At 39.2% G+C, this 72,089-nt stretch overlaps 3 protein-coding genes across 3 annotated transcripts; all 3 read left to right on the top strand.

Moving 5' to 3' along the window:
- Positions 1–26,697: 26,697 nt before the first annotated feature.
- Positions 26,698–31,510, top strand: LOC143730765 (uncharacterized). Its single transcript, XM_077221350.1, has 5 exons — positions 26,698–27,263; positions 27,933–28,088; positions 29,733–29,944; positions 30,177–30,490; positions 30,602–31,510. Exons 1-5 carry the CDS (start codon positions 27,082–27,084, stop codon positions 30,821–30,823), a joined length of 1,086 nt encoding a protein of 361 aa, XP_077077465.1. The 5' UTR covers positions 26,698–27,081; the 3' UTR covers positions 30,824–31,510.
- An 8,848-nt stretch (positions 31,511–40,358) lies between these two features.
- LOC143730819 (uncharacterized) lies at positions 40,359–47,047 on the top strand. Its single transcript, XM_077221369.1, has 12 exons — positions 40,359–40,596; positions 40,801–40,889; positions 42,568–42,594; positions 42,741–42,820; positions 43,688–43,902; positions 43,993–44,031; positions 44,126–44,161; positions 44,303–44,380; positions 44,558–44,626; positions 46,508–46,573; positions 46,655–46,711; positions 46,958–47,047. Exons 1-12 carry the CDS (start codon positions 40,429–40,431, stop codon positions 47,045–47,047), a joined length of 1,014 nt encoding a protein of 337 aa, XP_077077484.1. The 5' UTR covers positions 40,359–40,428.
- Positions 47,048–47,567: 520 nt separating this feature from the next.
- Positions 47,568–56,051, top strand: LOC143730827 (G2/M phase-specific E3 ubiquitin-protein ligase-like). Its single transcript, XM_077221375.1, has 8 exons — positions 47,568–47,817; positions 47,903–48,064; positions 50,983–51,338; positions 51,819–52,132; positions 53,681–53,859; positions 54,375–54,547; positions 54,742–54,956; positions 55,687–56,051. Exons 3-8 carry the CDS (start codon positions 51,247–51,249, stop codon positions 55,968–55,970), a joined length of 1,257 nt encoding a protein of 418 aa, XP_077077490.1. The 5' UTR covers positions 47,568–47,817; positions 47,903–48,064; positions 50,983–51,246; the 3' UTR covers positions 55,971–56,051.
- The last annotated feature ends 16,038 nt before the right edge of the window (positions 56,052–72,089 follow it).

Here is a 72,089-nt window from a genome sequence, read left to right as displayed (position 1 = left end):
CACACACTCTTCCTCCTCCTACACACACTCTTCCTCCTCTAACACACACTCTTCCTCCTCTTACACACACTCTTCCTCCTCTTGCATACACTCTTCCTCCTCTAACACACACTCTTCCTCCTCTTACACACACTCTTCCTCCTCTAACACACACTCTTCCTCCTCTTACACACACTCTTCCTCCTCTAACACACACTCTTCCTCCTCCTACACACACTCTTCCTCCTCTTACACACACTCTTCCTCCTCTTACACACACTCTTCCTCCTCTTACACACACTCTTCCTCCTCTTACACACACTCTTCCTCCTCTAACACACACTCTTCCACCTCTTACACACACTCTTACTCCTCTTACACACACTCTTCCTCCCCTTACACACACTCTTCCTCCTCTTACACACACTCTTCCACCTCTTACACACACACTCTTCATCCTCTTACACACACTCTTCCTCCTCTTACACACACTCTTCCTCCTCTAGCACACACTCTTCCTCCTCTAACACACTCTTCCTCTTCTTACACACACTCTTCCTCCTCTAACACACACTCTTCCTCCTCTAACACACACTCTTCCTCCTCTAACACACACTCTTCCTCGTCTTACACACACTCTCCCTCCTCTTACACACACTCTTCCTCCTCTTACACACACTCTTCCTCCTCTTACACACACTCTTCCTCCTCTTACACACACTCTCCCTCCTCTTACACACACTCTTCCTCCTCTAACACACACTCTTCCTCCTCTAACACACACTCTTCCTCCTCTTACACACACTCTTCCTCCTCTTACACACACACTTCCTCTTACACACACTCTTCCTCCACTTACACACACTCTTCCTCCTCTAACAAACACTCTTCCTCCTCTTACACACACTCTTCCTCCTCTAACACACACTCTTCCTCCTCTAACACACACTCTTCCTCACACTCTTCCTCCTCTAACACACACTCTTCCTCCTCTAACACACACTCTTCCTCCTCTTACACACACTATTACTCCTCTTCCTCTCAGATAGTTGGTATCATCATTCAGTGCTTCTGTGAACTCTTCTGAACTCGCTCATATTTTGTACAGTTGGTTTGATCACATCATTAGAAACAATTGTGAATAATTTTGAGACGTTGCGTGTAAATGATGACAGTTAGTTGTGTTTAACTCTAGTTGTGTTGTAATTGTGTTTAACTCTAGTTGTGTTGTAGTTGTGTTTAGTGTTTTGCAGCACCGGAGCATCACAGTGTTACTTGTGTTTTAGTGAGTGAGAATGTGTGTAGAGTTTTGCAAAAAGATTGCATGAGATTGTGTGTATACACAGAAACCACACAGGAAGTTCTGTAAGGAAGTGTGTCTGTGTGTTTTCATCTCTTGTTGTCGAGTGGAGGTCTTGTGCAGGTTTAGGGTTATTCGGTGCTGTTGAAAGGCTGTTGTTGCTCAGCCATGCTTTGGCAGCCATTATTGATTTAGTCTTAGTCTTCATCTTCAGACGAAAATGCTTATTGGTCTTAGTCACATTTTAGTCATTTTGTCTTTCATAGTTTTAGTCTAGTTTTAGTTGATGAAAAGTCATTGCATTTTTTGTCAACCTTTAGTCAAACTGCAGTTACCGACATTAATTTTGGTAGCTATTTATATGTAGCCTAGTCTTTAGACAAATAAATTCATAATCATTTTTCTCTCTAGGCCAATTCAATTAAGCTTATGAGAAATTTTAATTATGGTAACAGTCTGTATTGGCATTGCACTCTTTAGCAGTAGCACTTGTGCAATTCTATATCCCTTTTCCTTAGTTCAGTGGTTGTTCAGTGGACAATATTTGCCATCTTAAATCCAGTTCAATTTTTACCTTTATACCTTTATAAAATAAATAATGCTTTAAATAAAACAATGTTCAATAAATATGCAATGATGGTAAAAACGAAGTGATACTTTTAATATTAAATTAAAGTCGCCAGTAGGTGGCGGTAAGTCACTGTCTTTAGTGAGTCATCGAGTGTGCTGCAGTTCTGCTATGGATTTCTTAGCAAAATAGAGCAATAAGCCTACTGACAATACTATTTTAAATGTAGTAGGCTACATCACTTAATGTTACCCTTTTGTTTGTTGAATTGTTGTATAAAATCGATGTCACATTTGAAATCGGATATTCAGGAAACATTGCAGTCTTGCTCGTATAATATGATCAACATTAAAAACACTGCTGGATATCAGCCTGCATTTTAATCGCAGATTTAGTAGCACAAACTGCGCAAGCGGCTCGTGACAGAACACAGACCGACTGAATGACACTTTAATTTAAGTAGAACATCTCAAATGAAGACGCTGAACTCCAGCTTACTTCCCAGCAAGCAATTATGCGTCTAATAGACGTCTAATAGCCGTCAAAACACAGCCCAGACGTCTAGGCTAAAACAAGGCTAATTTTGGGCTGTCAGTGAAAATCTAATAGACATCTATCCATAGCCCAAGAATAGACTATTCATTAATTAGACGGCTATTGAACGACTACATGTATACGTCTAATAGACAGTGAATATGGGTCTAGGCTAAAACAAGGCTGAATTTGGGCTGTCAGTGAAAATCTAATAGACGTCTAACCAGAGCCCAAAAAATAGACTAGTCATCAATAACATAGCTATTGAAGAACCACATCTAATAGACAACAAAATTATGGCTAAAAGATTAAAATAATTTCACTCAAATATAACAGGTTCTCATAAATGACAATCCATCCAAACAAATTAAATATAAAAGTTTTATTTAGAAAAAGTACATAAACAACTTAGATAACTTACAAAAAGATCAAAACATAAAAATGACCAAATAAAATATGGAACATCAACAACTTAAGATAATAAAATATTAAGAATGACAAAATAAAAAGTAAAATACAAAACCTTTTTTTTTTAAACAACGACAAGAAAAGCATTATTGACATCATAATTTTTAACTTTAATTACAGTAATTGTGACTTTTGCTTGGATGCACACAGAGCTGGCCAATACAGAGTTTTTAAGATGTATGTATATATTTTCCAAAGCAATAAAGATTGAGATTTGAGACTATATAATTTATATCAATATAGCCTGATGTCACATTAAAATAAATTCTTCAACCAGTTCTAATATATATATTTTTTATTCAGCCTAAAACAGAGATAAGCTCTCTGGTCAATGTTTGCAGTTTGTATCCACCATATATCTGGAACCAACTCCAAGAAAACTTTTTTTTTAAGTTAAGGCTAAATACTTTTAGTTTTGTTTGCCACCTTTCATTAACTGGACAAATTATTATTATTTTAAAGTGTTTAATTGTTTTCTTATATTGTATTTTTATATTGCCTTGCTGTTGAAATGTGCTTTACAAATAAACTTGCCAAGTTAAAAAGTCCTATTTTCATATCATAATGATAGAAGAGAGTAAAATATATTTGTGGCTTTCACATTATAATAGGTTGCACATGGACACATGGGGTTACAATACACGTGCATGTACCATGTTAACATGCACAGGCTTACTCTAGTCTACACTGTTACCCGCTAAAATGTCACGATTCCAACAACACATGATACAAATAATTTAGTTACAAAATGAGCATATCAAAACGAAAACACAGATACTCACAAGACAAAAGTAGGACTTTATTTTACCTCTTCTCTTCGACCGACAGGTAAGTGAATGCAATGCTCTGTCTCATTTAAAATGTTTAAAAATGGTGGAAGTGTTTATGGAGCGATCGCGAGAACAGTGATCTCTACTAACGATCAAGTCTCGCGGTGCCAGTAGTTATGTCTCAGTGGGGCTGTTGCCATCTAGCGGTTGAGAAATGTAATTGCATTTTTATTTCATTTAAAATTAAATACAGTCAAATAATATCGTAGATTGTGTATAAATGTAATGTGTGACAGCAAACATGAAGCTGCGTGTGCGAAACACAATTGTAAGACTATTTTTGGCTATACTAATCGCTGGTCTAAATCAGGGCTATAGCCAAGCCGTTGAGCGTAGACACTGATCGCCTCAATTTCGCCGGTGGGCTAAAAGCAGACGCACATAGCCCGTCCAATTCAGAGCTAAATCGTCAATTCATTCGACCATTTAATGAAATAACCCTTGCACCTTGTAGATATTATTACCAATGCAAACATGGTGGGATATCAACCATCTCATGCGCTGCCTGGACACAAAACTACAATTAATCAGTTTTGACTATATTTGGGCTACAATAGCCGGTCTGACTACGAGCTAATAGTGGCTATGCACAGCATACACATAAGAACATGTCAAAGACATGAAACCTTGTAATCACAGGATATTTTGGAAAAAATGACATGTAACCAGATGTTATTTTGGCTAGAAGTGGGTTACACATAGCCGGACTATATCGGGTCTATAGTTAACCGAGACGGTGAAATGACGGCTATTGCTTGCTGGGTTTTATGTAATATTTTAATTTTGCACATACATTTAATTCACAACTTTGGATGGAAACACAGTAATGTTGTGAACAATGGCAAATAACAATTTGTTATTTCTAACTATTATGCTAATGGATTAAACACTGGATGAGATCAGTGAATCAAGCGCGAGAGAACGCTATCATCTTTTCCCCTTCACTATCATTTACAGAATAAACATGAATGAACATGTTGAAAGATTTAGAACAACTTACTGAAAAGTATCTGGTGAATCGCTCAATCAGTGTTTTAACCGTGGAAATAAAACAGCTTGTAAACAATGTCACGTAGCATTACATACACTTTATTAGAGCCGTGTGGATTACTTTTATGATGGATGTGCTTTTCTGGGCCTCAAAATCTAATGTACCATTCACTCCGATTATAAAGCTTGGAAGAGCAGGATCTTTTTTTAATATAACTCTGATTGTGTTTGGCTGTTGTAATCGTTTTAATTTTTGGGTAAACTAAGATGTGTTTTACTTTAACATTTAATGGTTATATTCTAATCTGTAGACTTTTTACATCTTATACATAGTATTTAAAATAATATTTCCATTTTGCACAAAGGCAAAACAATTATCAACAAATAATTTGGTATATGGTGCTATACTTGTTACAGAACTTACAATTTATTATAAATTCAATAAAAAATCATCATACATCAAATGTATTAAAATTAAATTACTTCTTCATATAAGGTTCATAAACATAAGTTTTAACTCACAGTTTTAACTTCCTCCATGTTTCCAGCTCACAGAAGACCTTCACAACTCTTCAGTTATCTGCAAAAACACAAAATAATTCATTACAAATAAACACTCATTACTCAGAATGTATTTTCTTCAATATTTGTATTTAAGCAATATAATATAATTGTTTGTTTGTGTGTGTGTGTGTGTGTGTGCATACACTGTAAAAAGAGATGTGTTATATAACAACACAGAGTGCGTTGATGGTATTTTGACACATGTTGTGTAGATTTTTAAAAGGTTGTTTTCTTTTGCGCTGATGCTTACCACCTGGCTTGGCAGCGCCTGGAGCAGGCTGGGCGCCCCGTCCGCGGCCGGCTCCACGCCGGAACCTGGGTGAAGGCTGCTGCGGTGGTCCGGCGGGAGCTGAGGCGGCTGCGGGCGGACGCCCTCGGCGACGAACAGGCGGAGGATCTGACCTCGGTGGGCGGGTTGAAGGCAGCAGCTTCCCTCCGAGGCAGGATGTGCCGGATGGCCTCCGTCTGTTTCTGGGCTGTAGAGAACTGTTGGGCAAAGTTCTCCACAGCGTCGCCGAATAACCCAACCTGGGAAATGGGAGAGTCCAGGAACCGAACCTTGTCGGCTTCTCTCATGTCAGCCAGGTTGAGCCAGAGATGGCGCTCCTGGACCACAAGTGTGGACATCGCCGAACCGACCGCGCGAGCTGCAACCTTCGTCGCCCGGAGGGCGAGGTCAGTTGCAGTGCGGAGCTCACCCATGAGCTTACGGTCCGGACTACCCTCGTGCATGTTCATGAGTGCCTGGGCCTGGTGGACCTGGAGCAACGCCATGGCATGCAGAGAGGAAGCGGCTTGCCCACAAGCTTTGTAAGCCTTGCCCGTAAGAGCGGACGAGAACTTACAGGCTTTAGAGGGGTGACGAGGATCACCTCTCCAGGAAGCGGCGGCTGCTGGGCATAACTGCATCGCAACAGCCCGCTCCACTGGAGGGATAGCCTCGTAACCCTTCACCGCTCCCCCATCAAGGGTAGTGAGGGGGGAGGAGCTACTCAGGCGGTTTCTGGCAGAGAAAGGTGCCATCCATGCCCTCGTAAGCTCCTCATGCACTTCAGGAAAGAAAGGAACCGGGGCGGCGGACTGAGAACCAGTACGGCCCGCCCCGATATACCAATCATCCAACCGAGACGGATCGGGACACGGTGGAGGGTTCCACACGAGCCCTACCGCCTCGGCGGCCTTTTTCAGCATAGCTGACATTTCTGGATCTGGCTCGGGCAACACTGGTCTCCCAGAGGGAGGCAGTGCAGCCGAGTCGTCATCTCCAGAGTTCAGCTCCCCCTCCGATGCTGCGATTGACATAGTATCCCCTGGAGGGGCCCCAAATGACACGGCTGGCCTGTCCATTACAGAGGAACCAGCGGGATCAATGGGGAGCTCCACCGGTTGCGGTGCGAAAGAGGAGTGAGGGATCCACGGGGCCTGGCCGGGCGGATTACCCCTCACTGTGATCCTCAGATCACCCAGGTTGGACGGCACCCCAGTCTTTCTCTGGGAAGGTAACCCAGAGGAAGAACAAGGGCGGGGCCCAGAGGTGGGGACTACACCAACGCTTTTGACGAAGGCGAGTCTAGATCTCAACACCGAGATGGCCATGTTCCCGCAGTGAGAACATGACTCATCCACGAAAGCTGCATGCTGTAAGCCCAAACACGCGACACAGCTTTCGTGACCGTCAGAGGGGGATAGCGCCAGACCGCACCCAGAAACGCACGGATGGAATGGCATCTTGAAAAAGACGCACTCACACCCGTGTTGCTCTTTTAGGAAATGGGACCGTCACCAGTGCCGGAGCACACAGGGAATGACCGCGGCAAACACTGAATAGTCTTTCAACTAACAGTGAAGCACTCACTTCTCGCCCTCTAACCAACCGTCAACACACAAACAAACAATAGAAATTTGATGCTGTTAAAACAGCAGTTGAGAGCTGAGAAGCTCGCGATCACCGCTGCACCACGCTGTAGAACACCAACACTGGAGAGGTCTTCCCGCAAGAACACCGACACACTCGCTGAAAACAACAGCACTCTTCAGAGACATCAAAGACGAACGGCTCCGAAGCGAAAGGCAACTAGTGCGTGCATCCACTTCCGTATTTATACCCGCGCCGCGGGGGCGGAGTGTGTGATGCAAATCACGCACGCCAAATTCCATTGGCTCGTTCAATAGTAATCGAAGATGACAGGCTCTCTAGCGCGATCCCCATTCAGTCGACCGTCGACTACGTCTGACGTTATCGACTGAAAGGGAACGTCCTGGTTGCGTATGCAACCCACAGTTCCCTGAAGGAGGGAACGGAGGACGTAGTCCCCATTCAGTCGACCGTCGACTACGTCTGACGTTATCGACTGAAAGGGAACTAGGTTGAGTATTTAAAAGGTTATGGTTAACATGGTTTAACGTCGATGTAATATATTGTTTTAGCGTACCTTTCGCCTAAACGAGGAGCTAGGGGACTCAAGAAAAAGAGACGTTTTAGTCATTACTTCATTAAAAACGTGACATTTAGACGTTTTTTCGGCGTGGATCAAGGCAAATGAATATTTTTCACCTTGAAAATAATAAATGTTTTTTTTTTACATTTTAAATAATTAAATAATAGAAAATTGCTCAGTGATCGTCAATACAACAAAATTCAATTTTTCGGGTTGCATACCGGGTTGCAACCACAAGCTAAATAGTGGCTACGCACAGCATACACATAAGAACATGTCAAAGACATGAAACCAAACATCTTGTAATCACAGTTGACTTTACTTATGATGGAATATCATACATCTCGCAAGTTATTTTGGAAAAAATGACATGTATCCAAATTCAAGGTTATTTTGGCTCGTGGGTTACGGACTATATCGGGTAAAACCGAGACGGTGAAATGACGGCTATTGCTTGCGGGGAAATAGCCCGTTTTACTACGAGCTAAATCGTGGCTACGCACAGCCTACACATAGAACATGGCAAATAAATGAAGCCAAACACTTTGTAATTACAGTTGACTTTGTTAACATGATGGAATATCTTACATCTCGCAAGTTATTTTGGAAAAAATGACATGTAACCAGATTCAAGGTTGTTTAGGCTAGAAGTGGGTTACACATAGCCGGACTATATCGGGTCTATATTTAACAGCATTTGAAAAAGACAAGAGGCATGAAGTGATTGGCTGCCATAAAATACGCTTTAATCGTTAATGTTTTAAAAATTCATATTTTATTTATTTGTTTGAATTTATTGTATTATTTATTTTAGAGCTTTTATGGGATACCTGGACGGGCTCCCAGGGATGGACGAGTTGCTCGTGGAGTGGTCACCGATCCACTCCCTCTGGCTGGTAGGAGGGCCGGCTAGAGTTTTTTGTTATGTGTGTGTTTGTTCCGCCGCTGGCCCCTATAAAAACGGGGTCAGCGGTACCCACATATTCAGAAAAAGAGCAAGTTTTCTATTCCTGGGTCCCAAGTGGACCAGTCTGGCGGGTGTGACCCTGTAATAGCCTTACATCCCCCAGCTTCCCTTGGTCGCCAGCAGGCAGCTTGGGGCGTTCGAGGACCCGATCATCCGCCTTCTCACATCCCCCTGCCGCTAGTGGAGACAGGTAAGTGTTGCACTGCACACTAACACCACTATCTCTACTTTGCTGCCCCACCTCAGGCTCGGCTACCCTGCTCAAGTCAGTGATAATCATCACATTAGGTGTTGAGCAGACGTGCTCCTGAAAATTCAGTGATATTCATCACACCGAGTGTTGAGCAGTGCTCCTGACTTGTGCGTGCTTATCTTATCCTGCTGGCGAAGGATTTGATATAGCCGCTCCTCCAGCTGGTACGAAGGCCAGTTGTAAACTCGTTCTTCGTGCTACTAGGTGGTGGGTCGTGACCATCTTGGCCCAAGATTGGTCTGCAGCTTTGACCTGAAAGACATGTGCTTCAGATCTCTACCTTCCGCACCGCAGGCCATCCTGTGTGTTGCGTGTAAGGATGGAGTATCAGTACAGTGTCCTTCCCCTCGAGTGCTCCAGAGCCCGTTGGGTCTTCAGGTCAACTGGAAGAGAGTCGCCCACGGACTGAGTATCTCTTTTTCAGTTTTGGAGATGGACTCGGTCTAACACGTCTCTCCAATGAGAATGTGTTCAGCTGGTGTTGAAGTGAGAAAGGGTCCCACTGAAAGAACGTTCAGAGGCTCCTGGGGTATATGGTAGTTGCAGCCTTTGGCTTCCTCCATATGTGACCGCTTCAGCGCTAGCTTCATGATCGAGTCCCGAGGTGACCGTGGCAGAGCAGCTCACCCTGTGTGACTATAGTTCATCCCGGTCTGCTGCCAAACCCTCTTCAGCAGAGGGGCCATGTACAAGGGGCGTGTTTTAACGGGGGCCTGGGCGACCCTCGACTACACGGGCATTCGTGCCTCGAATTGTTGGACATTTCGACCGTTGCGAAACAAGCTTCCCTTGCATGTCACAACTCACCCGTCACCTCCTCCTGGGAGTCAGAAGCTTCTGAGGACGCTTTGTTCCACTCTTTCCGCTCTACTCAATCGTGCCGCCATCGAGCCTCACGACAGTTATAGCCAGGGCAAGTGGAGACTCCATCCCCTGGGTCCAGCTGGGTCATGACCATTCCGGGGCCACTCAGTTGCCCCTCCGGTTTCGTCTTCCTGCCAGTGTTTGTATAAACCGAGCGGACTACCCTTGGACAAACACTGGCTCTCAGCTTCCCCAGGGGTCCGCAGAAATGCGTTTAACCCCAGTGAGCCTTCTAAAAGCGATTGCGACTCGTGGTCGCCTGGCGCCTGCTCAAGTCAGTGAGTTCATCACACTTCCTGTTGAGCAGAAGTGCTCCTGAAACTCAGTGAAGTTCGTCGCACTCAGATGTTGAGCAGCAATGCTCCTGTAGCTCAGTGAGTTCGTCACACTCAGGTGTTGAGCAGAAATGCTCCTGTAGCCCAGTGAATTCACCACACGCAGTGCTGAGCAGAAATGCTCCTGTTGCTCAGTGAAGCTCTTCGCACTCAAGTGTTGAGCAGAAATTCTCCTGAAGCTCAGTGAGTTTATCACACTCAGGTGTTGAGCAGGAATGCTCCTGAAGCTCAGTGAGTTTATCACACTCAGGTGTTGAGCAGGAATGCTCCTGAAGCTCAGTGAGTTTATCACACTCAGGTGTTGAGCAGGAATGCTCCTGAAGCTCAGTGAAATTATCACACTCAAGTGCTGAGCAGAAAATGCTCCTAAAGCCCAGTGACCTTCACATGTTGTGTTGAGCAATGCTCCTGTCTTTCTGCGCCCGTCGCTTGCAACTATGTGCCAGGTCAGGAGAGGAACAGGTCTTCATAGTTGCCCCTTATTGGCCCAACTAGACCGGGTTCCCATCGACAGCCTTCCTGACTTCCCCTGAAAACTCTTTCAGGGACGGGGCACGATGGCACCCGTGTTCTTCCCCCGGAGATTCCGGGCGGTCTAATACATTTGAACGCGGAGGTTCGGGTGGCTATCACACGGAACATGTGATAGTTACCATCACTTCTGCGAGCACCCCCTAGAAATGGGTAGCGTGCTTACGCCTTTTGAAGTGGAACCTAGTCGTTGAGTGCGTCTTCTCTCCAGAGGAGATCCTGAAAGCTTTCGATCACTCCAGTGCTCTCTTTCCTGCAAAATGGGTTGAGTAGGCTGTTTTCCTTCACCCTCAGGATGATGTTGCCTCGGTGTTTAAACAACGCTCATCATGTTGCAGAAGTGTGCAGAAGCACGTTCTGATCGTCAGGTTCCTGAGGAGCAAGGTTTTGTAAATCCTTGCGTCCCTCTTTATCCTCTTGGGCCTTGTCCCTGGTGCGACTGCACTGCAGAGACCGCCCCTGAGCCACTGCAGGCAGAGAGTTAAAAATACTGTTATATCAGTTCTCCTGCTCGCGTGGTCTCTACTAGAGGGTAGGGACTTGCTCGCTTTCGGTCAACGTATTGTGCCTGGAGTCTGGGCCGGCTAACTCTCACGAGCTGAGACCCTGGCTCGGATTGTGCCCAAGGTTCCTACCTCTCCCGTAATAGGAGCAGGTGGTGAGCCTGCAAGCGCTGCCCTGGAGGAGGCAGATCCAGCCCTGGCTTCTCTGTCCGTTCGCTTGGACGTGTACAGAACGCAAGCCATAGACCTCAGACCAGCTCTACAAATATCTGTTGGAATTCAGCAGAGAGGGAAGACTGTTTCCATGCAAAGTTGCACTTAGTGCTTGCCTTCATTTCGGTAAAATCCGAGATGCAACATGTCCACTTAGGTGTTGAGCTCCTCTATGATGAGTCTAAAGTGCTCCGCCTGGGAGTTGACGATATGCTTTGCTAAACCGATTCTAGAGTTGGGGGCTGGACGACACCTAGTTGAACCGCTGCTTCCCGTGGGCTCCCTTCTCATGAAGCCAGTTTCACCGTGAGCCCGGTTCAAGTGTCGGCTTGCTGCGCCATTCCCCTCCTATGGACTGGATACGTGCGCCTTTCTACTCCAGTTGAGTTCCCTTAAAATTGAACCCTGTTGAGTTCCTCCACACCCCTCCGACGTCGAACGTCTGGTGTTAGGCCTACCACTCGTAAGCAGTGTGGAACCTGTGTTAGGCTGGGTCCATATGTTGCGGTCCCTACGGCGACCCCATATCTGTATTCTTCCACGATACGGCTCCCTGCGGTGAGCCCGTGTCTTCCCTCGGCAGAGTCTCTCTGCCGTCACTGTCCGGGGTGTCTCCCTCCGTCTTAGGCTGGGGCCACCCCAGTGACATTCCATATGTTAGACTGCCCGGTTTCCGCCCAGTTCATATGTGTATTCTCCACGTTACCTCCCTCTGGGTTGGATGTGGCTTCCGCAGCGTCCCTTCCTTCCAATGTACGGGGAACGCTTTCCCAGTGGTCCTGTAGGAACAGCAGTGACTTCCCTGGCCTAAGCCCTGTCCTTCCCCGCCTTAGATTTGCAGGGGCATCAGGAGGCTTTGGTTTAGGCACTGGAAGGTGGCAGCGTTAGTGGCGTTTTCAATGGTTATCCCCATTCAGTCGACCGTCGACTACGTCTGACGTTATCGACTGAAAGGGAACGTCCTGGTTGCGTATGCAACCCACCGTTCCCTGAAGGAGGGAACGGAGGACGTAGTCCCCTTGCCACTACCGCTGGACCACCGCTGACCCCGGGTTACTCTCGGCTCCTCAGCGAAAAAGGCAACTAGTGCGTGCATCCACTTCCGTATTTATACCCGCGCTGAAAGAGGGAACGGAGGACGTAGTCCCCATTCAGTCGACCATCGACTACGTCCTCCGTTCCCTCCTTCAGGGAACGGTGGGTTGCATACGCAACCAGGACGTTCCGTTGCTTAGTAACTAACTACCCGAATGTAAGACGTCACGTGACGTCGCCGTAATTTGCTAAAGTTTAATTTAAATTTTAAAGAACAAAAAAAAACAATGAATAATTACTTCACAGGATTAATACCCTCAAATGTGAAACTTGCATATTTTTCCAGCTGTGGAAATTCTGGGAAAATACCCGTTAATGTAAATGCCCGTTAATTATGATGACGTTAAAAACTCCCGCTTGCAACCACGACTTCCTCCTCTTCGGACTTCATCAAGCAGGTAAGACACTTTGACAACAATATGTACAACAATGTAAATATATAAGAGCTATTACCATTTGCCTTATTTTATATTTTTGTGGTGTTCTTTGGTCACTCAGTCAATGTCTTATTTTGCCAATAAGAAGCCGGTTAGACACGTTGAGTCATCAGTATATTGGAAAGCTATAAACTTTCTATGTTGACCTTACTGCATATCAGTAACCTTAGGTATTTAGGTTATTAAGGATTTACCAAGAATAAATGGCCTATTCAATGAGAATATGGAAATTGGTGAATACAGGCCTAATAAATGAATAATGATGATGCTTAATGATTTAATGCAGGCCTTATTAGGCTCTAATACAGACACATTAGTTATTTGTTAATTGCTAACATTTATTCCCTAAACTAAAGTGTTACCTTCATTTCATCAATCGGTTCAACTTAAACATTTTATCAGTTAATCATTTTAAACATTTCAATTGATTTGATCAGAGCTCTTGTTTAAAATGGATAAATTGGGCGCATCAAATACAGTTTTATGATTGGCTATGTATAGTTTCATTCTTTGGCGCATGTCTGTTGTATTGCTAATTAGGCTAACTTTAACTGTCCCTTCTAACCAGCTAAATGGTAGGCCCTGACCATAAATATAAGTATAAAGTAGGCTATAAACTCATCATCAATTAGGATAGTTATAGGCTATTAATTTTAACCACCCCACCCCCCAAAAAACTGCCCGAGACACCGTGCCCTGATGTTAGTGATTAACCAGCCAAAGATCAGAAAAATTAGGCAACTTTTATATCATTTCATTGTATTATTATTGTGAAACCCATTTTTTTTATGTCTCTTTCCAAACAGATATGCCAGGACCTGGTTCAACTACAAAGAAATGTGCGTCTTGTTCTATGCCACTCAATGTGGCTTGCAAGACGTGCAAGTACTGCAAAGCAGCGCAGCCCCACAAGTTGCGTTTGAAAAAGAAATTAGAAAGATTTGATTTGAAATCAGAGACATGGTCCCAGGCCCAGAAAAAGAATAACACTTCATCCCACCTGAGGGATGACGCTTCTTTGTTGGTATGTTACAGACTATTATTTTATTTTTTTGGCTTGCATGCATATTAAACGCCTGTATTTTTTAGTTTTAGGTTTACACTTATTGACCGTAGCTCATCATAATTAAAGGTATAGTTCACCCAAAAATAAAAAATCTGTCAGTATTTTCTCTCCTTCATGTTGTTCAACCCCGTAAGACCTTCGTTCATCTTCGGAACACGAATTAAGATATTTTTGATGAAATCTGAGAGCTGGATCACTCCTCCAAAGGCTTCTAAGGGATTGAAACTTGCAGGCCCCGAAAAGTTATTAAAGACATCGTTAAAATATAACGATTAATATATAATTTCAGTTATCAGAAATTTTCTCATTTATCTCATGATTTCATAAGAAGCTTTTAGTTGAGCTCACTGGTATGATCTACTTTATTGTTAGGGAATTGAATAAAAAAATAAAAAAAAATAAAAACTAGAATACAAATGGACTACTTAATTTAGTTAGTATACCATGATTGACAACATGTGCTTTGATACCTTGCAGCAGCCATTTTGTAAAATGAATTTTTCATGAAAATTGTCACTGGTGTTATAAGAAAAGTGACTCCCATTTATAGATACACTTTTCTCAAAGCTATTAATTTAGAGTCTATGCCAAATGTAACAAGTTAGTCTCATCTACTTAGTTGAAGAATGATGATCTTTGGTCGTATGTATGTGAATCATTGGTGATTCATTGTGTCTTTTTTTTTCTGTCACATTAAATAAAATGTGGCATGATAATAATTTTACATCCATTTAATTCTGCTACACTGAAAAGTTAAGATTTAAAGGATTGCATCATTCCTTGATTTTAACTGTTTTTCAAATAGTTTCATTGTTCTAGCAAATACATGGTTGCGCAAATGAACTAACATCATTCAAGCACACTTATAACAATCCTGATTAAAATAAAGCATAATCTCCTTATTTGTTGCATTATTATTATTTTTCTGTAACTCTGAATGCATGTGCTGAAAATAAGAGAAATAATATTTTTAAAAAAAAACTTTCATATTGCCAAAGTAGTAAGGTAACACCAGTGACAAAAAAACGGTACATGCAGTCTTTAAATAAATGTACAAAAAAATATAAAAAATCATTAAGCTGCCATTTATGTGTATTCATAAAGTCAAAGGGTAATTTAATAATGTGGTCTAAGTTTAAATGTTAGAAAAAGAAATAAATTTCAAGACATCTTGCCAGACCAAAAGTGGACCCATCTTCTGTTATAAAGATGAAGATTGACATTGTTAATAAAAAAAATTAAAAATGCACATAATGCTGTAAAAAATAAACAACTTAGATTCTGTTAGATGTGTTTTGACTACTTTTTGTATGTTGTATCATTATATCTCTATAGGTATTGTTACGATTCTTCTCAAAGATCGCAACAAAGATCGCAAACGCCACACAATCGCTGCATAAACCATAAGATTTATTTACATAAAGTAATTAACATGTGGTGTCAAAGGATCAGTATAAATGTTAGTTAGTGTGTCAGCATGTATTTGTACGTGGCAAGCTCAAGTGATGTCAGTTCAACCAAACATAACCAAAACATAATCAAAAAGTCCAAATCAGAAGATCGTCATCAGGGGAAGTACATCACATCAGCTCTCCGAAGCGATTGTGCTCTCCCGTGACCCATATGTCCTGTGAGCTCTGTGGAAGTTCCCAGAGCTGCAACAACACCCGCGAGCCCTCGAACTCCCGTCTCTGTTTGACCCAGTGTCTTTTAAAACACCATAATCTGGTTCAGGTGTAAAGCCACGCCCCCCAGCAATCAGCCTATAACTCAGGGACAAAACACACGAGCACTCACTGCACAAACACTCATTGAACCGTCACACACCCCCCCTTTAAAAGATCCGATATCTTATGAGGATCCTCAGAACTTCTCAAAAAAATCTGAAAAATAAAATAAACAAATCATACTTTCCTTTCAAAACATTCTTTATGAAGTCCGATTCCCGTGTTACCAGTGTTTTCCCACAGTCACCTCTAATCTCCTAGATTACTCAATTTATTTCCCGCAATCTGGATCCTGAAAGCATATTAAGGCAACAAACAGAGCGCACAGAAAAATAGTAACAACTGTTAAAACACCTACAGTACACCATTCAATCTACTCAGGAACACGAGATAACGCATCTGCCACTACGTTATCAGTTCCCTTGATGTGTTTTACAGTTAAACTGTAAGGCTGCAAAAAGAGAATCCAGCGCATTAACCGCTGACTCGGAGACTGTAAAGAGTGTAAAAACGTTAAAGGGTTATGATCAGAATAAACCTCCACAGGTAATCCGCCCCCCACGTACACATCAAAATGCTGAAGAGCCCAAATTAAGGATAATGCTTCCTTCTCTATTACAGAATAGTTCCTTTGGTAAGTATTAAACTTACGAGAAAAAAAACTTACAGGATGGTCAAGTCCACTCTCACCAGTCTGTAATAGGACGGCTCCAGCACCAATCTGGCTTGCATCTACTTGTATCTTAAATGGCTTATCCAGCCTAGGGGCAGCTAAAACAGGAGCAACAGTTAATAACATTTTAACATGTTCAAACGCCTTCTGACAATTTGTACTCCAAACAAAATTGACAGCACCCTTAAGGAGATCAGTTAACGGAGAAACAACAGTTGAAAAATTTTGGCAAAAACCCCGGTAATACCCAACCATCCCTAAAAAACGCATTAACTCCTTCTTTGTTGATGGAGGAGGAAATTGTTGAATAGCCGCCACTTTAGCTTGAACAGGACGCACCTCACCCTGTCCAACTTCTTTTCCCAAATATCTGACAGTACCCTTGGCAAACTCGCATTTTGCCAAGTTAACTGTCAGACATGACTCAGCTAAACGCAGCAGAAGCGCACGGAGATGTACCAAATGTTGTTCCCATGTATCACTGAACACAATAACATCATCCAAATATATAACCCTCCAGGCCGAATACCACTTTATTCATCAATCTCTGGAAGGTTGCGGGTGCATTTCTCAAACCGAAACTCATAACAGAGTAAGAATATAACCCTGATGGTGTAATGAATGAAGTTATCTCTTGAGCTCTGGGAGTTAAAGGCACCTGCCAATATCCCTTTAGAAGGTCTAATTTGCTTACGAACTTCGCAGACCCCACCTGATCCACACAATCCTCCATTCGAGGAAGTGGAAAAGCGTCAGGTTTAGTAATAGCGTTTAATTTGCGGTAATCAGTGCAAAATCTATAAGTAGAATCTGGTTTTTTTACCAACAAGCATGGTGAAGCCCAACTGGAGCATGAAGGAACAGCAATCTCATTCTCAAGCATATACTGAACCTCTGACTCCAACACATTCCGCTTGTTGATAGGAACCCTATAAAAACGCTGACGGATAGGTCTCGCCTCTCCCACATCCACATCATGCTGGATCAAATGCGTACGGGTGGGCACATCTGCAAACAAACTAGGAAAATCAAACAACAACTCTATCAATTCTGACTTTTTTAACTCTGACAAATGTGCCAACAATGCATCTAGACTCTGAAGGGTCTCTGAATTCTTTAACCTTGGAAGCTAAACACAGTCTCCAGGTACAATCACATCGTCCCCTCCCTCTACAGAAAAAGGTTGAAAAGTATCCAGAGGGACAGCAGCAACAGTAACAGCTGGCTTAACCAGTTGAGTGTCAGATTTACGAGAATGATAAGGCTTAAGTAAATTTACGTGAAAACACTGTTTAGCCTTACGCCGATTTGGAGTTGCAATTTGATAATTTTGGTCAGTCATTTTTTTAAGAACAGTATACGGACCAGTAAATCGTGCGCAAAACGGAGATCCAGATTAAGGTAACAAAACCAACACCTGATCACCCGGCATAAAAACACGGCATTCGATATGTTTGTCAAAGTGTTTCTTCATCTTATCTTGTGCTCCGACAAGATTTTTCTGAGCACTCATACCAGCTAAAAATAAGCGTCTACGGAAACCATCTACATATTCCAACAAATTCTGAGGAGGATCCTTTTCAACCAATCCTTCCCTCCAAACAGAAAGAGGACCCCGTACACTGTGACCAAATACAAGATCATTCGGGCTAAAACCCAAACTCTCCTGTTGTACCTCTCTAGCTGCAAGTAATAACCAGGGTAAACCCTCCTCCCAGTCACGATTCAACTCCACACAGTAAGCACGTAGTAACGCTTTCAATGTTTGGTGAAACCATTCAAGCGCACCTTGACTTTGGGCGTGATATGGGCTTGATTGATTGTGCTTGACCTTAATCACTCTCAAAATCTCAGCAAACATACGTGAAGTAAAATTAGACCCTTTATCGCTCTGAATAATCTTCGGTATCCCAAAAATAGAGATGCATTGGGTTAACGCTTTCACAACTGCTTTAGTTGTAATTCTTCTAATCGGATACGCTGCCGGGTATCGATTTGTTTGGCACATTACAGTCAGCAAATATACATTACCTGATTTAGATTTAGGTAATGGACCCACGCAGTCAATTATTAGGTGCTCAAAGGGTTTACTTGTGACCACAATAGGACACAAAGGCACTGGTCTCAAAGATTGATTCGGTTTCCCTGTTAACTGACAGGTATGACATGTTTTAATAAAGGACGAAATATCTTTTTTCAGACCCGGCCAATAAAACTGTCTCAAAACTCTGTTGTACGTTTTATTTACTCCGAAATGACCAGCAACTTCACCATGTGAAACTCGCATTACCACCTCTCGAAATTGCTTTGGCACCACTACTTGAATTACAGATTCCTCAATCAAACCCTTCGCACAGGGAATAAATTTCCTCAAGAGTAGCTCATCTTGGATAAAATATCCACTGGCAGCACTTCTTACCTCCTGCGATGGAATAACATTCTCAAACAGTTGTTGTAACCCAGGATCGTTCTGTTGTGCAGTCATCAGCTCCCTATGAGTAATAGGAAAAAGAGTAGACAAACCCGGCACAACACAATTAAACAATTCTTTCTCTTCACAAGATTCCTCACGACTCCTCGAACGAGTTACTGCACACGTTACAAATACCTCAGGGAATTCTTGCTTTAGCACATCAGACTTTTCCATCAACGGAGTGGGCACTACCACAGGTGGTGGAATTACCTCTCGCCATACCCTATCTCCAGCTAAATTATTCCCCAATATTACCATGACACCATCCACTGGCAAGGATGGACGGACTCCCAAGGTTACTTCTCCACAGACCAACTCTGAAGTCAAGTTCATCCTGTGCAAAGGGACAGAAAGAGTCTGTAATCCAATTCCCCTGATTAAAACGTTCCTCCCTTCACTAGATACATCAGAAAAAGGCAGGACCGATTCAAGAATAAAGGATTCTGAAGCTCCGGTATCTCTCAAAATTTTAACTGGAACTTTTTTATCTGAATTAATCAAAGAAACAAACCCCTCCGTGATGAATGGTGCAAACTGTTTTGTACCATCACTCTTTGACTCAGACACTGCGTTCCCTACTTCCATAGAAGCACCACTCGCAAAATCATTAATTCCTGTAGTCTCCGTCAGCAATACAGGACTAACATTTGCATTCGTCTTACTCTTTGGACTAAATTTCAACTTTGAGGCCAAAATAGGACACTTATTTTTCCAATGACCAACATTGAAACAATAATTGCATACCAAGTCTCGGTCACTCCTCCCACGATTTCTCTTCTCAAAATTTGAAATATAAGATTGTTCAAATCTCTTTGATGCCGTTCTATTTTCACTGAAGTTACCATACTGACGCCCTGGTCGACCCTCTTGGTACACGTTCTTATGTGTTAATATGTAATCATCTGCCAAGACTGCAGCTTCACTCACGTCATTTGGCTTATTTTCGTTTATATATGTAGCAATATAGTCAGGAACAATGTTCGTAAATTGTTCTAAAATAACCAAGTTACGCAACTTCTCGAAATTATCAACATCGGAAGCACTGCACCAACGATCAAAATGTGAAACAAGTTCTCTTACCACCTCAGAATGTGTTTGCCGTTCACCTTTTCTCCAACTTCTAAAACGCTGGCGGTATGCCTCAGGAACTAACTCATACGCTTTTAGAATAGTCACTTTTACCTTATCATAGTTCCTTCTGTCCTCCATCGTAAGCGCTGCGTATGCCTCCTGTGCTTTGCCTGTAATGACAGTTTGAAGCATAATAACTCGGACTGCACTTGGCCATTTGCCTTCTTCCGCTACAGTTTCAAATAAAGAGAAAAAAACATCAGGGTCATGTTCGTTAAATTTAGGGAGCAGTCTTAAATTACCAGCAAAGTCAAAATTGCCAGACAAATGTAACCTTTCACCACCCTCTGATGGTAATAGACCACCCTTTATTAATTGCAAACGTTCCGCCTGCAGCTCAAACTCCCGTTCTGATTGTTCAAGCTCTATTTTCTTCTGTGCCAATTCAAGTTCACGTTGTTTGAGTAAATTATCTGTTCTTAATCTTTCCATCTCCAACTCATACCGTTTAGTTTCCAGGGCCAAATCTCTATCGTGAGTCTGTTGCATTTGCAAAATCTCTTTCTTCTGTTCGAAAGACAACCCTGAAAATATATCTAACGGAGTTTTCTTTTCAATACCATGTTTTTTCTTTGCGGGAATAATCAGAAGATTATTTTTGATTAAACAATCTCTCACAATAGAACGAAGTTCGTTCTTCTTTATCTTTTTATCCAAATCAGCAATTTGAAAATGCTCTACAAATTCCCACAATTGTTGCTTCACGAACGAATTTAACACGTCCTCTGACGGAGCTTTAACAAATTCTTCAACGGATGTCATTTTAACTCTTAAACTCGTAGATTTAACCTACACTCTCAACTTAAAGTAAGTGCATCTACAATTCCAGTAAGGCACAAATATAGCCTAACACCCATTCACCGTCTCCCCTACTACCCTGCCTATCAACCCACTAAACTGCATTTATGCCTAATCTTCATGCAGCTTTCAAGAGCAAAGCGACATTAAACACCAGATACCGATGGTTCCGAACTGAGCAGTACAGCCCAACCCGTAGCCACGGCGGTGTGCTTCACCCAAAAGCCTGCACAAAAATAAAAAAGGCAAAATAACAAATCAACGCAAAGCGTTGCTAATACCTACTAGGGGAAAAATGAATGAGGTTTTATCTGTACCCCAATAAAAATGCACTTACCTTCAAATGACGACTACCTTTAACTCACAAAACAAATTTACATCTATCTCAAAAAATAATACGAATAATCAAGGATTAACTTTTCCAAATTATCATTCAACCGAGCACCTAATCAACCAAACGAGCTAAACAATATCTAATCGAACGAACTCTCATTTGTTATCGAATTACTCTTTTGGACGAGCCCCCATTTGTTACGATTCTTCTCAAAGATCGGCTATATTTTTTAAAAATGGCCTCAAATATTCTATCTATTCTATATTCTATTCTATCTCAAAATATCTCGACTTTAATCTCAAAATATTTAGACTTTAATCACAGTTACTACTGTGTAGAACTGATGCAGAAATTCTATTTGCCTAATCCACAAAATATTCTCCATCCTGTTGTCACTGATTTAACAATGTATAGTCAAGAGAAATGAGTGTTCTATTCCAAACATTTAGATAAAGATATAATAAAAAGAAGAAAATTACAGATCTTGGAAAATCTCTAGGGGTCATGAAGTTTTCATGAGGTGACACAAACACATACTGTGCACTCAAGCGTGGGTGTGTGTGTAGGTGTGTGTGTGTGTGGGGGTGTGTGTGTGTGTACCACATCCTGTAAAGATGACACACACTGCATTATGTGAGCAGGGAATATGTGTGGAATATGAGCACTGTTGTGTGTAACTGACAAATATGAAAACAGTCAGGAATGAAATGTATAGAAAGTATGAAATGTACAATAAATATGTGTGTATTGCTAATGCCATTGACAAAACAATTTAATCAACAAAGCAATTGACGCGAGTAGTGTTACCATTAACGCACGCAGGAAATATGTTGATGCAAGTAGAACATAGAACATACAAGCGGAAGTCACCTACAAAATCACATCACATGATCGAGAGAAGATCAAGAGAAGATCGAGAGACACTGACATTAGAGGAGAACACACACTGAGTAAAGACTGAATAAGTTTAGACGTGTGATTGTGTATCAAACCCATTGAAGTTGCTTATAGTGTCTTTAGCTGCAAGAATAATGAAATGACAACGAGGACTGACTCAAACTCTACAGCAATGAACAGACTAACACAATACTGTCAGAGTAAGAATATATTTGGGGTTACAGTAAGCAGAACTGTGGTGTTCTATTCTATACTTTTATTAATCAGATCAGCTCAGAACAGATCAGATAGTATTTTAATCGGTCATATGGTCATGTTATGAACCATGTTGTCACATTTCACTTCCATTCTTTCAGGGTATAATCAAGAAAAAAAGTACACACTGTATTAATAAAACAAAACCACATAATTGTACTAGACGTGTGGAAAATCAATGTGCGAACAAGTAAATACCATGAAGTAGATTTACACAAACTGAGAAAGTCAAAAAGCGTTAAAGGAGAACTCCGGGCAATTTTTAAGTTATACCTTTGTGAGTACTGTCTATAGAAAAAAAAACGAACCGGATTGGTGCTTGCAACACGGAGCTGTTCCCGCAAATGCCCACAGCTCCCCCTCAGCTAAAACGGCAGTTATGGGGGCATACATAAAGAGTGTCTTTGTGCCTCTTAACAGACACAAAATGCAATTAAAACGTCTGTCCAACATGAACAGGGCCCTTACATGTGAACAAGATGCGTTTAGCAACTTAGCCATTGTTTAAATTCACCTAAATAGTGTTTTAGACGGCTAGCTGTAGTCTCGCGCTGAAGTCCCGTGGGAACTCAGTTGTAGCCAAACAAAGGTAAATAGTAGCTACGTCGTAGGCTATGCGTAGCGCTCGTACCCTTCGGCGTACCCTGACGTGCACCTCTCCAAAAATGTAACAACGCGTCTATTCTACGCGGACGCAAGCGCTGTGATTGGTCTGCTAGAACCCCTCCCTTATGAGGTGTGATTTGTGCACTTTTTGGCGATCGCTAAGCAAACTGAGAGGTGAACTAACGTGTATACGCTCGCGAGCCGTCTGGCCAAAATCCCATAGTATTCAGGCGTCAGACGTAAGATTTGAGACGTCACACGTCACGGTCACGTGTTGGAGCTGCGCTCAAAGTGCGCGGCGGCGTGGCGGCGACGTAGCTGAAAAATGATTGTTTTTACTTTGCGTCTGAATAACGTACGCGTGGGTAAACGTGTGGATAAACGCCCGAATAACGTACGTGTGGATCAACGTCTGGTTAACGTACGTGTGGATAAACGTGTGGATCAACATCTGGATAACGTACGTGTGGATAAACGTGTGGATAACGTACGTGTGGATAAACGTGTGGATCAACGTCTGGCTATTAACCTAATAGTTAGGCTGAATTCTATCATCTCACTATTGTACCTTTTTAATTTGGGATATAACTAACACTGTCTTCATGTTTTAGGGGGTTTACAACACTATTATATATCTCATTTATGTATATATATTTATGTGTGTTTAATATTGATAATGGGCGGCGCTAGGGCGGGCTAGTAAAGACCAAAGCACCGCCAAATATTATTTCTGGAATCAATTAACGTTAACCTATGCAGCCCTGAAACAAATGGTGCAGTGAAAAAAGAAAACTTTCTATTTCGAGATATTGAGTCATTATTTCAACATAAGTAGCCTAATCTGTGATTTCGACATAGTTATTTCGACGTAATAACGGGACAGTCTAATCTGCACTAAACCACTTTAAGCGTTCTTGTAGCCTAATGATTTTCTATGGGCAGCGTTCGAATTGATTTATGACTCTTGGGGGGTCCACGAAAATGTAGGCTATGTAATTATAAAATGATCAATTCTGAAGACTACCTTGTTATGTACCCTACTGTAGGCAAAATATATATGGACCAATGTTAGGATTTTTCCTGTCTCAAAATGAGGCAGAGGTGGCAAAATCCTAACACTGGGGGGGCATGATAAATTCATTAATCTGGTGCACTTTGTTGTCACTCGAATCTGTTGTTAAAAATAAATGAGAATCCACCCGCCAACACCCATATTTGATTTAGATATCTGCATCTGATCTTCACATTACAATTATTCAATTATGATAATATGGTAATATATCACACTGAAGTAGACCGATTTAAAATTAACATTTATTTAACTGAAAAGTTCTTCTTTTGGCAAAATTACATTTCCTTTAAACAGAGGCTTTACCCCCTTTAAACTTAAATTGTCAATGTTTAATTTTTGAAAACACTCTTATCTGAATATTTTTTTGTATCTCTATAAAGGGCACTTTTCCCCTAATTTTATTTAATGTATGCTCTAAATTTCATTTCAAATTCTTACATTTTATTAATAGGCTATTCAATTAAAATAATAAGACAGCCTAGTCTAGTGGCTGCTACCAATCAAATTACATACCGGTAAGTTAAATTGAAAAATTATAGCTGTATTAAATGAGATTATGAGATTGTTTTAAATATTTTTTTATATATATATATATATATACAAATAAGGAATGTTGAAAAGAATGATACTTTGAAACTAAACCGACAGTAGGAGGCGGCAGGCGGCCGTCTTAATGAGCGAGTCATTGAGTCATTAATTTAAACGATTCGTTCGAACGGCTCATTTATTCAGAATGAGGCGGTTTTATAATGGGTAATTTAATCTTTGACTCGTAAGTAGCCTAACTTAATTTTAACTAGGCCTATTTGTTTATTGAACTGTTATGAAATCAATATTTCGGTTTCAATCGTGACGGCATTCAGGAAAACAGCACTCTGGTCGTGTGTAGCCTATATATCGTTTCTTAACTCTAAATTAATATGTTATAAATAACTGTCCGAGCCCCAACAGCGCAACTTTGTACAGTCCTTATGTAGCGGGTGCACCACAACAACATATCACTCTGCTAGATGAAAATGCCCTGTGGCAGGACTCCTGTGCTATAGCTACTGCCCTGATTGCTGCCTCACATTTTTAATGTTAAAATATAGCCTATTTGGGACCCCCCAAAATCCAAAAATATATTTTTTTATGGGGGTCCCTATGACTTATGGAGTCGCGAGCGCGGTGAACTCGTGAACTGGAGCATCTCGTCATAAATTAAAACAAAATTATGAGAAATAGCCTATATAGACAGTTTGAAATGTCTTTAAACGAAACAATTCAAAACTAAAATAAATACACTACTGTCTATAATCCATTATGTGCATTTCTCTCTAAGCGCATAAGGAGATGGTTTATGTACGGATAATGTTTTATGGGTTTCTCTGTCTGTTCTGTTTATTCTGCATTGTCTCCTCAATCAAAAGCATCTGATTCAGATCAGGTCATTAACATGGGCTTTATACATAAGAGCATGTGTGGTGATGGGGTGACTTCAGGACTCCTGTGCTATACTGCACCAGCCCAACAATAGTCTGGGATAAATATTTACAACACTGTGTTTGAATTATTGTGTTAATGTATAATTTTTCACCTCTTCTAAAAATAAGAAACATTTTCTTGGCCTTGTCACCAAACTCTTTCTGAAGCTCACTAGTCATGTAGTCCAGTGTTTCCTGACCCTGAAGACCCGTTGCTGAAGTCTTCCTCCTTTCACTGCTTAGGCTATGTCTCAGAGTCTCCACTGAAGAGCTGATGTGTGGATCGAGATGATGATCCGAGAGGAAGTGATTATGATAAAGAGCAGGGAAATGTGTTGTGTTTGGTGTATCTTCAGGAACAGGGTTGGGAAACAGTGAGGTTTCCTTTTTTTATGGTAAAATACAGTCCCTAAAAATGTCTGCAAATAAATGACAATCAGTTCTATGTGATAGTTTACTGTATGTACAATATGTTCATTTCTCTCATCAAGTAACCATTAGGGTGTAGGCCTATTGTTAGTGTAAGTGTACAATATTTGTGTAAGATTTTGCACTGTCTCTCAAGTATTTGTATGTTAATTACCCTTGAACAACAAGGGATAGGCTATACAAAAAAGATTGTTCCCCTGAATCAAGTTGTATTTTCTTTTACATTTTTCCCCACTTCTTTCTATTTTTTTTTATTTTTATTTTTTTTGCGGCCAGCAGTTAGTCATTTTGTAGCATAATGATGTGTAATCCGAATGGTTTACCATTATAAGAACCAGTGCAGTCATGTGTTGTGTGAATCAAGTGTGCTGAATTTGATGAGAACCCCCCCCCCCCCCCCCCCCCCCCTTAATTACTCCAAAGGAATGCATAATATAATCAAAATTGTTTCTTTAGAATCCTTGCAGTGGCTTAAGCATCAACAAGGTAATATTTCGTTTAAGTGATGGTCAGTTTTTGTAGCCCAAAAAACATGATAAAACCATGGTTAATAAACAGACAAGCCCATCCCCCCTCTTCATAAAGTCTCTCTCCGCTCTGGAAATATTACCACTCCAATCACATACTCTGGTGTGAAACAGTGTTCTTTTTCTTGTCTGAGAGTTGATTGATAGCTTTTAGATGCGTTATTGGAAGCTTCACCCTCTGGTTACATAGCACCAAGAACATGTTTTTATTTTTTTAGACAAAATCGCACAACCTTTTCCAACCTTTTAAGTAAACAGTGAAACAAACTATCACATTGTAATTCAAAAAAGTAAAAATGTCAAATTTAAGCAGTATTTACATATTTTGGTAATATCACCCTGTAATTGTATCCCTCAGGAGTGTCTTGATTGCTACACTGGACTGTATTTTATTGATCTGATGTTTTTTCTTTTCTTTTTTCTCTCTTTTCAGCGAAGAACCACATGTTCTTCAGGAGGTGCTGAGTGCCATCTCTGAGAGCCTGCAGTCATTAGGTGCAGAGCTGAGACAGGCTGCTGTAGATACACACTGTGATAACTTTTTCTTTAGACTGGAAAGCATTGTCCATGTTTTGTCCAGATTTGTTGTGTACAGACCACTGCGACATGAAGAGGAGATATTTTCACTATTAAATGTTGCATTGCATGAGCTACATATCTTTTCTTTGCCAGTCCAAACCTGTGAAAGGTTTTTCTTTCTCAGTGAAGAGCAACTGAAATATTTACTTGACGAACATTTCACAGTTAAAGAAATTGCTGCAATGTATTCTCTAAGTCAACGAACAATCCGGAACAGAATGACCCAGTATCAGTTATCTGTGAGGCAGACTTACAGTGATATCACTGTTGAAGACTTAAAAAGAAATGTAATAGAATTTATTGCCAGTTGTCCTAATACAGGACAAAAGATGGTCATGGGACATCTTAAAGCAAGAGGTATAAGGTACGTTTCAAACGTGAGTATGTTTCAAAAAGAGTGTTACTTCTTAACCATAGAGACATGGTTTATATTCCTCATCAAACTTCTAGCATGTCATGTTACTTCTAGCTTGTATTCGCTGACTCTCAGCTGATCTGCGTCTACATAGGAGTACGGTTCCTATCATGGTATCTCTATATAGACCATTCAGTATTATTCAGTAGCTTAGTGTGTTGCTCAGGAGCTAATTAGCCTCTTCCATACCCAGCTCCAGGCACCTCTCTTTGAAAGTAGGACTTCGCCTTCTGATATTCAAATCTGATTAATTTCTATTGCCAATAGAAACATTAATGACATCTGCTATACATTTGGTTCTGTTCTGTTTACCCTTGTAGCAGGGATCTTCAACCCTGCTCCTGGAGAGCTACTGTCCTGCAGACTTCAGTCCCAACCCTGTAATTATCAAGCAACCCTGAACACATCTTTAGCCCCTTCTGGTGTGTTTGATTAGGGTTGGAGCTAAAATCTGCAGGACGGTAACTCTCCAGGAGCAGGCAAACAGACTAGTTGTTGTCATACAATACATCAATTTAGGAAACAAGGTTGTCTTTTACTGACATTGATATGCATAGCAACATATTTTGACTAAGGAGGAGAAACTTTTGCATGTCATTATAACAGTTCTGTTTCTAGGGTACAACAACGAAGAGTTCGGGACGTTATGAGAGCCATTGATCCGGTTGGAACTATGTTACGTGGACTGGAACTGAATATTGTTCCAAGACGCCCTTATTCAGTTCCAGCACCTCTCTCCCTGTGGCATATTGATGGCAACCATAAACTCATCCGGTAAGACTTTTAAAAGAAGGTACCGTTTAATGTTTTATCATTATTTATTTTTTTTGTAATTAGTAACATTATTAGTAGGTAGTATTTTTTCTGGACAACAAATTTTTTTTTGTTGTATTTTTAAGTTTTTATTTTTTCGATTATTCGTCTAATGCGGGAAAAAAATAGACAACTGTAAATACATAGCTGAGTGCTGAAGTTACTACGTCACTCTGTAGGTCAAAACGCAGAAGTGAGTTAGCATTTTAGCACTCCTGGTTCCCTCGCTCTAAAGTCTATGGGATTCTTGAATGGGTTTTTGCTAAATCGCCTGAAATAAGGTCTGTGGTTAACAAAGCTTCTAAATATTTTCACATTTTGATCTATGACATTGAACACACAGTTATAACCTGCTTGTGGTTTTTTAAACTGTATTGTGTCTGCTTGTGTTTTTAAAAAACTTTATATAGGCTTCAAAATGTATAAATTTTGGATGAACTTGTAAAGATTATCTTGATAGACAAAATGTGTAAGGGTCACAACTCTTTGTTAAACACAGATCTTATTTTTTGCGATTTTCCAAAAGTCTATGGGGAAAATGCATAGTTTTTCGATCGAGGGAATCCATGCGCCGCTAGCTTCCGAGTTGTCCTACAAAGTGACGTCATCACTTCGGCACTCTAGAGGGAATGCATTGACGTCACTTTACCGCCGGAACAACCCCTCTCAGCCTGACTGAGTGGCAAAAGATCTGCTGCGTGACTGGATTTAATAGGAGAAACTGCGAAAATGCGACTAAAACGAACAATTTGATCAATTTAAACTAAATGTTGGACTCAAGTGTTCCTTACAACTTACTAAAGTTCCAGTGATCCATGGATATTGACATGCAGCCAGGAATCGTGTTGCCTGACATTTTGGTTAGCCTGATTTCGACACCGGGGAGATAAAAGCAATATAGACCTAAACATAAAGCAAATTTGCCCGTGAACTCTTTATATAAATACAATATAGGTAGGTCTAAATCCGGGTGATCACTTATATCAGTGTTATATATAGCATCATATCCTCCAGCCCTTAAACTTTATATATATTTTTTTTGGTCCGTGTTTATTAAAAAACATCCAATAATGCAGAATATGCAATGATAAATATTTAATTGATGAGTTGTTAATATATATAACAATACAAAATATATGGGTATGGTTTTACACCTAAATTCAGCATATTGACACAAAATGATAACTGTAAATCCACCTTTCGCTGACTGGAGTCCAGTTGTTTCTGTGAATTGCAGCGATCCATTTGCTCCTCTTTCTATAGCAGTCTGTAAAAATATACCTCTGATTCTTTGTCAAATCTAGTTGTACAGTCAATCGCAAAGCTCTTTCGCACTTTATATGTGTTGTGTTTGTTTTTCGCGGCATTCACGGCTCATTCAGTCTTTTTGCCACTCACTGTGAGTAACTGCAGGCACTCCGGCGACGGTGACGTCACGCGCATACCCTCTATTTGCAAATACACAATATAAAATTTAAAAAGTTGATTTATCATTTGAGGCATTACAATAATCAGCCATCATATCTATACCATCACATTGTCAACTGTTCCTGTTAAATAATTTATTTCTAATTATATATTCTCTCTTCCTCCCTCTTTTCACAGTTGGAGAATAGTTGTCCATGGGGGCATTGATGGCTTTAGCCGTAAAATTATGTTCCTGAAAGCCAGTAATAACAACAGGGCCTCTACTGTACTGCAATGTTTCTTGGAAGCTGTGCATGTTCATGGTCTGCCTCAGCGTGTCCGTAGTGACCATGGTGGGGAAAATGTAGATGTGGCAAGGTTCATGCTAGAACATCCTGATCGAGGACCTGGTAGGTGCAGTAAGTCAAGAGTATAAAATACATATATATATATATATATATATATATAAATTCTACACAGGTGTTCATTATTGTATCACATTTAGAAAAGGATTGGCTGTCATCTGTCCCTAGTTAGATTATCAGTGAATATTTCCATTGATTGCAGTTGTTTTTGTTGAATTATTGAATTATTGATGTTTCTGTTAAATTAAGATTATTAAATGTGTACATTCTCTGTCAGAGCGCAAGAGCTACATCACGTGCAAGAGTGTCCATAATCAACGCATAGAGAGGCTATGGCGAGATTTATGGTGCACAGTCATCCATATTTACTATGCGGCCTTCCGGCACCTGGAGGACATTGGAGCTCTTGACCCGAACAGTGATGTTCATATCACATGCCTACACTTTGTGATGATTCCAAGACTGAACTGGCATCTGAAGTTCTTTTCTGACACCTGGGCCCGACATCCCCTCTCTTCGGAGGGCTACAAGTCTCCCCAGCAGCTGTGGGTGGCTGGACTACTTGTTGCACCACAACAGCTCCCTGAAGAGGTATAAACAGTTCCAGATTTACTTCAATGTTGAACTCTTGACCAATGTTTATATTTACAAATCTTATTACAAATTATTAACGTACCTTACTATTATTTATTTTTCGTATAGGTTGAAATGTCTGACTGGGGTATTGATTGGGATGGACCAGTTCCTGTTGAAGATCCGCGGCAACAAACTGACATTCCAATGACGCAACCAGCACTTCGAGAGATGCTGGAGGCCCAACTCCAGGGTAGCATTGACCCTATCAAACACAGTGACTTGTTTGGTGTGGATATTTACCAGGAGGCACTGATGGTTGCTCAAAGTGTTTTGAACAACATTCAGTAGTGAACAATCACTAAAATGGATCTGAACCTCATTGTCCTACCATTCATTTAACTCCTTTAGGTTCGGAGGATGTGGATTCCAAACTAGCCATATGTATATATATATACTAGCCTTTTACTTTTTTTTAATTTTTCTTTTTTTTATCAGTTTTTGTTATTTTCACCTTTTTTTAGACAGGACAGTACAGAATGGACAAAAAGCTAAGTGGGAGCCTAATTAGAGGGGGATGTGATCGAGAAAGGTCCACAAGCCGGAACTCGGGACACCAGAAGCGCAACAGTGTCCTGTGTCAGTGTGCTACCCATAAGGCTATCTGCACCAATTGTTTTTCTACTTTGCACACTTGCAGATCAGACATGTCAAATGGAAGTTTGTATCTACGGATGTGTTTTTGAAATTGTTTGCTCATTTGCAATTGGTCTTTAACAGACATTTTGAAGTTTCTGTCTATGTCTCTGTCTATCTACTATTTCCAATCTACTGGCATGGCTACCACCCAGAATACCCAACCAAATAGCAACTATTCAGAATACCAAAGCAATTGCAAAGCAATACTCTAGCAACCACCCCAGGTACCCTAGAAACCACATAACATCTTATAGCATTAAGAACAATAAAAAAATAAAAAAACGATTTACCTTTCTATTGAACATTCTATATTTTAACTTAAAAATTTGTCTGGATGAACAATAATCAAACACTCAATCGTGATGATGTAAATGTATTAAAACTATTACTTGGCAACCCAGTACACTTGAGTATGTACATATAGACAAGCAGATTTACCCATAGTATTAACGTGATTGCGATAGACACTTTTTCCTATCGCTTCTATAGGAAAGTAAAGCAAAAATGCTTAACCATAACCGAGTCTAATATTACAGTAAGTGAGTGCTTTGTGTTCACAATCTGCTAATGTGCTGCTAATATATTAATTCAAAAGAAACTTCTGAATTTATTTACAATTTATCCCATTTTTTTCCAATCCACCATATTGACAAAATTGCTCCAATAGGAAATTAAATAAGGTTTAGTGCCAATATCTCTGAAAGATTGCACGATTAGACAGTGCTCGAATTGAGGGGGGGCTGGGGGGATCCGGGACCCCCCATAAGATGTAAAAAATAGAATTAGGGGGTTCCCTCAGATATTTTTATTTTAGTAAAAAATAATAATAACAAATCTGATTAAATGCATGCAATGGGTACGGTAAATTTCGTGAATTGATTTTTTACAATAATTTGTTTTAAGTTGGCTAGTTGCCATGTCTCTTTAAAATGTAGGCCTAAACGCCCCGCCCCACATCTAAAGAGTAATTTTAACTTAAAAAATGGAGAAAAATAAACCTCCACTCGAGGTCGGGAAGAGAAAGCTTCTTACCGACTTTTTTGAGGGGTAATTGTCTCTCTCTATGTATCTTTCTACTTTATATCTACCCACACCATATCGGGGCTTTTGTATTCCTTGCGTAAATTGGAAACATTTAGGCTTCAGTTACTATTTTTTTTTTTTTCATTATTAATAGTCCTGGTTCTATGGGAGTGCTAGAGATCTCGATGGATAACAGCGTTTTAGTAAAGGGAGCGATCGTTGTGTGCTGTCTATGCTTTCTAATTTCCATTCAGAATTTGTATAAAACTTGTTTTTCATGCTGCCAGGACCAAATGCCCACGTAAACACAAAGTTTTAGGAATTACATATGCATGCGGGATTCACTCTTGAAATAGCAATAATTGACATTGATTGCCATGGCATTGTTTGTTTCTGAATAAAGCAGCCCTTTTCAGTGGTTGAATAGCCTAGTTGCTGACTTGCTCACTCATAACAGTGCTTTCCCGCCACCCCTACTGGACGTAAATGTAAAAATCGCATGTGCTGAAATAGTTGAAAAATCCCCACCAACACACAGACTGACAGCCTGTTTTGTCACAATCTATATGTTTAATATCTAATAAACAAGTTACATCTATTTAATCAAGTCTTTTGGAACAAACATTATTATCACAGTCATCACAGTGTCACATAATCCACATTAATCATCCAGTTGTTTTTAGGGTAAAAACTACATTGGTAAATAAAGCTAGAATCATTCTGTTGGATGTACACTACTGTTCAAATGTTCAAGAGTCTCTTCTGCTCACCCAACCTGCATTGATTTGATGCAAAATACCGTAAAAACAGTAATTTTAACCATCGTTTCTCCAGTCTTCATCACATGATCCTTCAGATCTGAAATGTATTTTTTTTAAATGTAGGGAAATAAATTAATACTTTTATTCAGTATGGTTGCATTAAATTGATCAAAAGTGACAGTAAAGACATTTATAATGTAACAAAAGATTCTATTTCAAATAGAAACTGTTCTTTTGAACTTTCTATTGATCAAGTAATCCTGAAAAATAAAATAAATGTTTATTACATAAATGTTTGTTGATCATCAGATCATCATATTAGAGTGATTTCAGACGGATCATGTGACACTGAAGACTGGAGTAATGATGCTGAAAATTCAGCGTTGATCACGCATTTTACTATATATTAACAAAGAAAACAATATTTCACAATATTACTGTTTTTTTTTTTATCAAATCAATGTAGCTTTCACCAGAAGATACTTTTAAAAACATTTAAAAATTGTATAGATCTCAACTTCTGATAGTGTATATTTCATTTCATTATGTGTATTTATTTAAAAAAAAAAATTTAAACCAAAACATGACATTGTCTAGTGTGCAGGTAAAGAGGACCTCCAAGGCAAGCACAGTCCATTCCAGTTTAGCAGAGGGCAGTGGCAGGAGCTCAGCACAGGTTAGCAGCGACAAGATCTCAGAAGAGGACAAATGCAGTGATAACAGCTTTATATGGGTCTACCACCAACAGCAGCTCAGCACAGATCAACGAAAGCAAAGAGCAGGTCACCAACAGCTCTGAACGGCTCAGCACCAAAACTCAGAGCAAGGAAGTTGATAACTGGAGAAATCAGTTAGAAATAAGCCCCGTTCACACTACACGCGACCAAGCGACGCGATACCATTCATTTCAATGGGGAGCTGGCGATTTCCGGCGACACGCGCGACAGCGACCGTTGGCGACCGGATGGGGCGTGTCTGGCGACGCGACAAAGTTGAAATCTGTTTAACTTTATGCAAATGAGGAGCGACTTACGGGAGCGACAACCAATAGGAGCGGAGCGCGTATGATCCTTCTCCACATCATTGGATGTCATTCATAAAGGCAACCAGTAGTGGGAACTCCCACTAGCGACCTCATCGCCAGCCACTGGCGACATACAGCGACAAAGTCGCTTGTAGTGTGAACGGGGCTATATGGAGGAAACAGTACTCCCCGTGGCTGTACATCAATGAAAACAAAATTGGATGTAGGCCTATTGCATGTAGAGATGTTAAACGAATTTGTACAAACAAAAAAGGTGTTCAAGTGGCAGGCGAGTTATCACTGCTTTCGGAGACATTATGAAATAATTATTCCTGTGCCACTGTTAAATCTGACAGTGATACCATTCAGTGAGTCTAGAAGCCATCTGATTATTTTCTGATGTATTTGAGACATTTCAATGTATTTTGAAGTAAGTTGCTTTTACGGGTCTTCAAGAGCATTATATGTAGTGGTATATTTGCCATAGTTGCTGTTTTGGGTCTGCTGCCCTCTAAATCCAGTATTACTTTAAAAGAATATATATATATATATAATTATTAATTTAAAGTAATGCTGGATTTAGAGGGCAGCAGACCCAAAACAGCAACTATGGCAAATATACATAATATAATATATAATTCTTTATTAAGTGTTTTTAATAAATAGTATAGCCTATATTTATGCTTATTATGATAAAAATATATTGTATATTTTGTGTAAAGTGTATATTGCAAGACTAAACCTACATCCATCCAAGTGACCATAATAAAGGACCATTTTCATTAAAAAAAACGCGGACTAAAAAATGTTTTTTTTTTTTTTTCAAATATATTGAAAGCCTTCCAGTTCTGAAAGAATAAGGACATATTTTTAAAACGAAGACTATTTTAAATAAAATAAGAATAGACTTATTGAGTTTATAGATATGAAACCAAGAAAGAAGCATTTTCTTTTAAATGAAATTCAAAGATCATAGCCGGCCAATCAAAAGAAAAAAAAAAGAAAAAAAGAAGGCAGGGCTTCGCTGTTCAAAAAAACCCCGCGAAACACGAAACTTCACTATTAAGGTGAACGACGTTAGAGACTGTTGGTAAGAAATTTTGTGCCTACTATTCTTGTATTATTTAACAGCTTCTTCAAAATAGCAACGACAGCATGATGGTAATTGCAATATATATATATATATATTTGAGATTATGCATTGATTGTGCCGTGATTATGCATTTTTACCATAAATTACCGACTCAATTATCAATGTGAACATAAAAGAAGAGATGTTTCAAGCATCTGTACGCATAACAATAAGAATTGCTTATTGTGTAACGTGAATGTCAATGTTACAAAGTGTCCAAAACTAACTTGCATATAAAAACTTGGTCGGCAAAGCTTTGGTCGGGTCGGGATACAGTTATTTATAATAAATCTAACGTAAGAACTCAATTTTGGTGTTTACAGTAAAAGAAGAGGCACAGAAGACGATCAGGAGATGTCATCGCCAAATGAAAGGTATGTTGAGAGAATGTCTAATAATGGGCTCGGTATGTTGCACTCTTCCATAGTTTCTGCATAGCTGAGCAAAATAGTAACTTATTAGGCTACTCATTGCGATGTTCCCGTGCTATTTTAATTTTTTTTTTTTTTAAGAGACCTTAGAAATAGTTTGCGGTCGTTACCCCGCCTTTTCTTGTTTAGTTACGTTATTCGTTTTACCCTTTTTTTTTTTTTTAAACATTCACTTCATTGGAATTAAGCTTGGTAAGTGACATTTATTGCTTTCAACCACAGATGAAATCGCTAACATGACTACAGAAGGCTTAAACGAGATTTAATTACTTAGGAAAATCGAATAGCGTTTTTGTTATGACGTATTAAGTAAGTTAGGCCTAGCCCACGTTTTCAAAGTTGAACGTATTAAAAATGTGTGGTTTTCTTCTTTGTGTAATTGGCATTGAGCTCCGTACGTTAACAATGGAGCGGTTAATTGAACTTGGACTCGAATATAAAGAAATGCGGTCGCTGCTAGGCCTAACGTTAACTAGAGTGAAATTGACAGTTTTCACAGATTCGATGGTCAATAACTCGAGCTAAACGTTGTTAAAACACAAATTACACCTATTTACATATAGGCGTCATTTACGGGGGGGACGGGTGGAACATATGTCCCCGCCACTTTTTGCCAGTGTCGATATTGTCCCCCACCACCACTTTTGAAACATCTCGCGGCATGGATGTACCAATACAAATAAAGCATATCCCGTTAACTAGCAGCATTCGTTTGTTAAATAAGAGTCGATCTCAGTAGGGGTAAAACCTTTGCGTGGCAGGGGGAGCTGCCACTCGACCAGTCACAGATATTCGCGCCTGCCACTGCATTATATGCGCATGCCACTTGAACGTACACAATATGTAAGATATGTTTTTAAACCATATGCAGCGCATGCATATCCCCTGAAGCCAACGGGAGCCAGAACGGTACGTACAATAGGTCAATATTCACCATTAACCAAACGCTTTTCGCCTGCCTTACAACTACTGTACCCACTTTTTTTAAAATCCTGAGCACCAGTCTCGTGACATTGGCTTGCACCTGCCTCAAAATCTCTCACTGTTTTAATATACCAGACGAACCCACAGACAGTGCAATGCTGATCTTATTTACCTATTTCTCATCTTATCTTATTTTTTATTCGCTCCTTTTGCCCATAAGGGAGCACGTACGTCTCTTGGCTCCCGCCTGGGTCATACCAGCCACAAGATCTCTCACGTTTACATCTTTCAGACACTCCTAATGATCTACGAGAGCACACAGCACTAGCGTAGCCAGAAAAGCGTCTCTGGGTGTGCATAAGAAAAATTGGGTGTGCCACATTTATTGTCAAATTAATGTGCAAAAAAAACTCGGACCCGGCTTATCACTAACTTTACAGAATAGACTGGGCTGATGTGTAAAACTTGCTTGCCACATAAACATAGGCCTAATACTAGGCCTACAGTATATAAAATATAACTCAGGGTTCAACATTAAGGCTTTACTTGTGCTTTTCCTTCGAACAAGTAAATCAGCCATTCTCTTGTCCAAGTAAAAATGCAGAAATCGGTTTAAACGTATGCTTCATCTTTCATTTTAAATTCTTAGATTTGATCAATACATTCAATTGAAAAAAATAAACACTATGCTGTTACCAATCAAATTAATTAATTTACACTGAAAAATTACAACTGCATTAAATAATGTTACGAGATTGTTTTAAATATTTTTTGAAGATACAAAAAAGATATTGGAAAGAATTATAGCCTACTTTTAAACACGAAACTAAACCACCAGTAGGGGGCGGCAGGTGACTGTCTTAATGAGTGAGTTATTCGGTCATTTATTCAAATGATTCGTTCAAACGGCTGAATCGTTAAGGAATGAGGTAGTTGTTTAATGGGTCATTGAATCTTTGACTCAATCGATTCATTCAAAGCGCGGAATCATTCATTAATGCAGTTATGTGTTCCGGTGAGCTGCGCTGTGGTTCTTGGGATGTTTGTTTGGAACTATTTTCGCTGCTCAAATAGAAAAACAGTCAATATTGTTTCTAAAATGTAAGTGACTTGATATTGATTACTTGTTTATTGAACTGTCATATGAAATCAGTGTCATATTTTCAATCGTGATGGTATTCAGCAGTCGTGGTGCTTAACTGTATCATATCATATATTATAAATATGAAAACTCCACATTAATTTTTTAACCGCTCTATGTTCATTAAGTTTCTTTGTGTGAACTGCGCTCATTGTTTCTATTTCTCCTCATGAGGCGCGAGACTCAACAGCACAACCGTATTACCAGTCTGCGGCTGTTTGCGGATTGGTTGGCAGTGCGAATGTCGGCAGATATTTTTTTAACGATAATAATTAAAAAATTAAAATACATTTTAAATGTACAAATATTTTAGGTAAACAACAATAGTCCAAGTTTAGGAAACGTTTTTATTAAAACTTTAAAAGAGAATTCTGCATCTATTTTAGGTGTGCCAGCTGCAACTGTGGGTGGCACCGGCATACCCTGGCACACCCGTGGCTACGCCAGTGGCACACAGACAGTGCAATACAGATCTTATTTACCTATTTCTCATCTGATCTTATGTGTTATTCGCTCTTTTTATCCGTATGGGAGTGCGCTTGTGGCTCTATTAAGCGTCGCGCCAGCCAGTAAGCATCGCACCTGCCACACGATCTCTCACTGTTTACACCTACCAGACACTCCTAATGATACACGAGAGCACACAGACAGTGCAATACTGATCTTATTTACCTATTTCTCATCTTATCTTATATTTTATTCGCTCTTTTTATCCGTATGGGGGTGCTCGTGGCTCTATTAGGCGTCGCGCCATCAGCCAGACCTGCCACACGATCTCTCACTGTTTACACCTACCAGACACTCCTAATGATACACGAGAGCACACAGACAGTGCAATATCGATCTTATTTACCTATTTCTCATCTTATCTTATATTTTATTAGCTCTTTTTATCCGTATATGGGAGTGCGCTCGTGGCTCTATTAAGCGTCGCGCCAGCACTAACTCATCGAGTTGAGTAAAGTTGGTAATAAATTCACAGATTCGAACTTCCCGGGTCAATTACTCCTCAGCTAAACGTTGTTACACAAATGACACCTCTTTTTAATCGTAGATACGATACGATCTTCGCCCGTGACGTCACGACGCGGTTACATGCGCTCTGGTTGGCAGAAAAGTAATGGCCGTTTGCCGCACAGCATTATAAAGACATAAGTTAACCCAAAGATTGGGTACTGTACTGTACTGTGTATCATCTGTGTACATACCCTTATACATTAAGGGCAAATTATTGTATTTTCTTTGATACATTTTTACGTAGGCTATATGTTAACCAATGTTATATATCAGAGATAAGATCATTTTGATTCAAAATATAGCCCATGGACAAATTGCACCTCTATTTTACTCTAGTTGTAACACATTCACCAGTTAAATCCTTAGTTAAAACAAGTAATAATCGTAATTATGACTTATAGGCATCTAAAGATTTGTACGCCTTCATCGACTCTCTGGTAAACATAGATGGCCTGTCGATGAGATACAGGTTGATGTCGCCGAATGTCAAATCTGGCCATGTGTCTGGGCTTTTGCTCCAATCCTCACTCAGGTGATATGGATCAGGCAGAGAACATGAACCCTGGTTATATAAAAGCTTAACCTTATATCTCCTTTTAGCTTCTTCGTACAAAGAATTATCATATGCTGACAAAACACAGGTAGACTGCTGCATATGTTTTGGTTCTTTCTGCCAACCAGTTCGCGCCCACGCCAATATCGATTCGTGACATCACTTTTGACTCCGGCGAACATCGCTATACCAGTGCGGATTAGAAGCCAGAATCTTCGACACGCTTGGCCAAGATTCTGCCACTGGACCATTAGAGTAGGCTACGTAACATAGGCAGATCTATTATTCACGTAAAAATTCACGATAACAACATAGGCTATATTAGATCTCACTGTACGACCAATTAAACCCAAAGTTCCTTCACATTTTTGGTCGGACATCATCACATTTTTGTATAAAAATTTTTTTTATTTACATCAGTAAGCTACAGGACATCATCTTTCAAAACATGACCTGCGCGAAACAGAAAAAATAATGAATGAACTCTAGAGCTCTGCCCTCATCACTGGCGCTGTTGAACTGATGCTGGTACATAGAGTCACTGTTCTGGGAACTCCTTCATTGAAAAACCATATTTAATAGTTGTAATAACATTACAGACTGGTATACTCAGTATATGTCTTATCAGTATGTATTATTTCTGGATTCTTTTACAGTGAACGTTTACAGCATGTTGCGTCAATGCTTGCAAGGGTGTCAAGTCTTTTAAATGACCAATCCTTATTGGATAATTCGACGACTACTACCCCTCCCTCCACACCAAACGTCCTCCCTCCTAATTCTGCTCCTACTAACCCGATGCTCACGAGCCCACTCACACCAGCGAGCAGCACTCCAGCCATTGCACACACTCTTCCCCATCCCCCCATGCTTGCTCCTTCTTTACTTTCGAATCAGTCCCATTCACTTCCACCTTTTTATCCTACAACCCATGCTCCCTTTGTACCGGCTCCTCAAACGTCTACAACAACCACACTCTCAAGGCTTTTCCAAAGTCCATATCCTCGAAGAAGAGAAAGACTACGCGGTCTTTTTAACAAGCCAGTGTGTGGGCCATGGGAGCATGTTTTCTTCGGTTGTGCACTAAGATCTACAGATGCAGTTCCAACAGCGGAGGACACCCTGATCCTACAAAGAAATGGACTTGGCAGGAAAGTTATAAAATTTCCAGTGAATGGTTCTGCAGCAGATGTAAAAGTTAAAATTGAAGAAGCTTTTACAGCCTTCCGTGCTGTCGGTGGGTTTAAGATAATGAGGTGCTGCAGAAGCAGGAAACTAATTGACTTGCCAGTCCCATTAGGAGGCTACACAGTGTCATATTTAAAAGAAGATAGTGGACTAAACAGAGCTGTCGCCTATGTTGTGCCTCTTCAAAGTGACCTCATCTTGACGGCTGAGGAGGAGGACCTCAGTCAGAAAGTAAGATATATATAAAATATATGTTGTGCTTTTGTTATTGATAAATGTAGTCACATAAAAGCATTAATTCCTTTGCAGGGGACTATGGAAAAGGGTCATTAATCATAGTGGGTGGGTCAGATTCTAGGACATGCCTTACTGTGCACTTCTAACAGACGTGTGTAGTTGTGAACCAACCATTAACACATTCATTACTGGTTGTAGGATGAGGGTTTTGGAAAAGAGCAGTGCAGGAGGTGTGGACAAGAGGTCGCCATTCACCTACTGGTCCAACATCTAACACAACATGAAAGGTCAGTCCCTAATCACTAGATATTGTCAAAATGCTGTTTGATAAAATGCATACAATTATGTTAAGTACATCAGGGACAGGCAACATTGGCCCCAGAGTGCAGAGTCCAACCCTGAAGAAAAACTGTTGTTGTTGTTGTTGTTGTTGTTGTTGTTGTTGTTGTTGTTGTTGTTGTTGTTGTTGTTGTTGTTGTTGTTGTTGTTGTTGTTGTTGTTGTTGTTGTTGTTGTTGTTGTTGTTGTTGTTGTAGTAGGTGAATAAGCAGATGTAGCTAGAAATGTAGTCTACAATACAAATGCTTTGGTGTACAAACACAGAGGGAATCATGTTGATTATTCAAAATTGTTATAAATTATTTGGAATATTGAAAACTTGTTTTTGGATAATGCAATTACATTAATCATACAGTGTTCAACAAATAGTTTAGACCAGTGGTTCCCAACCTTTTTTTGTCTGAGACCCCCTTTTTCCCAATAAAATATTTTAGGGCCCCCCTTCACATTTAATGATATTATCGCTCTTGTAAGCTTGCAGCAAGGATGACAAAATATGTTGTTTTCAAACAAATGGTATGTTTACTATAACCAGATAGGTTTATGCACAAATAATAGCCTATAATATTGAAAATACAATAACAAAAACATCAGTAGGCCCTTTGTAATTTAAAAACGTAAGCCTAGGAGAAGCCTATATATTGGCCCTATTTGAAATGCAAAACCAAAAATATTCCCACTGGTGTGTAGGTAAAAAAAAGAAAGAATATAGGCTATTACTAAATGACTGCTGTCTGGGGCCTCAATACTTGCACGTTATTTGTGAGGCTTTATCAATGTGAGGCTTTATTTTTTACGTTTTTGGCGCTTTAGCGAGCGATAGTAAACTTGCGTTTATTAACTGAATAATGCGCCTTTCGAAAGAACGTTATAGCCGGAACTACCTCTCTGTGTACGTCTATGACGAGTCACGCTGGTTCTGGGCTACTCCGCAGCGGCAGCGATCCAAACCAGTGTAAAATAGTCCCAATGTAAACACTTATTATAGGTGTACCATAGTGGTTCAGGATAAGACAAAAACACTGATTGATGGATTCATGATGAACTCGCTCATTATATAAATTTTGAACAGGAAAAAGTTAAGGACTTTTGTTTAATGCTCATTGCTCCAAACTTTTCAAAATATGACGCGACCCCCCACAGAGCTCGCTGAGGCCCCCTTGTGGGCCGCGACCCCCCTGTTGGGAACCAATGGTTTAGACCACCTGTCATAAGAGAAAAGTAATATTATGAGTTTGACAAAAACTTGTGTAATAACAAACTGGAAACACTAAATACTCTAGTAGAATTTTTGTGTTTTCATTCCCAAATTTAAGACAGCACATTCAACTTTTCTCAAAAGTAACAAGTAGTACAGAAATGTAAAAAATGATTTTGGTATTCACCAGTACTGTTTGTTTAGGGCATCTGCGGCACAAACCTTACATGTTATCACTACTGAGTGGTAATTAATACAGGACGAACTGATTAATTGATTGTAATATTAAGTTAGCTACATCAAGTTAATCAGATTAATGTATCACAATATTCATAACTTACATAACATAAGTTATAAATAATTATTAATAATTCCCTTTTGAGATAATTTGCTACAGTTATATATAAATATTGTTTTCTTTTGTGTTAGACCCTCACAGTTGGACCATCCTCCATTGTAAGTCTTACAATTATGTACTCTATGTAGCATTACTTATGAGTTTTTACTTACTTTGTAGTTTACTAACATATCATTGTAGCTGTAATTTATAGTGTTTCCTTGTTTATGTCCTTGTGGAAGCATTGTTCTTCTTTTATTTACAGGCATTCAGACAGGACTGCGACGTACAGCATGCGCATGGCGCTAATGCATGAACACATGGTTGCATACAACACTCAAAAGGGTAAGAATACTTCTTTCAAATACAGACTCTCCTAATATTAGTGCATAATGATGCATTTAGGAATTAAGCTTATAATGGATCTTTTTAAAAGTTCACATTGTTATTGCCAATGAAATGTAACTGATTTTTTTAGTAAGGTTAAACATTAATTATTAGTCAATCAAACCCCCTCTCTTTAGTACTCACATGGTTTTAAAGGGAATGACGTCCATGTTTAAAAACATATGTTATTCCTGTACCCCAACTAAAAGTCAGTATTTATAAGTTAAAACATCATAAGCAAGAAATCAAACAGAGCTCTGCACTGCTTATCTAACTGAGATCTTAAGTATGTTAGTGCTAAGTTGACATTTAATGGGCCGTGAACTTGACACCTCTGAACATTTGGAGTTTTAGCAGACAGTGTTAGTTTGTTCTCTGGCAAATTGACCCTTCGCTAAGCCCCGACCTCCCTAGTTACTGTTGCTACGCCTGTCAAGCTTTCATGCCTGCCACTTCTATTACAGTGTGTATGCACCGGTGTCAGACATTCCCAAGGAGATAATTACTAATCTTTGATGAACAGGTAAAATATCTGAGAGAGCCTGACTAAAGGGACTGAAGTATGCATTCAAGGGATATATCCACGACATAATATGCAATCGAGTAGAGAATAATTTCATAAAAATTTAATCCAGTGGTGGTTTTCGGGCGTGGCTAAGCGAAGGGTCAATTATGGCTGTGCCTAGTTTAAGTGTAACAGTGAACTGTGGCTTTACACTATGGTTAATCTTTCAGTGTAGTAATTAAATAGAAAAAACTGTATTAGTATAAATTACAGTGCCCTTTTCTTAATAATGAATTAATGTGGTATTATTTGATTTGCAGCCGATCCAGTAAGAAGTGTTCTGGTCCCTCAAAGCTTGACTGAGGGCCAGTTTAAAACGTTTATCGAGGAAGAATACCCCCAACTGAAGAGCAAGTCATTCGACATGTGTAGAGTCAACAGACACCGTGTAGTAATTCCACTGACCGAGGGGACACCTAGAGCAATACGAAACAGTGGAGTGCTGGGGAGGTCAGCCCTATACCTCCGGCCAAGTGTAAGCTCACTAAGGTTTTGTAAAAACTAAAATGCAATCATCAATTTTTTTAAAATTCTTTTTCATGTATTGTTTTATTACATTTAACAGCAGCCTTTAAACAACAATGAAGGTTACACCATTTCAGTGGTAAGTAACTAATACAACTAATGTATACTAATCAGTCAAAAGACATTCATTATAAAATTTGGGTTGACATTTTTCGTATGTTTACAAATTTAAGGAACCCACTGACTCAGCAACAACAGATGACGAATTGGTGAGGAAAAATATGTATCCATGACTTGAGTTATTATCATGCGTCACTTATATCTCCATTCCTAATTCTTGTTTCTGATCTGGTGTCAATGGGAGTTATTACAGTTGCTAAATCTCTGTTTGTCTGCCTGTTCATGTGTAGGTCATCAATGAAAGTGATGATTCCCCACTAGGTCATCATAATGATGATGATGATTTTGTTGATGTTGATGAGGAAGTGGTAAGAAAATAATTATTATATTTACATAACATAATGACGTAATTATTGATGTAATATTTAATTGTTTTGAAGAAAATGCATATGTCTTGTTTATCTGCTTTTTACCATATAAAGTGCTTGCTACTAACCGGATTATAATGAGGCCGTTATAATTTATACAAATCTGTCAATTAAAAGGTCATCATTAACAGTGATAATTCGTCAGAAAGCCATCATGGCGGTGATGATAATAGCACTTCTGAAATGGTAAGACCATGATTTGTGTTCTTTGCTTTTATCTTTTCATTCTTCTATGTCTGTGTGTGTGTGTGTGTGTGTGTGTGTGTGTGTGTGTGTGTGTGTGTGTGTGTGTGTGTGTGTGTGTGTGTGTGTGTGTGTGTGTGTGTATAATATATATCTGTACTTCATTATTTTATCTTCGTTTTAAGAAAAGAACAAAGATTCATATTACAAATAAACAACATAATATACAAACATAATCAGCGCTTTATTTTTCCCCAGCTACAATAGGTAAGGTTTAATTAGTAGCAGAATTGTTTGTCCTTTGTTGTTGTTTTATTAACATCAATGGGATAGTTCTCCCGAAAAAGAAAATTCAGTCAAACCAGAATGAAGTCTATTCTGTTAAACATAAAAGATATTTGAAGAATGTGGGTAACCGAACGGTTGATGGTTACAAGTGACTTCTATAGTATGAAAAAAGTACTATGGAAGTAAAGGGGGATGTAACTGTTTGGTTATTCTTCAAAACCATCTTTTTTGTTTAGCACAAGAAAGATATTAATATAGGGTTGGAACAAAATGAGGGTGATTTAATTGATGACAAAACAGAATATAAATTTTTGGGTGAACTATCCCTTTAATGGAAAGCTGCAGCATGTTTACTGCTACCCCTTTAAGACTTGCAGGCATCTAAAATCAGACAAACATCCTATTTTTATCCAACTGTATACTTATACAGTACTTAAGACAAACCAAACAGTACTTTGTAAACCTTGTATGTATTTGACAGTGTTGGGTGCTAAAAATAAATTCAGTCCAGTAATAACCTGCTATTTAATGTATGCGCTCTTTGAGTGTAAGCGATCAGAAAAGCACCTATGAGAATAGCACGCTAATGAAAAGTTGAAACTGCAAGCCTTTAAAATGGATTCAAGTAATGAACTTGCATTATTGCAAATAACTACAGTTTACCGTGAGTGTAACTGTACTAGAGGCTGACATTTTTTCGGGAATCCCACGGGTCACGGGATTCCCGTGGGATTCCTGCAGGATGGGAGTCATCTTTGCTATCAATCACGGGATTTGGACGGTACAGGATAAATGGTTAACGGGAGCAGACGGGAGCGGGAATCAACCAATAGCAAAGACGACAAAAAAAGAAAAAAGTAAATGCATCATTTTGTAGTTTCCTTTTAATACGCCTACAATGTAACGCAATTAAAAAATAACTACACGACCCAGCCGTCCCAGAAGCCATCAGTGCTTTTTGTCACGGCTTACCGCCGAAATTCAAAGAGCAGTGATGGAGGGAGCTAACAGCCGCGGAGAAGTCGATGTGGCAAAAAATGATTTACAGCGCAAAGTCAGAAGTAATGACATGTCTATTAAGTTCACAGAACTGGTCGGAAAGTCTGAAATATTAATTAAGTTTATGAGAGTAGAATGTGACGGTGATAGCACAATGTATGCTGGTTGTAAGACATGCTTAGTCTTAGTCAAGTACGCAAGTGATTCAGGGACGAGCGGTCTGAAGAAGCACACTTGCAAGGCAAATTCGGGAAAGAATCAGGCAAGCATCGCTTCGTTCATCAAGCGAAAATTGCCGTATATGGGAGCGGTACAGGAGCGGGAGTCAGTTTAAACAGGAGCGGGATGGGATTGGGAGTCAATTTACCAGGAGCGGGATGGGATGGGATTATTTTTTAAACTTTGGTCTGGGAGTGGGACGGGACAAGATTTCTTTCTATGGGAGTGGGACGGGACAGGAGTCAAAATCCACTCCCGTGTCATCCTCTAAACTGTACCTCTGCGTTAGTATGTGTTGTGAATCAGACCTAATTCTTCACCTTTTAATTTAGTATTTATTACTGTTACATTTCTGTTTGTCTGCCTGTTAATGTGTAGGTCATCAATGAAAGTGAAGTATCCTCACTAAGGCATCATGATGACGATAATGCTGATAATGAAATGGTAAGTAAAACGTTCTTCTGTATTGTTGTAGTTATTACACATGTCATGACAATTACTTTTTTGAATTTGTAATTAATTCAGAAGGTCAGCTTTGAAAACAACCATTCAAATCAAGATCATCAAGTTGGGGCAGAAAGAGTAAGCATTGCATTGTAACCTTGCAGACTTCCTTGAATGACAAAATGCATTTCGCTTCACTCTGTAGGAACTACAATAACATAACTATCTTTCTAAGAATACATAACTTTGCTTGAGCAATGACCGGAGCAAGTTAATTCTATCACACACTGACAAATTATGTTGTTGATGTTGTGTTGTTGCATTTTGTTGTGTACTTTTGTTGCCACCTTATTGTGTATAATAAATTCAATTATTGTTCAACAGGAGAATGTAGTCGAAAGAAGGAGACTGATTGAAGAGCAAGATTCTGAATATGAACAGTCCTTGCTTTTGGACAGAGAAAAGGCAATTTAATTTTTAAACACAGCAGAAATTTGGAAACCTACATATGTAACTATGTTAATGACATGTATCACACAGATAAATAATGAGAGAAGAAGAGAACAGCAAGAGGAGAGACGACTTCAGGCAAGTTCAATTAATCAACAGTGCTTCATTTTTCAACCGTAATTTTCAAATTGCTGAGAAAAAGTGTAAAGAACAATGCATATCGTATGACAGTTCAACAGTTACCTACAAGGACTCAGTTAGTTTCTTATGGCTGTCCCATAATCAAGACCAAAAACCACCAAAAATTATAAGGGTGGTCCATAAAGCAACACCACATTATGCTTCCAATCTAAGAATCTTAGAGCTTTGCCATTCACACTGTTTGCTTTGTTGAATATAATCACTGCTGCAATCAAGTCAATAATGTGAGCAATCAATGCTTGTTGGTCAAGACTTGTAAAAAAAAAAAACATGATAATTGCGAAAACAGATAAAAATAAGATGCTGTTTTGTATAAACTTGTGATAACGGAGTGTGTTGTAGTGTGAAAACTTATTATGTTAATTTAAAAAAAATAATAATTTCACAAAATACAGTAGGAATGTAGGCTTCTATTCGGTTTGTATTTTAGGAATTCCATTATGAACTAGTAAAATACTTCTGTTTCATAGGTCATACGTGAGAGGATACAACTGTCTGCAGTTTTCCCTTCAGAGGGAGATGTTCCATTTCAGTTTCACTATCCGGATGGGTCTCGGAAACGCAGACATTTTCAGCTGCAGAACACTATACAAGTAACAGCCAGTTGATGTGTACATCTGTATTGTAAGTTTTCAGATTTACATAAGTTGTTAATTGCAACTTGTTCCCCTTTTCTAGCAACTCATATCCTATGCAGGAGCAGTGGATTCAGCGACCGAATCACTCTGCTTGATATCACACAGTCCAGCTGTTGTAATAACGAACTCATCTAATGGGAACATAGGAGACTACATCACCCAATCCACCACATTTTTTGTTCGCTGGATTGGAACTGAAGACGTATGTTATACATTTTTTTAATTGTGCGGATAAATTGACGAAACTAAAGCCTCAAAAACTGTTATCAGTTTTAACTGATAGGACTTTAGAATTAATTTAGACCTCTCAAAGTCTGTCAGGGGTGTCCCTGTGTAGGCTTATGATACAGATCAAAACTTTGTGTGCAGGAAGATATGTAATGTTAGTTCCCTTTCGTATGGGAACTCCTACGTCTCGTCGGAGGAGTTTCCAACGAATTGGGATCACGCTAGGGAGACCAATTGCCTTCGAGTGAATTAAAACGAGCCAATAAATATTGGCATGCGGGATTTGCATTCCGCGTCCCGCCTAGCAATGCGGATATAAAGGCGGAAGCGAACGCACATACCATTGCTTTTAGCTTCGGAGCCGAAAGGCTGTCTCCAAGCAGAGGTCAGCCCACTGGCTAGTGGATGCTATCGTCCGGACTTATGAATCCCAGGACGTACCTTGCCCACCCAGGTTGACGGCTCACTCCACTAGGAGTGTCGCTTCCTCTTGGACTTTGGCGCAAGGTGCCTCACTGACAGATATCTGCAGAGCTGCGGGCTGGGCGACACCTAACACGTTTGCCAGATTTTATAGCTTACGTGTTGAACCGGTTTCCTCCCGTTTACTCGCTACGGTCAGTGGCGCGAGGGAATAGGTTCTGTCGGCTTGCTGCGCCATTCCGCCTTTATGAGCTGGATCTGTGCGCCTTTTTGCTCCTTGGTTCCCCAACAAACGGCTAACCTTCTGAGCTCCTCCATCACTCCTCGGCATCAGGCGTGGCGGACCGCCTGACGCTAGGTCTATTACCTCTCTTAGGAAGTTGCTAGTAGACTGAGTGACCTTCACCATGACTTCCTCGTGATCAATTTTTCCACGTTCCTGCTACCCTACGGGCTAGCTCCGTGTCTTCCCCTCGACAGACTCACTCTGTCGTCCTTGCTGGGTATGCTCCCCACCCTACGGGCTGGGACTTCCTCGAGGACTCCCATATGTTTTACTACCCTACGGGCTAGTTCATATGTGTATTCAGTGCCTCCCTTCGGGCTGGCCGGGGGCTCCGCAACGTTCCCACATGGGCACGTTTCCCCAGTGTTATCCAAATCCACTGAGCGGGTCTTGCGGAACAGCAGTGTGATTTCCTCTTAGCTAGCTCCCGCCCGGAAGAAACTGAGAAACTGCTTGGCGGGCAGCTTAGCTGGGCTCTGGAAGGGGCGAGACGACGAGATGTAGGAGTTCCCATACGAAAGGGAACGTCTCGGTTACGTATGGTAACCCTCGTTCCCTGAGTAGGGAACGGAGACGTCTCGTCCCGTCGCCATGTTTGCTGTACCTTCGCGGGGGACTGGACACCGTCCGGCTCCTCAGCGTAAAGCAATGGTATGTGCGTTCGCTTCCGCCTTTATATCCGCATTGCTAGGCGGGACGCGGAATGCAAATCCCGCATGCCACTATTTATTAGCTCGTTTTAATTCACTCGAAGGCAATTGGTCTCCCTAGCGTGATCCCAATTTGTTGGAAACTCCTCCGACGAGACGTCTCCATTCCCTACTCAGGGAACGAGGGTTACCATACGTAACCAAGACGTTTTTTTGGACAGGATAGTGTAAATGGGGGGGGGGACAGATTCAGATTTGAACCCGCAAAAATACTTTTTTTCTGTACTTCCAAATACTTTCAAGTTAGCCTGTGTCGCCACCATACACATCAGCATAAATGCTCCTGATAAATTATTTGTTATTAAGGCATTAACACACAAACCATTGTTATAACATAAAAGCAAGCAGCTCCTGCGTGCATGGTTTGGCATGACTGTGCGCTCCCTTAATAATTCCTAAAAAGCTGACAGTTCATCTCGATCTCACACATCTGTTATTATCAATGAAGCTTTCGAAATATATACACATTGTTTGTTATTAGTAGAGGATTTGCCAGCATACAGAATTCAGCACTGAACAAAAAGTCCGTTTTGAGCGGTGAGGGGAGTCCATCATAAATGCTTCTGATTGGCCATTGCGTTCAAGAAAACAACACATATTTCTGTGATTGGTTACATTGCTCAACGCTTTATTCTCCCTCAACCCGCACACACAGAGTGCATTACCGCCCGCGCTCCCTCTTATAGCGTATACAAAAAATCACAATAATTGAGAATTTTTCCAATTCAAGTCATTTCAAGTAAATAGGCACAAGTCCGAGGCAAGTCTAAAGTCACAAGTAGCAAGTCTAAAGTCAAGTTGAGTCTTTTCAGAGATCTAGTCAAGTAAGTCTCAAGTCCAGAAAATTGCGACTCGAGTCTGACTCGAGTCAAGTCATATGACTCGAATCTCCACCTTTGATAACCAGTGATACATTTTTAAGGATTCTTTTATGAATAAAAAGTTAAAAAGAACGGAATATAAATACAAATATTTCATACATTTACAATTCACTAGGATTTTTTTTTTTACTTTCAGATGACAATTACAAGACGAGGTAATTTCAGTTACATGGCATGTCAAAATTAAACATGTAACCTTCAGAATTATTGATGTTCTGTTGACCTCTGGAATGAAGGGGTAACTCATACACTACAGATGAATGGATAATCTGTAACTACCAGAATCTGCTGTAAAAAAACAAACAAACAAAAAATTCTGTCAACTTAAAAGTATAATTTGCTATGGTTGCGTGATGATGGAATGACTAATGTTAGTTCAACAAAGGCTAAGTGCTACCTACAGGCATATAAAGTGTAGTGTAGACTTGTGGTTCAAGAAATGTGAAATGATGTGACATAGCCTACCTTTGTGACATTACCATTTTATTAATTATGCAGCAATACCTACTAATAACCCTTTTCCTTTTCCTACTACTAATCACCCTTTTTTCTGCTTTAGAGTAACCCAATGTTTTCAATGTGTTTTAAACAGGACTCTTTTGAGAATTTAACACCTGCTGGAGTCAACCAAGCTGAAGCAGCCATTCCTTCCAACCCAACTTTTCCCTCTGACTCCATAGACACTTCCAACCCAACTTTTCCCTCTGACTCCATAGACACTCCAAACACAACTTTTCCCTCTGACTCCATAGACACTCCAAACCCAACTTTTCCCTCTGACTCCATAGACACTCCAAACACAACTTTTCCCTCTGACTCCATAGACACTCCAAACACAACTTTTCCCTCTGACTCCATGGACACTTTCAACACAACATTTCCCTCTGACTCTATGCACTCTCTGGCCTCCACCTCTACCTCGACCAGCACAGCAGTGAGTGATACTAGGTAATATGTTTTTTTTTTTTTGTACTACAAACTACAATTGTATGATCCCAGTCCCTCTATGCTCATTGTATGTGATAATTAGCAGTGGCAGTGTTCACTGATACATTCAGTTTGTCACTAAACAGTACAAGAGTACAGTTTGAAAGCTTGCTGAAGCCTATGCAGTGCATTCAGAAAGTTTGGTCTATTAAATTGATTGGACATGATTTGGAATGGCACACACCTCTATAAAAGGCCTCACAGCTGACATCACATATAAGAGCAAAAAACAAACCATGAGGTCAAAGGAACTGCCTGCATAGCTCATAGTCAGGATTGTTGCAAGGCACAGGTCTGGGGAAAGCTACAAAACATTTCTGCTGCACTGAAGGTTCCCAAGAGCACAGTGGTGTAATGTATTTTTCTGACTTGCTAATTATTTAACATGTTAAATACACACTTAAGACAACTTGGATAACATTGATGTACTTTGTTTTGCAGGCATGACTTGAGGGGGCTGCTCCTAGATCTACAGTCAGCTGTTGATCTGGTTGAGCCTGGACCCACAGCAAACTGCGTAAATGTTGTAAGGTCCAGGGTGCTAGAGTGTGCTTTGAGGACCTTCAGCAGACGAGCATTCAATCCACAACAACAACTCGATGTTGTATTTGTGGATTCGTGCGGATCAGGGGAGGGATCTGTTGACACTGGTGGTCCTACCCGGGAGTTTCTTAGGCTACTGATGCAAGAACTCCTGGACTCGAAATACTTTGTTGGACCCCAGAACAGCAAGAGCCTTGCTCTTGATTCCCTTGGTGGGTAATTTTTTTTAAATATATATATTTAAAAAAGATTGATTGAGTTTTTGATAGACTGATTGATAGATAAAACCAGTACAATCAATTACCTGTCCTGGATAGATATCCAGATAGAAAGTACAATAAGTAGATAGAAAAAGGTTCCAAGGGAAAAAGGTTCCAAAGAGTGCAAAAAACAGCAATATGACAAAATACTAATACATTTTTTTGTATTCTAGCTGACACTACTATAACATGCAATTTATTCCTGTGATAGTACAGCAGATATTATAACTGCCATCTTAATCTTAAATCTTCATTGTCACATGAGCTTTCAAATATGCTTGTTCACCACACTTGCAACATTTGTGGTGTTGCAACTAGCTGGTGTAAAAATAATGACAGTGTTGCGTCTGTGGTCATGAAATGATGTATCATCATTGTTACCAATCAAAATGTGTGTTCATTTAAATGCAATGTGCTTTTTTTTTAAATGATTCCTTACCTTACATTTGTCCTAATTCCATTAAAAAACAAAACTTATTTACATTTATGCATTTGCCAGACGTAAAGTTATTTATAGTGCATACACTTTACGAGCACATGTGTTCCCTGGGATCTAAGCCAGCAGCCATATCACCCTGTAGCCAAGACTGGTTGCCCACTGAAGCTAAGCAGGGCTGAGCTGGTTAGTACCTGGATGGGAGACCTTCTGAGAAAACCAGGTTGCTGCTGGAAGAGGTGTTAGTGAGGCCAGCAGGGGGCACTCACCCTGTGGTCTGTGTGGGTCCTAACGCCCCAGTATAGTAATGGGTACACTATACTGTCAATTGAGCACCGTCCTTCGGATGAGACGTCAAACCGAGGCCCTGACTCTCTGTGGTCACAAAAAATCCCAGGATGACTTTCGAAAGAGTAGGGGTGTGAACCCGGCATTCTGGCCAAATTTGCCCCATGACCTCTGTCCATCATGGCCTCCTAATCATCCCTAAATATATATATATATATATATATATATATATATATATATATATATATATATTTATATATATATATACCAATTGGCTTCATCACGGTCTCCTCTCCACCAGTAAGCTGGTGTGTGGTGAGCGTTCTGGCGCAATATGGCTGCCGTCGCATCATCCAAGTGATGCTGCACACTGGTGGTGGTTGAAGAATTCCCCCCTCTATGTAAAGCGCTATATAAATGTAATGAATTATTAATTATTCCCTGGGATTATTCACTGTACAATGCAATGCTCTACCTATCGACCTGTGTGAAACCTGAATTATGACACAGATAAAAGAGTAAAATACACTAAAATGAACGTGTCAATAGGGGCGCAACTTTTGTAAACGCTCCTATGGGTTGTATTTCAAAAAAGTGACAAATTACCTATTTGGAGGACATGTTGGATTGTTGAATACGGTGCATGTAATTGCAGGATTGCCTATAATGCACTGCGAGAGACGTCATACATTTCACAGCATAATGTGTTTCACAAAATTCACAGCCCCTAGTTGCAAGACAATTGTTTAATTGTGGTCTTCATTCCAATTGTGTAGGCTTATCCAGAGGAACATACAAGGTTTTAGGAATGATTATGTCAGTCTGCCTTGTTCATGGTGGGGTGGGACCTTGTGTGTTGGCCAGGAGGCTGTATTCACAGCTCTCAGGGATCCCTGCTCCGCCACTGAATATTAGAGAGGTTTATGACCCTGAGCTGCATGATCAGCTGGACAAGGTAAAGTCGAATCTGCAATGTCATTAATACCTTAACCTCATGGCTAAAATAACCTTTTTCTATTGTGCTGTTTTATTTTATTTTTTTGGGGGGGGGGGGGGGGGGGGGGGGGTCTGTTGAGTAGATGTAGATAGATTGTTGGTAAATATGGACATGTCAAACATTTAGGGAAAAAAATGACAACACATTTATAGACGCAAAATTCAAATTTGCACATCTAAAGGACCGTATTGTGTATAAACAACTACAATAATAATAGAGGCCCTTGTGCTGACAAGTTATTAGTGTATACTACTAAATTAATAAATTAGTTTGTACTTTCAGTCAACACTGACTGATATTTATAAAAGATGTTACTGTCATGATAGTACGAAGACTACTCCAATTTTTTGTTCATACATCACAATCATTTATTGCACTACGTCTGCCATTATTTTGAACATAAGGATAACACTTCACATTTCCAGCAACAAAAGGTTATTTCTAATAGAACCTCTTCTCTTACTAACTTTTAGATCCAAAGGGCAGAAACCATTGCAGAGACACACACAGCCATGTTGGAGGCTTCAAACAGCCTCCACATGCTCGGTGCCTTATGCAAGGTTTCAAACCTTGACGAACGTCAGGATCTTGTCAATGCAGCACTAACATTCTACCTAGAGGGAAGGATGGAGATGCCTCTCAAACAGTAAGATTACCTGCTTGATCACTAATGTTCTATTAAATGCTGATACTAAAATTAAAGGTAAAAATAACTTTCACTGTAGGGGTTAAGTTTTCATAGATTTGTTACTTTTTCAAATGTGTTGCATATAAATGTATATAACTTCTGATGATTAAAATGTTTGATTCTGACAACATATTTACTTATCTAATTGAAAGACTGAAAGAAGGACTGGAGACATTGGGGGTGCTAAATGCCATAATGGAGCACTCCTCCATTATGGAGGAACTCTTTTGTGGTGGTCCCCCCACCTTGTCGGCTGCCTCCTTGCTGGACCTCTTCGCAGTAAATTACTCCCAGAGAGGAACTAACAGGAGAGCATTGGAAGAGGTTGCAGTTGCCCACTGGCGGGACTGGATTATTGAAGTCGAAGGTGGGTCCTTGTAATTTTAATTTTGTTATTGATTATATTGGCAAGGTATACTATTAAGTTGAGATGTGCCCAGAGCATACCTCCAATTTTGGAAAAGGATGGAAAATAATTTGTGTGTTCTACAGTGCCCTTAAAGGAACAGGGATAGTCTTACTTCATTGCAGTGTTATATGAATTATCACATGAAAATAGTAACTACAAATGACTGACAGGACAATTTTGGAGGTTTTGCAGAACCTAAGTGTCACTGTTAAATTGCTTATTGAAAATTAAATTGTATTATTAAACAAGTGTTTGTTTGGGAAGTTCCTATGCAGTTACAAAGGATTTATGGGTGGTTGCTAGCAATTCATAAGGTACATGGGGTGGTTGCTGGAATGTTGCTATGTGGTTGCTAGGGTGCTTAGGGTAGTTACTATCATATTGCTCTGAGGTTAATAAGGTAGGGTTAGGGTTCAAATTATGTTGCTGTTAGGGCTATGCAAAAAAAAAAAATCTAATAGTGATTACAATTACAGATGCACAATTACATAATCATTCAAAGGAACAATAAACATAAATAACCAAAATGCTACAGAAGAGGAGTAAAACCTTTTTAATATGTTTTAGCTTGCTTATATATGTATAGAAATATGGCATGCAGTTAGTTCAAACAACGTATTTATGATTAGAATCTTTTTTGTGTCACTTTAAAAAAAGATGTCTTGATGCTTTGCTTTTTCTGTTGCAGATGGAGATGCAGAAGTGGAGGTGGATGGTGGGGACACAATGAAAGTGACTCTACAGAATGTGCTTGTGTTTGCTTCTGGGGCATCCGCCATACCTGTATTTGGATTCAAAGAAAGTCCGAATATCACATTTCTACATGAGACCATAAATGGGAACCGGCGGATGTTCCCGGAAGCAAACACATGCACCATTACTTTAAAGTTGCCCGTTGGTCATGAATATAAAGAGTTTTGTCAATTCATGACATCTGGTATTATTCAATCACCAACGTTTGGGGTAGCATAAAAGGCCTGTTCTACCAACCCCTTACACTCTGGCTTATAGCTCCCCTGTTGTTATTGTTTACTGGATATTGTTGTTGTTGTTGTTTTTTTGTTGTTGTTTTTGTTTTTTTGTTAAATATTAAAGATTTTATATTAAATATTATAAATATTAAAGGTTAAATATTAAAGAACTTACTTTTCCCGGAAATTGAACTTCACCGGAAATTGTGTGTGTGTGCGTGTGTACTTGTATTCCTTACATTATTATAGGGACCATATTTCTGTGGCATCGCTGACGAAGAGTAATTAATTGGTCAAGTGTATTTACTAATTGCTTATTTCTGCATGTGCTATAGCCTATCATCCCCTTGGAGTTATAAGGTTCTATATGACGTTTTTGTCAAAATTAAGTTATTCATGTATTCTGATTCTGTGAGAACTTCTTTACATTATTTGATGTTGTTTTTTAAGTTGTGTAATTTTTTTTACTTTTTTATTTAGAAAATAAATAGGTTATTTCTACACAGTCGAATTGAATGCAAAAATTTTAAAGCTCAATATCTCAAAACCAGTCAGAATGCAGATTGAATCTTATAATTCCAAGGTGGGCACCAATAATCCTCTCTGCTGTCCGGACTGTACACTGGAGTGTCCTGATGTCTGATTCGTTGGCTGAACCAAACCAGACAGTGATGGAAGTGAATAAAACAGACTCAATGACGGCCTACTGGAACTGAGCAGCAGCTCATGTGGCATTTATTCCTGTAATAAGAGTGATAACCTGACCACTCTTGTGGGTTTGATACTGTTACAATTTAAACCAGTAGAAGGGTAAAAACATGACAGGCAGACATTGGTATGATATAAGCAACACCGCTACAACTAATAAAATGTATAGTTGGTGTGCTAATTATCAAAAATCGACAATTTTCAATCCTGGTGGCATCGAGGGGCCCCCAAATAAATAAGGGCTTGGGCTGGCCCTGATCATGAGTATTGTAGCGGATGTCATAACATGTCAGCAGACCTATAAAACCCTAGGATTGTACCTTCATGCTGGTGAGAGGGTTAGACAGAACAAGCTCAGCCAACAGTCCAGCATAAATTAGAGATACAGGCAACTAGTGGCTACAAATAGGTATTAACAGATAGTTTACCTTCACTTCTTTGCAACAGACTATGGTCATTCACACATCACTGCAGTTTGTAAACAAACAAACATTATTTTACATTTGAGTGAGCAATCTTCTATCACTTGTTTCTGCCTCTTCTTTCCTGTGTTTTGAATCAGAGATTCTGTACTAAAGATTTGTAACAGCGCCCCCTACCGTATAACAGGGATAGTTGGAAAATTTAGTCAATGGCAGGAAAGATTAAAGTAAATTCCTATGTACACTAGCAATGGACTAGCCTAAACAGAAACGCAGAATTAGAAAATTATCTGTTTTTGTCAAGTAACACACACAGGAAACAGTAATCCAATAGCAGTAGTTTTTAATGGGGTAATCCAAAATCGTAGTCTTCCAGGCAGGGGTCAAAATCCAAATAATCAAACCAAACACAAGAACTAAAACAAGAAACAAGCTAGAAACAACTCAGAAGTGGTGTGACATAACAAGGACTCCGTGACAATGGCTGAACAGACAGGGTATAAATACACAGATACTAACAATGAATAACAGGGAACAGCTTGGTACAAAGATGACGGGGAACAGCTGAGTGCAATGAACAAGGATTGTGGGGAATGCAGTTCCAGAGTGAATGGTGACAGTATGGGGAAGAGACCTCTAGTGGACACCCGTGGAAACACAAACCAGACACTGTGACAGTTCAGTTTTATACAGTCTATACAGTTTTATACTGTATACATTGTATACATTTATATATATATATATATATATATATATATATATATATATATATATATATATATATATATATAAAATAGGCTACTCGATCAAAAGAGTTAACCCACTACCAGCCAAGCTTTGAATACTGCTTTTAAGTATCTTGATCAAAAGATTGCGTACAACTACAGGCCACATATACTTGGACTGTTCTCTCAGTATAAATCAAGTAGGGCCTATACCTAAGTGTAATTTTAAGCATATTTCTGAGAGGTACATACAGTATATTTTTTAGAAGTATATAAAATGTAGACTGAACGTATACTTTCTTATTTTATAGTTCAAAAGGGTTAGCCTCGTTTACTAAATGTATAGTTTTATAAAATTGCTGTAGGCTACAGTAAAATCTGTCAAATATCAACTGCAAATTTGAATTAATTGATTTACCTTTTTCTAACTGGCAGCCTTAAGTAAGATAACAGTTTTTGCAGTTCTACTATAAATCTTGCGTACATATAAATATACTAATTATACTTATTACTAATAGTGTCTACACTGTTGTACAACCCACAAAAAACATGAAAATGTGTGTGTTATGATTACATCCCAAATTAAAAAGGTGCAATAGTAAAGATAATAGATATTTGCCTGAGTATTAATCCAGGCGCTTAGTCACGCGTACGTCATCCACGCGCTTATCCACGCGGACGTCATCCACGCGCTTATCCACGCGTACGTCATCAACGCGATTATCCACGCGTACGTTATCCACGCGCTTTTCCACACGTAGGTTATCACACGTCATTGGTCACGGCAGTGTATGTGACGATCGACACGATGATTGCTTAGTTTGCAAAGTAAATGCATAAATCACACCTCATACTCCCTCGGGTTTCACATGCTCCCTCTGCGTGCGTCAACGCGGACAACGACGCAGAAGTATAAATTAAAACCAAAGCGTAGTCTACGGCGTAGAGGCTCCGGCGTAGGTCCGACGCAGAAGTATAAATCAGCCTTAAGACAGACAGGTGCAGACGAAGACTGTGACAATTTTATAGTTACTGTACAATTAGAATATTAAATGAACTCCTGAAAACTATAAGAACATGTCATGAATGTCAACTATGTTACTCTTGGTCAACTAAGTTACCTTTGCAGAGTAACATAGGTGACTGGTAACCTAGTTGACGTTTTTGCTTTTTTTAGGGATAAAATCAAAATGGTTGCCTAGCACCAGACACCACATGGCATTTTACGGAGAGGTTCTTCTGAATATTATATGTACAACTGAGTAAAATTGAAATTCAAAGTTATTTATGAATTCATTGTAGTAACATTGTTGACATATGATAAGTACACATTTGCCCCAAGCACTACTTTAGGTGAAATAACTGAAAATGTGGAGGGAGAACATACCTTGGAGTCTTGCTTTTCTCTTCAGGAGGAAATGACATCATGTGGAGCAGGTCATGTGATTTGGAAAACACACTCTTCCTTGAGGGGTGTATTTGCTATGGGTAACTTGGATGACAGCGACTTCTCTGACACATATTCAATTTGTCAATTTCTATTGAAAATGTGACATATTGCCCAAAAAGACACATTGTTCACAATTACCTCAACTTAATGTAAATAATATAATTAAAACTGTTTTTGAATAAGTTTTTTAAATGTTTTTTTAGGTAATGAGATTGTGGTTGTAATTCATTTCGGACGGTTATTTAGTTGACATTTTAGGGATATCTAGTAAATTTTTATAAATAAATGATTATTTCCATAATAATTAACTATGGAATTTGTAAATACAAGATCATGAAGAACACTGAAGACTTTTAAAATTTTATTTTAATAAGCATGTTTGCGAGATAAATCTCATGGACATGAAAACTCCCTCAATTATATATTGACCCAGCCGTGTTTCCACCGCATGAACTTTCTTGTCCATTCCTGTTTTGTCTGGTCTGTAAACGCCCACAGCCTCAGGTCTGAATTACTGCGCAGAAGAGATGTGTCAGGGGTTTTCAGAATCACCCACTTATAATGTCTGTGTGCGTTAATGAAACTTGTAACGCAAAGTTAGAGATGTTGTTGCATACATTGTGTGTCGGAGCGGAGGAGAGGCGAGAGGTGGCGTATTTTCCCCGGGTTTAATAAAATCACATAATTAGGGATAGACTGAGAAAACGCATTCAAGTAAACATTCAACTCAACCATCCCAGCAAGCAATTTTACATCTAATAGACATCTAATAGCCGTCCAAACACAGCCCAGACGTCTAGGCTAAAACAAGGCTGAATTTGGGCTGTCAGTGAAAATCTAATAGACGTCTATCCATAGCCCAAGAATAGACTAGTCATCAATTAGACGGCTACGACTACATATATATATATATATATATATATATATATATATATATATATACATATACACATCTAATAGACAACAAAATGTTGTCTGAAGGATTAAAATCATTTTTCACTCAAATATAACAGGTTCTCATAAATGACAATCCATCCAAACAAATTAAATATAAAAGTTGTATTTACAAAAAATACATTAACAACTTAGACAACTTACAAAAAGATCAAAACATAAAAATGACCAAAATATGAAACATCAACAACTTAAGATAATAAAAATAAAAAGTAAAATACCAAACCTTTTTTTTTTAAACAACAATTAATTGTTGGCTTTATTTCCATATATTATATATATATATATATATATATATATATATATATATATATTGTGCATCACAATTATTCAGCCTAAAACAGAGATAAGCTCTCTGGTCAATGTTTGCAACAAAAACAATTCAACATATAGCAAGGAACACAGAGATGGTGGACCAGCAACAGAAACAGAAGCAACTCAATACATTACATAGAGTAGCTACAATGGACAAATCTTCAGGTTTGCTGTAACACGGCCCTATTCAATACATATTCACATCCATCAGCATTTTCTCAACAATAGACAAAGCTGTTAAAGTTGAGTTGCATTTATTTTGAGCATTGCTAAATGATAAATTAATCATGGTGACGGATGTGAATATGTTTTATTCAGATTGTGGAATACTGTTTAAAAGTATATATTTTTAAATGAAAACCATTTAAATTATTATCGATCTGTGCTGGGATTGCACTAATTCCACTCAGACATATACCGTAAATTTATTCAACTTAAATGTCAGTGTTAGTCACAATGACGTTAATGAAAATACAGCCTACACAACACATAGTAATACAGTGCTGTAAACAAACACTAGTGTGTCTGCTGATGACTCATCAGGAGTGTGTTTCCTGTACAACGCCATAACTCGCTGCTTCATAATGGATCTGAAGAAATCAACTTGCTAGTTACAACAGTTTATTAACAAATTAATGCTCCATAGCTGCGTTTACACTTGGCATTATCATGCGATCACCGTGATCAGATCAAGCATATCGGATCATTAGCCAATCAGGACATGGCGCGTTCACATTTGTTCACATTAAGTAGCCTCTGTATCTGGATAACTGATCGGATTTACTAATAATTAATAATACTCTTAATCTGGTGTCGTGCCACAGACCTAATTTAAATATTATGCAGGAAACAGAAATCTGATCGGTAATGAAGATTTGTTCATTGTAGCCAGGGCCGTAGCTAGTGGGGTGAAAGGTGGTTGACAATTATAGGGGCCCCCGCTGCCCATTGGGCCCCACAAAATCCAGCAATTATAGGCCCCTGTTGTATGAATAATTCTAATATTTAAATTAGTTGTAGGCCTATGCCTGTGATTTAAATGAAAACCACAAAAACATGCAATTTGGTTAAATATTTTTTCCAAAAATCTGCTTCTCTTACCTCCCTAAAAATGGTTTAGTCCGATCTAAAGTATTTATTAATTATTCAGTCAGTGACAAACATCAGATGGATCAAATAAAATTGGAAGTCCCACCGCAGCTCGTGAACAGAACCAATCAGAGTTGAGGCGGCAGCTGCCTTAAAGGGACAATGTGTAGTTTTTTTAGGTATTTATTATCTAAAATCAATATTTTTATTCATAAATATGTCCTCAATGGTGTACAAATACCTCTGCCAATTATCTGACTGATCCTCGTAAACGAAGAATTTATTATCTTTATATACATGTGACGGGTAGGTCCACGGAGGCTTCCATGTCGTTCTACCATCTTGAAAAACTATAATAGCAGAGAGGGTCAAAAAGTACTAGACCAACGCGTTTCCACAACGCATTTTCGTTCAGAGCCAGCGTCACGTGACTGAAAGCAGCAGAAACGGAGGAGAGAGCAGCGAGAGACGCTTCACGGCCCCGGCAAGTTTAAAAGCTGCATTGCACTGTTATTATTCATACTGTAACATTCGTGTGTTCGTTGTGTCAAGTTGCAGTTAGTTTGAATTAACAAACCTGTTCACCCGAAGGAAAACTCAACGAAGTGCTATTAGAAGACATCCTGTCATAGCTTTTTGGTACATAACAGCTACCGTAGATGCAACACGCATTTGAAAAAGCGAGCCGCTGGAGAGCACAATTCAATTGAATGCAAAATACAATTTCACCGCTAGATGGGAGAAATTCCTACACAATGTCCCTTTAAGCTAACATGAACTTGGTTGAAGAGCAGGAGACTGACTGACTGAAAAATGAAAACATAAATCAGGGTACCAGAAACGGCATGAAAAGAAGGAGAGGGAGACCAGGAGAGTTGTTGTATCCGAGTCGATCAAGACGTTCTTAAAAACAGCTTGTATTGTTGTTTCGCTGGGAATAAGAAAACTCCTGTCCGCCGCCTGCCGGGTACTGTCACTTTTCTTTATCGGTGCACACCACAATCAACCGAATGATTACGTGGTCAAAATTCCTGTCTTTTTACACTATTGTAAATAGAGTTAAAAAATTGACACGAGTCATGACGCATTGCATTATGCACCTGACCTGCTCGCTGATGAGGTATTTATTACATCAAGAAAAAATGAATACAACACACTGCACTTGAATGAATACATTTATTAGATTTATTTAATAATATTACCAGTTCCATATTATCTTTATTTAAAAAAAAGACAATAAATTATTTATTTTTTTAAAGTTGACTGCATTCTTGTCAATTTCTAAATGTTTACTTTTTGATTTATGAATTATAACAGACTGATGGGGGGAAAAACATTATTTTGCTGTAAAAAGTATTTATACTTTTAATAAATTGTTTTATTATTATTTAACAATTTCTTGCTTTTTGTTTGTTTTTATTAGTTGTAATTTTTATATAAACATTTAACTTTTAAAATAAAGGTTTTACAACATGATCACCATCTTCAGTTATATGTGGGCCTCCATGCTCATCTACTGTACAGTACATAATATTGGTGAAGGGTGGTGGGGGTCCACATCAATATTTTTTCAGGGGCCCCGAATCCTCTAGCTACGGCCCTGATTGTAGCTACTCTATGTAATGTATTGAGTTGCTTCTGTTTCTGTTGCTGGTCCCCATCTCTGTGTTCCTTGCTATATGTTGAATTGTTTTTGTTTAATAAAACTGTGGATCCAATTTCCCTTGCATCTGCATCTCTAGTCAAAGTCATGTTTCTGTGTTTTGTCATGTGACCCTGCCATGTGTCTTGTCATTGGTTAATCGTCTGATCATTGTTCACATGTGTTCGGTGTCTGGTCGTTAGTTTTGTGTATGTAAGCCCTCATGTTTGCCCTGTGTCTTGTCTAGTATTGTTTTGTGTAACTGCTGTTTGTAAGCCTCATGTCTAGTCTATGTTCTAGTTTCATGCCACGCTTTGTTTTGTTTTATGTTTGATCTTGTTTTTGGATTGTTTTGTTAATAAACTGCACTTGGGTTCTCAACAAGCATTCCTCCAGTGGACTATAAACATTACAGATACAGACATGAAAATGTTTTATTCAGATTGTGGAATACTGTTTAAAAGTCTTTGTATATTTTTGAACACACACACACACACACACACACACACACACACACACACACACACACACACACACACACACACACACACACACACACACAGCCAGTGGTGTAGGGGTAATGGTATTTCTGATTGTCTTGACTCAAATATTCTGACTCAATTAATATATATTCCCTATTGATCAAACGACACAGATTTGGACACTCAGGATGTCAACATTAGGTAATTCCTGCTCGGGTGAATTTCACCCCCAACAATCAAAGCAAAATACAATCAGCAACAGTGTAAGACTGGAAAAACTAGTTGAGGAACGACCGCTCCTCGAGTGGACAAAGGACCTTGCTAGCCTGGCTAACGTCAGACTGAGTCTATTTGAGACGTGGGTCGGGGAACCACATGTTCATTTTCACGTATTTGAGGCGTGGTTTACAAATGCCCAGTGCCGTTTATTGGGTGCTACGAATGTCTATCAAATGCGCCTGTACGTAGCTCATAGCCAATCGTTTCAATTTTACCAGATGACGTATGTAGGGCGATAGAAATTAGACGAGGAAGAAGACGATGGGTCAGAGATTTATGTGTACACGATGGCATTTAGCGATTATTCACTCTCAGAAAAAAAGGTACAAAAGCTGTCACTGGGACAGTACCCTTCAAAAGTGTACCATTTAATATGTACCATTTAGGTTCTAATATGTACACTTTCGGTACCAATATGTACCTTTGAGGGACTAATATGCACACTCTTTAGGCACAAATGTGTACCTTTTGAAAAGGTACCGCCACAGTGACAGCTTTTGTACCTTTTTTTCTGAGAGTGTTGGTCCCCTGGCTGAGGCAAAAATCTGGTCCATGGAATCCAGGCTGATTAGCAGCGTGAATAAAATCGCACTGCGCGCAAGGCATCATGGGGTAACCCAGGTTAGGACTTTGCTGCAAATGAACATGAACTTCCCTCGTGCACGCTCGAGACGAAGCTTTAAATGAACATGAACTCCCCTCGTGCACGCTCGAGACGAAGGTCTCACCTCCCTCATCCTCATCTACATCTTTTCCCCTCATCCCCCACTCTTGCAGAGATCACCCAAACCCACACAAGAATATATATGGTTTAATGTGAACAATTATCATTGAGTATTATACAATGTTCGGTATCATTTTAAATGTCTCAGTGCGACTGGTACAAATGTGTCATTCCCAAAGAAGTAAAACAAAAGTTAATAAAGTTCTTAAGAGTTTAGAGATAACTTACACACGGAAGGGTGTGACTTTCAGACAAATGGTCGTCTACTCACAGAAGTGTAACCTCCGAATCAAATTACCATTGTTAGCATATGTTTCCATGTGAAAGAGGTTCTGTCTATATGATGAAATGCAGCAAAAGGATCATGGCTTCTGTATCTCAGATCTCAGATCAGCCCATGAGGTTGAGAGTTGCCAAGACAGCTTCATTTATTTCCTAATGTTGGGTTTGCATCTTTTCTCTTTATTCTAGAGCATTTGATGTCATTGTTGATTCTATTTGAACTGATTATGAAATTGGCATGATACATTTACCTGACATAATAAATTATTACATTTGATTATTCTAACTGACTTTGACATTATTTTCATTCAAGAGTTTCAAAAGAATAGTAAAACATTCGCTCACATTTAATGATGCACGGATATCATTAAAACCATTTCATTTATGGAGTCAGGTGAAATAACGAGAAAATACATATGAGAAATGTATTTCATTTAATAAAAAAATATTTTGTGGTTATTTTTATCATTTTACCCTATAGCCCATTTCACACAGAGATTCCGGAAAATACACGGATAAAGTGACCCGGGATTTGACCCGGGTTCGTTTGATTTTGGTTCATTCACACTGCCAGTGATTTGAGAGAGCGCGTTCACACACAACCCATGTATGTTCCGGAAAGACGCGTGACGTTGGTTGTGACGTGTAAGGTACGCGTCGAAAAGCGGAAGTGTTTGCATTGCTTTGAATAACATGGCAGCTGATCAGGCATTAGATGTTGCTGTTCAAACTTTGTTGTTTATGTACAAAATGTTTCGCCTTAAGTTTACTTATGATCTGCGCTTTCGATCTCGAGAAACCACGCTCGATCATTTTTTTTTCGGATTCGGTCATACACTAACGCATCACGTACCGTTCCACAAAGCTGGCGAACGATCTCAGCTTCGGCGCGGATTGCAAGGAGCTCTCGGGTCTCTACTTCAGTCCAGTTTGCAGACATTTTTTCGTTCTTTCTTGTATCGATGACGAACACAAACTTTCTTCTAGAGTAACTGAGTCGCACGATAACTACTTCATTGCAAAGGCTCACTACGACACACCCCTTATACGGCATTGGTTCTGGCTTTTGTTCACACAGCGCGCGTTCCGGGTCTGAACACGGCAATGTTACTAGGGCCCCAACCCGGCATCGATCCCGGCATCAATCCCGGGTCGTGTTTGCGTTCACACAGAAGGCACTCTGGCAATTTGCCGGCAATTTGCCAGGTTCAAAGCGCTGTGTGAAAGGGGCTTATTTACCTTATTAACCCTTTGGGTTAAATTTTTTAATAAAATGTGGGTTTGCTGGTGTGTTTCTGCCATGATTTTAGATGTCTTGCTTCTTAACACTTCATTAAAGTGTCTCAAAGGGTTCTGGGAGTCTATAGGTTGGCTGCCCACACAATCGCTGTGTGTAATTTTCATTGCCAGGTAATACTTCCTACAAATTCCTCGATTTCTGTTATGAAATTATCAACTGATGATTTTATTCTCATGAATTGGATTTTGAATTATTGCTTCATTAACTGGTGAATAAATTGTAAACGTTTGATTTTACTCTGATTGACTCTTGAGTTTGTTCTCCCAAGGAGATTATCGGATTCGTATGCTCCCGCAATTCTGCGTCAGATTGGCGACGGCTAATACTTTGTCATTAGTTCAAGTGTACTTGCTTTGTGGAGATGGGGCATTCCGTTTAGGGGTAGCTAACGTGCTGCCTGACCAGCCTAAATTTGGGTACGTCTATTTTACCTCTGTCTTAATTTAATGTAACTTTAGATAAGTGTACGTGAGAGATCACGGGCTTGGCCAGTCTAAACTATTATGAGGAAAGTATCGTTGGTCGACTCATACCTATAATAGGGCCAAAACCTCTACTAAAGTATAACTATTGAATTAAGTTCAAGTGTATGCAATTCAAGGGGACTAAAATAAAAGTATCTCTGATTGTGTTTTGGGTGAATCCGACCGTCTGAGATATTAGTCAAAACCTCTGTTTAGTGACGAAACTGACGAGATTGTGATCGTGAGACCCGCTGAAGATGCGAGGACCTCTAAGCGGCATAGTTTCCTAATCTGAACGGGTAAAACATAATTAAAGAGTTTCAAAAGAATAATCAAACATTGCTCACTTTTAATGATACCCAGATATCATTAAAACCCTTTTCATTTATGGAGTCAGATGAAATAACGAGTCAATACATATGAGAAAAGTGTGTTCCATTTAATCTTGTTGTGTTGCGTAAAAGGAAAGACAGTAACACGCAGAGACCTTCTCCGCTAATTCGAATACCGCCATTGGATCGAGTTAGACGGCCTTACACTGGTATAATCACAAACGTTATTCTGTGCCCTAAAAACTGGCATATTTCATGGTATTGTGTCATGCAAGGTCATTGCAAAATCTAGAGAAATGTGCGCGGTGGCCAGCGGGGTAAGTTGAGACACACGTGTATCTGATAGAGTTCTATTAGGAAACACACTGTTTAGTTGTTCAGTGTTATGATAACAGGTTAAACGTCGTAATTAGCCAGCGTAGGACTCAAAGCAAAATATAATTTGATATTTGTGATATTTAAACTGTGTATTATTAATGAATATATTAAATATATTGTTTCTGTTTTATACATTTTAACCAGTGCTAATTTAAATAAAATGAATGAATTTAAATGGATGAATCAACAAACATGTTTCCCAATTGTTATTTTCTTTATTTGTCTTTATTAATTATATTTGCAATGAATGGTTAGTACCTTTACATCATTAAAAATGGGTGTCTCAACTGGACCACATATGGGTACAGTTGAGACAAAGTTGAGACAAAAAGCACCTTATTTTCCCTTCTTTTCAGTATCTATTTTTGTTTGAAAAATCAAAACGCAATCAGTGTCTCTCAACTGTACTCGGTCTACCCTAAGACTGGAAAAACTAGTTAAGGAACGGCCACTCCTCGAGTGAACAAAGGACCTTGCTGCAAATTAACATGAACTCCCCTCGTGCACGCTCGAGACGAAGGTCTCACCTCCCTCATCCTCATCTACATTTCTTCCACTCATCCCCCACTCTTGCAGAGATCACCCAAACCCACACAAGAATATATATGGTTTAATGTGAACAATTATCATACAGTTTTATACAATGTTCGGTATCATTTTAAACGTCTCAGTGCGACTGGTACAAATGTGTCATTCCCAAAGAAGTAAACCAGAAGGTAATAAAGTTCTAATGTCGGGTTAACATTTCTCCTCTTTATTCAAGAGCATTTGATGTTATTGTATTGATTATATTTGAACTGATTATGAAATTGGCATGATACATTTACCTGACATAATAAATTATTACATTTGATTATTCTAACTGACTTTGACATTATTTTCATTCAAGAGTTTCAAAAGAATAGTAAAACATTCGCTCACACTTAATGATGCACGGATATCATTAAAACCATTTCATTTATGGAGTCAGGTGAAATAACGAGAAAATACATATGAGAAATGTATTTCATTTAATCAAAAATACTTTGCCGCGAGAAAAGACAGTAACACGTAGAGCCCCCCGTGCTGATCGGCTGCCGGACCTTGGGCGATCGAGTGCGAGTTTACAGCAGTTCCCCGATATTTTACTAATCTGTGTGGTTATTTTTATCATTTTACCCTATTTAAGTTATATTTTTTACTTTGGCCTATATATGTGTAGATGAAAGCACATGGGGATTAAATGTACATCACATTTGTTTTATAGAGCAATATAAGGGTGATTTACTCAGAGGTTGCTCTTGTTTGTTTTGTATATCAGTAAATCCAGTGACACCGCCGCTGTTGTCCCGTGTCTGTCTCCACGGCGCTTCACAACGCAGACAAGTGTTTTTATAACTGGTGTCGCGAGCCACCGGTTACATATGCACCAAACAAGCCACTTTGAAATGTTTTCATGAATACAAAAGTTGGATGACCCTCCCCTCAACAAAGAATAAAAAGACATGACCCTCCCCTATTTTCCTCCGGTGGTCCATTCCATAAATACCGAACAGTCCCTTAGTGATTTAACAGACCTTTAACATTAGCACAAGAATAGCTCAGGCTATATACACACACATAGAACATGTCAAAGATATTAAACCAAACAGCTTGTAATCACTGCTGACTTTGCTTAAATGATGGGATATCATATATCTTGCAAGTTATTTCAGCAAAAACAACATGTAACCAAATTCAAGGTTATTTAGGCTAGAAGTAGTCATGTCAAAGTAATAACTAAATCAGCATCATCTCAAAAATATTACAAGAATTTGATGCTTTGTTCACAGTCAAGACTCGCTGTCATCACCAGGATTATTGAAATGATTCACAAACGTAGGCTATTTCACAACTAAATAACCCATTTTAACAAATTACTTGTTACAAATTACTATTAGTGTACGAGTTCACATGTATGTGGACGATGGAACACACACTAAACCGTTAGTGTTTTTAAGCCTACACACATTTGAGATGAAACACCTTGTGACACACAGAGAACTGGTGTAGCGTGAATTATGGACTTTGTCAATTTTAGAACTGAAAAGATAAAGAAAATTATTACACAACTGATTTGAAACAGGCATAGAGGTGCCAACGTTAACTTTGCGGAGTCTGTTTATAGTTTGAAAAAGATGCCTGTAATTGCGTTGATTATAATCAATACTCTGAGAAAAATAAGCTTAGACTCAATTGCAGCTCTGTATTCCCCCAAGCGGTCTTTCCAAACTGAGATAAAATACATTCAAGCCAGTGTCTCTCACGGAGGAGCGCAGGCATTAAAGGATTAGTTGACCTCAAAATGAAAATTTCCTAATAATTTACTCACCCCAATGCCATCCAAGATATCCATGTCTTTCTTTCCTCAGTGGAAGAGAATATATATATATGTATGTATATATATATATATATATATATATATATATATATATATATATATATATATACATATATATATATATATATATATATATATATAAAAAATCAAATGACCTATCGTTTCGCGAGATAAGCCCCTCCTCCTCAGCTGTGATCGGTCACAGCCGTTTCAAGCACTTCAAAGACCTTTGAAACTGCATTGATTTGGACTTCAAAACGTTAGTTGTCACTGAAGTCCATTATTCGAGGAAAAATCCAGAAATGGTTTCCTCAAAAAACGTAATTTCTCTTCCACTGAGGAAAGAAAGACATGGATATCTTGGATGGCATTTGGGTGAGTAAATTATTAGGAAATTTTCATTTTGAGGTGAACTAATCCTTTAAAGGAGGAGTGACGACAGTGAAGGTTGAGAGAGGACAGGAGCGCAGGCATTAAAGGAGGAGTGAGGACAGTGAAGGTTGAGAGAGGACAGGCCTGGACTTTATTGTGTTTTGTTTCTGTTTTTTATATGTGGGAGCAGTAGACCGTGAGGGATCTCAGCAGATCTAATGAGAAGATTTGACATATTATAGATATTATTTCTCTATTTCTCAAAATGTGTTTGGTGCGTATTGTTGAATCACTATCACCAGAACATTTACATTATAGTCCATATTTTTTATTTATTTCACCATTACTATTTAAGTTAAAACAGTATTTGTTTTGTATGCATTTCAGTCTTTATACACAGTTATTCAGTATTAATCCCAGTTTTCACGACAATATTTATTTAAGAGCAACTGGATTATCAGTTTTAATCAATATCTTATTCTTTGTTTTTCTTATTTCCTATGCTCTTGTAATTATTTTATGAATCTTTTTTAAAATTATTTTTATGCAAAGCACTTTGAATGACCTTTCTGTATGAAATATGCTATATAAATAAACTTGCCTTTCCTCGCCTTACTAGCTTTATGTGGTAACGTAAAAAAGCAAAAGTGTTCCAACTGTACATGATCTATACTCGCATATTGCACCTTTAAATCTGGACATTGCTGATTGTATTTAATGAAACTAATATGTAAGAATTTTGTAATAAAATATCCAAAAATCACTTGCACAGTGTGATACATTTCCTGCAGTTGTGTACTTACAATATCCCAAAAGTCTCCAGAGATTTTTTATTTCAGAGAAATTCCAATTTTAAATAATTGGCCGTCTCGGGAAAAAATGAAATGTTTTCACTCATCCATAAACATTATTGGATCCATCAGCTTGACAGCAAGTCCCATCATTCAGCTTATCACTGCGTCACAAACCTACGCCTTTGTTATCGTAAGAGGTTAGCGACCCCTAGCGGCGAAGAAAATTACATATTGTACCTTTAAATAAAACAATTAAATATAAGCGTGTTAGTCTCCTTGTGATGAGGAAAGGGCAAGCATTCACCCACAGCTTACAAATATCTCTCAGAGTTCAGTGTGTTTTCAGTAAGAGTTTTTTAACACACACATGACAAACCAATTCCCGTACAGCATAGAAACTTTTCTTGGGGTCTTTGAGTTACTCATTCCAGCATGTGCCTCAACCCTGTCCACACCTTTACCACAAGTTCAAAACACATTTTCATCTGTAGATCCTTTAACTCTGCTGTGATTCTTTTTTTAAATAATTTTTTTAATATGAATTTTCAAGTACGATCGCGAATCCAAAAGTGAAAGTAAAAAGCACTGATGAAATAGGCCAATAGCCTGTCTCCCAATATCAATATCAATATCTCTGACCTCTGGACTGTGTAGTTGTGGCTCTGGTCTCTGTTTGCACTTTGAATATTGAGAGAGTACTTTGATTATGGTTGCACTTATTGTTTGCACTTAATAAGAATGTAAGGAAGTGACGTAATTGGTCATTAGACGTTTCCGGTTTCACTTTCGAAACATCGGCGGTAATTTACTTATTCATGCGAATAAAATTTGTCAAAATTAAAATATCCTTTGTATATACATTTTTATTGGATTTATTTTTGATCTTTAATTATTATTTTGAATAACTATCTGCAATTATTAAACATTTGTTTGTTAATGAGAACACTTATTGTCCTGCAATTGATTGAATGTATTTCACAACAAAATTAACCATTTTAACAAATTACAATGAGTAATTTATGAGTTAACATTTATTTGGATGATTGAAT

The sequence above is a fragment of the Siphateles boraxobius genome, unplaced genomic scaffold, assembly GCF_051911475.1.
Source record: "Siphateles boraxobius isolate OS27281-9 unplaced genomic scaffold, OSU_SipBor_1 81, whole genome shotgun sequence".
NCBI lineage: Eukaryota > Metazoa > Chordata > Actinopteri > Cypriniformes > Leuciscidae > Siphateles > Siphateles boraxobius.
The sequence above is the reverse complement of the archived record's forward strand: the minus strand, read 5'-3'. Positions and strand labels throughout refer to the sequence as shown.

Coding starts and splice junctions, on each gene's coding strand:
- LOC143730827 (XM_077221375.1), top strand. CDS start 51,247: ATGGACACTTTCAACACAACATTTCCCTCTGACTCTATGCACTCTCTG. Junction 51,339..51,818: donor ACAGCAGTGAGTGATACTAG/GTAATATGTTTT, acceptor TTTGTTTTGCAG/GCATGACTTGAGGGGGCTGC. Junction 53,860..54,374: donor TGCATGATCAGCTGGACAAG/GTAAAGTCGAAT, acceptor ACTAACTTTTAG/ATCCAAAGGGCAGAAACCAT.
- LOC143730765 (XM_077221350.1), top strand. CDS start 27,082: ATGTATTCTCTAAGTCAACGAACAATCCGGAACAGAATGACCCAGTAT. Junction 27,264..27,932: donor CTTAAAGCAAGAGGTATAAG/GTACGTTTCAAA, acceptor TTCTGTTTCTAG/GGTACAACAACGAAGAGTTC. Junction 28,089..29,732: donor GGCAACCATAAACTCATCCG/GTAAGACTTTTA, acceptor CTCTTTTCACAG/TTGGAGAATAGTTGTCCATG.
- LOC143730819 (XM_077221369.1), top strand. CDS start 40,429: ATGAGGTGCTGCAGAAGCAGGAAACTAATTGACTTGCCAGTCCCATTA. Junction 42,821..43,687: donor TGCATACAACACTCAAAAGG/GTAAGAATACTT, acceptor TTTGATTTGCAG/CCGATCCAGTAAGAAGTGTT. Junction 44,032..44,125: donor AAGGTTACACCATTTCAGTG/GTAAGTAACTAA, acceptor TACAAATTTAAG/GAACCCACTGACTCAGCAAC.